Genomic DNA, 72,089 nt, shown 5'->3' on the forward strand with positions numbered 1-72,089 from the left:
GTCGCAGTATTTTGTCTGCCATCAGTGACCTCGAGCTGCGTCCACCACTTCCTACTGCTTGTGAATCGCTCGTCCTCTCTCAATGCTGACCGTACTACATTATTTCTATGGGCTTAAAAATAATAGCGTTCCACTTTTTACCCTCTACCGGGTCTGCGACGCAGTTTTCAGTTCGTTTTTGACAACACAACGTACGATGTCACGTCACAACCGCAACATATCTACAGAATTTTATTAGAAAATTCCTTGATGGTGGAGGTCTCACTTGAGCTTAATATAGTTTTTCAAGACTTTCTTCCCTTCAATATCGCTCTGAGGACGGATTCGAGAATCGGACAACGCCAATATTTAATTAATTAACTGACTAAAATCTTCATTAATACCAGTTCATACCATGCAGCTAGACGGAAACAGTTCTTTAATTTCATTAGTATCGACAACAGACGATTTTGTCTGCCTTTTTATTATCTGCGCTTTTTCTGATAGGAAACAGTTTTCATGTAAGGTAACAAAAAGGCCTGCTTTCACAGACTACTCTGGGATTTTTTCGTGTGAATATTGATATGTTTCTGCGCAAAAGCAATAAACTTTTTCATTGAGAGTAAGAATACATTTGCCTCAGACTGAAATTTAATGCCGGCCACAGCAGTTCTAGGCGCTTCAGTCTGGAACCGCGCTGTTGCTACGGTCGCAGGTTCGAATCCTGCCTCGGGCATGGATGTGTGTGATGTCCCTAGGTTAGTTAGGTTTAAGTAGTTCTAAGTCTAGGGGACTGATGACCTCAGATGTTAAGTCCCATAGTGCTTAGAGTCATTTGAACCTTTTTATTTAATTAAATAGTCTTCAATTTCATTTTAACGCGATCGATTTCCAAGCTTCTAGTCTCACCTGCAGATGGACCTGTTCACATTAAAGAATTACAATAAGCTAGTGTATACATAATACAATTACATTACTTACCGGCCATGTGTTAACAACTTCCTTGATTTCTTCTGCTGGTGAAATTAACCAAAACCCTCATATCAAGTCAAAACTGTGTATAAAATTACAGATCCATATAGTCATATGCAAGAGATATTTATACAAAGATTTTTTTCCAACGAACGTATGTTAAATATCGTCTGATCGTGTTGGAAATTAGTTTATACCTTACTACAGTGAGAGTGTTTATGTCATAATGAAGTGTCGTAGCGCATTTCAACACCATAAATAAAGTCAAAATCTTACGTTTAAATAGATTAACATCTTATTCTAAAATATAAAAGGTTTACCAACTCAATTTCTAAAATACCACGCTGAGTCCTACTATTAAAGTGTTGCAGAAATCTGTCTAATAGCCCTGCGTTAACGCTGCGAGCATCTTATTTATAACATGATGATATTTCACATGGGAACACCAAATTCGTGGGATGTTCCACCCCCGACATGGAAAATTTGATACTGTTCTGTTCTACATGAACTAGATGGTCTTAAGGTAAAATTAGGTGTGTTGTACATCCAGTGAGCACATAACAGGGCAAACAACAGTTACTGAAACCAATGTGGAACTCTGGAAATCGATCATGTTCAGATAAAATTGAAGATAATTTAACTGCAGTCTGAGACTAATTAAGACTTACTCTTAATTTTTATCAAACGACTGTGTTCCCGCAGTTCCATCAACGATCGAAAGCTTAAAATGACACTTAATTTCTGGTACTTGATACACGTCATACCCAGAAATGAAAAAAAGAGTTTCAGATTCATCAACGATCATTTTCGTGACAACTACGATGTGTTGTCAGACGTTGACAGAGACCCCTCTTGCCAAAGATGGAAGCACCCCTGACAATTTTTTGATTGGTGCTACCGAAATTCTTGTGTTTGCAGACTGTCTTGCACCCATCACCATTGGAGAACTTACAATGGAACAAGAATCGGAGAAAAGGAATTAGAAATTCAGCAGTTGGAAAACTATCGAACTACTCGCAGAGACTGATTCATAAATACTTTTGTGTTGATTATATTCCATAGTTTTCCTAAAATTGTGGGAATTGCATTATGTAATGCTTTAAGCTACTGTTCAATTTATTGTTTGTAGTGCGACCGATTTCAGCCAAAGACAATTTTCCAGTGCAGAATATTGTTAATAGCAAGAGTTTTGTTTGTGTGTGTGTGTGTGTGTGTGTGTGTGTGTGTGTGTGTGTGTGTGTGTGTGTCAATACTTAAACAGACTTCACTCACTGCACAGCAGACATGTTTTCAATGTCTCCTGGATATAAATATACACACCTCCGGGTAGCTGCGCGTGTTAACGCGACAGCTGCCGCGACGGGGAGGTATGTCGGTCGCGGGTCGAATCCGGCAGGCGTATTAACGACGACGGGCCATTGTGTCTGGATGTGGTTTTTAGGCGGTTTCCCACATGCCGCTACGTGAAAACCAGCCTAGTTCCCGTTTTCCGCTTCAGATGCTTCAGATACACGCTACGCAAACATTTGGAACTCTTTCTCACACAGGACTTACTATATACACAGACAGATTTTGTACACTGCTCTGTCCTGGAGGGAGAATAGAACACTGACTTTATCTATCTAGTCTCCTTAAACACTAACTCAGCAGCAGCATCTAAATATACGCTCAAAACAAGCTGGGTGACGCAATGATTTTCTGTTAGGAAAGGTGATAGTTTTATATTGTTTCATCCATCATAAATAAAAAACGATATAAAATAAAATAAAAGCGTACTGAACTTGTAGCTGGCTTTGTGTACGCTGGTAACTCAGTAACATGTCCGGTGATCATACACTGTCGTGCAACATACTCAACGACGCATAATGCGACAAGCTAATACTTCAGTCCCATGTTAGACATCTACTAAAATCAATAGCGCTGGTACGAGCCAGGAGAAGCACTTAACCTCGCCTCACAACGCCACAATAATGTGACAAGCACCTTTTCTATTCCACAGGAAAGCGTGAAAACGAAAGTGATTCTAAAATATATATACATATGCGGCTTTTTCTGCGGCTGTCGTCGTCTTCCGCTGCTCGACTTCCACAGTTTCCTATCTATTTAATTTTCTTCTGAAGGTCTCTTGAGTTAATCTTGACCTTTAAAATCTTCGCTCAGCTGGTGAAAAAAAATTGATAATAATACAAATTAAATTAAAGCTGCGGTATGATCATCCTAAATGGAGAAATATACTAGCGGACTATTTAGACTTATTTAATGGGTCCTTGCTCCTCTATAGCCAGATAAACTCTGTGTCTCAGTGGGACGTATTAATAAATCTCATTTTTGGGATTTCATCTTGACAACAAACAGATCGAATAACTGTGCAGTTATCTCACACAAAAGCATCTTTCATCGTATTTGCACCACATAGATTAATCCTATTCGTTACTAATTTCTTCTTGTGAAATAAATGTCATTGGTGCGAGAATGAAAAACGGCTGCATTGAGTGGCCGAAGATCAATGTTTCGTTCGCCCATGTAGCGCCTTGTTCGTTATCCGCGGTGACAAACTTTCTCGAGTTAATTATCTGTCTGCGCTGTAATTATCTTTCTCGTTTGTACCGATGCGTGGTAGGAGGAACTAACAACGCTGCAGCTTTGGGGAGAGTTTCTTCTTTCATGCTCTCAGATAACTCGGATGTTCCTGATTATTGGGAGGCGTGATTTATAAGTGATAATATTCAACGAAAAATCTTACCGTTCTCTCTAGAGAGGATCTGACTGATAGCAGCAGTACGATCACGTTAACATAAAGATATAGAATCGAGGTCCTCAATTATTTTCAAGAAATTACTTCAAGAACAATTTCGGAGCTGTAAGATTAGACTCCACCAAACTCTCCATAAGCAATATATTATTCGTCACAGTTTCGTTGTTATCGTTTAGCTGATTATTTATTCGCGGATCATTGCATCGTGCAAATATATGGGTTGCTCGTACAAATATTAACAAGAAGAGCATCGAATGTACGTGTCTCGCTAAATACAGTGCGTTAAATAAAGTATTCAATATATTGAGAGGTGGTAGTATGGACCAAAACAAGAAAAAATATCAATTAAACAAGGTCTGTAAAATGCGTGCGTTAAGACCTACAAGCACTTGTTCATCTTCGCTACTGCGACAAACGTCTCTTTTTCCTGCAAGTTCTGCGCTATTACTAACGACCTAGAGAATGCAGTAAACAAATGACTAAACAAATGAGAACACATTATTCTGCTACTGTGAAATAGTAGAGCTTGTAATGTAAACTGCTTCTTATTTTATACGAGCTGCACTTCTAAACCACCGCCAAAGGTTATGCCTGTCATTTCCTGTGTGGAACAATGGGCTTTCATTATGTTGGTAAACGCAAAGATAAAACCACAATCACAAACTTATCAAAACACATTCGGACTAATTTATGCACTACACTTACTCGCAACTGTGAATACGGTTCACAGTCACAACACTAACAAATGTTTACCGCATAATATTTCCATGGACAATGAGCAATACTCAAGTATAGGTCGAACGAGTGTTTTGTAAGCCACCTCCTTCGTTAATGGACTACATTTTCTAAGGACTCTCCCAATGAATCGCAACCTGGCACCCGCCTTACCAACAATTAATTTTATATGAACATTCCACTTCATATCGTTCCGTACGCATACTCCCAGATATTTTACAGAAGTAATTGCTACCAGTGTTTGTTCCGCTATCATACAATCAAACAATAAAAGATCCTTCTTTCTATGTATTCGCAATACATTACATTTTTCTATGTTAAGTGTCAGTGGCCACTTCCTGCACCAAGTACCTATCCGCTGCAGATGATCCTGCATTTCGCTGCAATTTTCTAATGCTGCAACTTCTCTGTGTACTACAGCCGCATGGAACTTCTGACACTATCTACTAGGTCATTTATATATATTGTGAAAAGCAATGGTCCCATAACACGCCCCTGCGGCACGCCAGAGGTTACTTCAACGTCTGTAGACGTCTCTCCATTGAGAACAACATGCCGCGTTCTGTTTGCTAAAAAATCTTCAATCCAGCCACACAGCTGGTCTGATATCCCGTAGGCCCTTACTTTGTTTATCAGGCGACAGTGCGGAACTGTATCGAACGCCTTCCGGAAGTCAAGGAAAATGGCATCTACCTGGGAGCCTGTATCTAATATTTTCTGGGTCTCATGAACAAATGAAGCGCGTTGGGTCTCACACGATGGCTGTTTCCGGAATCCATGTTGATTCCTACAGAGTAGATTCTGGGTTTCCAGAAATGACATGATAGGCGAGCAAAAAAACATGTTCTAAAATTCTACAACAGATCGATGTCAGAGATATAGGGCTATAGTTTTGCGCATCTGCTCGACGACCCTTCTTGAAAACTGGAACTGCCTGTGCTCTTTTCCAATCATTTGGAGCCTCCCTTTCCTCTAGAGACTTCAGCTACACGGCTGTTAGAAGGGGGGGCAAGTTCTTTCGCGTACTCTGTGTAGAATCGAATTGGTATCCCGTCAGGTCCAGTGGACTTTCCTCTGTTGAGTGATTTCAGTTGCTTTTCTATTCCTTGGACACTTATTTCGATGTCAGCCATTTTTTCGTTCGTGCGAGGATTTAGAGAAGGAACTGCAGTGAGGTCTTCCTCCGTGAAACAGTTTTGGAAAAAAGTGTTTAGTATTTCAGATTTACGCGTGCCATCCTCTGTTTCACTGCCATTATCATCCCAGAGTGTCTGGATATGCTGTTTTTATCCACTTGCTGATTTAAAGTAAGACCAGAACTTCCTAGGATTTTCTGTCAGGTCGGCATCACGATATCGTCGCAGAGGTAAAACATGACGACTCAGAACGACCGTGTCGTACAGTTGTGCCATCAGCGTTCTGTTAGTCAGTACTAGCCTTGGCGTGAAGTCTTACCCGGTGGCTCCCCACAGGAGTAACATTGCTGTGCCTTTCGGGGAGGTTACGATGTGCATGGTCCACCATACGGCGATCTTCCCTTGTGGTGGTAAGGCATGGTCGACTGGAAACTTGATGACGATTGTGCCTGCCCTCACGTTTCCATGCAGTCCAGCATCGGGCCACTGTCCCATTCGGGTCCGCAGCTCGTGGTCGTGCGGTAGCGTTCTCGCTTCCCGCGCCCTGGTTCCCGGGTTCGATTCCCGGCGGGGTCAGGGATTTTCTCTGCCTCGTGATGACTGGGTGTTGTGTGATGTCCTTAGGTTAGTTAGGTTTAAGTAGTTCTAAGTTCTAGGGGACTGCTGACCATAGATGTTAAGTCCCATAGTGCTCAGAGCCATTTTTTTTGTCCCATTTGGAAGCCATACAAATCTGGATATTGCACGATTCGACCAGCCGACCAAATGGAGACATAAAATGTGGCCACTTTCAGTCTCTGTCAGGTGTTGATAACTTTATCTCACACAAGTACGCAGCATCTCCGTGGCCTTCACCATGATCACTCAACATCTGTTGCCTCTTATATACGCTACCAAGCTTGGTAACTACACTAAACACGAACAACACTGCTTGCCACAGAGAATTGCAGCTCCAATCATTTAGATGCTCACCTATGTCGTGTATGTGTGTGAAGTTAACTGACATCCGACCATGTCTTCTGGGCGCTTCACTTTTTTCTCAGGCAGTGTAATTTAGACACGAAAGATACAGCTTGCAAAACCCTCATCCAACCGATCCTTGAGTATTTCTAGTCATTCTCGTACTGTTACCAAGAACAGTTAATGACGGGGATAGAGAAGAGCAGCACACATCGTCACGGGTTCGTTTTGTTACCGGGAGAGCGTCACGAAGATCCTTATTCAAGTCCAATGGTAGCCACTAAAGAGAAGCCTTTGGCACGTTACAAGAAGAGTCGCCTCCCACATGTGTCTGGCACAATGACTTTGATTATTAAAATGGAGTTATTTGAGATCATTATGACTGCTTGCCGGCAGTTGTTTCTTCCATCCACCATTTGGTGATGGAACAGAGAAGGGGAAAGTGATAAAGATCTGTCACACAAACTTGTGTCGAGGTACCTGCCAGCAGAGGTATCCAAATGGAACACTGACAGAATAAAAAATTCTCATCACTGGTATTTCACAGTAAAGAGAGGGAGGATAGTGGCGAACCGTTCCTCGAAGGCAGACTTTGCACCAAACTTCAAGTATTAACTTAAATTATCTCGTTAGTGTCCCACAGAGCGATGGTACCTTACAATCCTAGTGGCAGTCCATCCGTCGGAGGGTGACGTTAAGCTTTGGTGGCCCCCCTGGTGCAAATCGAAAGACGTGCGATATGTGTGTATAAAGGGTTTCACCCTATACCTCCTCTCTCATCATTATCAACAACAACATCAAATTTGACTCAACGCTCTACAAACGATTTTCATAGCCAGAGATTAAATACTATTCCACGTCGGACACTCAAATGGCGTCCAGTTTAGAGACGAGAACAAGGTAGTAAACCACACGAATAGCAAGAGTTTTGGATTTTATGATGAAGACGAATTTGCAATTTAATATCAAAGCAACACGTTTCGTAAGTTAGAAACACAGTTCAGAATTGTCTCAATAAGGTAAGAATCATGCTGCCTTCCTTTGTCTAAGCTGAGCGAAATAAACCTGCTTAACAAATATTTCCAGTTCCAATATGGTTACGTATCGTCACTGATCTGCTGAGCGCGACGACTCCCCTACAACATTTCCAATATGATAGTTCTCAGAAATGTCATATATCCGTTCATCTATCCGCGCGAGAACACCATTAACGAAAATATGTCCAAAGGCAGTTACGTGGTTTCTCTATAAGAATGCGGGTGGATGTCGGAATCGTTTCCAACAGAACACTGTCGCTTCCATTTTTCAACTAAGCTGTTACTCGGTGCTTAATTAAGTCATCGTCGGCAAGTCGTTTCCTTCTGTTTTAAAAGAAGGCAGTCATTAGTTCGATTGTGCAGACTTGAAATTCCTCTTATGAGCCAAATTGAAACGGAGAAAACCAGTATATCGTCGAGTATTTGAGAAATTCAGCGATGGGATAGAATGGAAGTAAGTTATCGTGATTAACTGTAGGATAATTTGTAACGCAGTCGTTTGAGTCCATGGTGTCCATTTTCCAGGAAAATCAATGTCCAATCAAACTTTTTTTCTCATGTACAGGGACAGTAGAGCCACATTAAGTTCATTTGTGTATTACTGTGATGCACTTCCAACGGTAGAGCATTCTTGGGAAGAACGCAATCCCCGAAGTATGCTACTTGACTGTCATCGCTTCGCAGGCCAGAATAGATGAACACCGAGCTGAGATGCTACATTGAGGCTGTCACTTCTAGCTATAACAGTAGTTTCTTAACTATTCTTATTTACCAAACGCGTTCATTTTCAATTTCTGTTAAATGAGAGAGTACAGGCGGAAGAGAGAAATTCAGCGTTCCGATAGAATGGAAGTAAGCTACCGTGATTGACTGTAGGATAATTTGTAATCAGTAAAACCCACTAAAGAATTCGTGAGAAATGTTTTGAAAAAAAGCTTGCAACTGGAGGTAGTGGGTACAGAAGTCTTATATCAACAAGTAAATTTTGTTCTGTTTCCAAATGAACAACATTACTATGGTTTATGCAACTATGAGACTACATGGGCTCTTCAGAAGGCAGTCTATTGGTTGACAGCGACCAAAATAATAGCAGTTACGCGAAAATATTCTGAGTGTCTCACGTAATAAAAAACAATGGACCCATCTTGCCACATGGTTTTCTGAGAAGTCATTGTAGCGTCCCTTTCATTTTCAGTATTTAAAATTAACAGAGCTTTAATATTTTCTTCCATGTGTCAAAGATTCCACATGCTGCAGCACAAAGACACATTTTCATACTTTTCCACAACTGAATATATCCAGAATAAGAGTGCATAATAACAGAAAATTTTATTCTTATTTACAAATATAAGTGCTTTATACCTTTCCCTCAATCTTTACGTACTTGAATGTTCAAAAAGTGATAATTAGTGTTTAAATTCGAGATGAGATGTGGTGTTTGTAAAGTTTGAGTTTTCAGTTTACAATATTTATATATTAGAATATAAGGATTGTGATTAAGGACGTGTTTAGCTAGCGATACCAAGAACTGCAGGAAAAATACTAGTAGCACAAAACGTGTGTTTCTAATGTAAACAAAAATTTAATACAACGTCCGTATACGAAATGGCGATTTGCTTAGGTGTATAAAATGTAACAGAAAGAAGGTAGAGGTAGCCCAGTTCACCAGTTGAACTACACCTCACAAATGCTCTTAATTCGTAATGCAGATTTCCAAGTATGTTACAGTCTATCACTGTTGCTGAGACGTGTGCCGGGAGATTTATAAAACTAACCTGCTAGCACAATAACCGGAGCAGTAACACGATGAAGACGTATGTGTGATAGTTCACCTCAAATCAATCTCACAGTTTTTGTGATTCCCATAAACCTCTTCACACGAATTTAGAATCCTTCTAATTTTGTCCCCAATCTCCATGCAAAAAATGTGCTAGGTTATTTAGCTGTAGTGACTTCACAGCGACTGAAAGACAAGAACTATTGACAACGCAGTATTAGTGCTATATGTTTGTAGAGAATTGAAACGATAAACGATTCTCTGGTACTTCTAGCGGTAAAGAAATGATTGCTGCATTTGCGGTAAAAAGCTCACAGGACCATTTAACAGTAGCCTTTTTGCTACTGTAACAAACCCCCGCCCCCCCCGGCCAGAGATAATGCTCTTGAACTATATTGTGTCATGTTAGATGACTTAGTGGTCATGCATTGACATTTTTTCTGTAGGAATTGAGGACTGATTAGAGCCATTCTGTAGGAATCATGATGTATCTGTCGGGGCATGGGCTGTGCGCGGTTGTCGTTAAATCTTGTCAGATAAGGCCGAGAGCGAAGAGTGCCATGCTGGTTCACCTACGAGCTTTAACAATTCTGTACAATTAAAGCTTTAATTTGTATTTAAAGGTCCCCTTTGGGTAGAGTGAAAAGCAGAAGTGTTGCTCGTTGTATGGACGTATCTAATTGCGGAAAACTTTTACTCCTGTTCATTTACCTCAGCAATACCTTGTTCATATTCGTGAACATGGTGGAACGTTTTTGTTCGTATTATAGATACGCATCCACTAATATTCCATATACTTAGTTCTCTCGTGTTGGATGTTGCAATCGTACCGAAATGTGTTTCCTTACAGCAGTTATTTATTCAGTATTGTAGACCACAACGGCGAAGTCTCAAACTTAAAACTGTTCCAACACTGTACAAGGAGTCACTATATTTATTCTTGCAGTTACGTTTCGCAGTTCTCTTTCCTAGATGCATAGTGTACTGAGAAGATCTTTGCAGGAAAAGAGGTATTCGCTTCTTATAGAATTCACGGACAGGACCATTAGCAGCAGCAAATATTGCTGTTACTGTAATGCTGCTGTTCAGGATAGTCCTACGCTATTTTAACGCTACTTGTGCTATACCAAATTGTAAATATTTCTTGTACGCATTCTCAACTCTTGGAATTATTTTATGCTAATTGAGTCATATTTTATATTCTTTGCCTAAGATTGACCACATTTCATACACACATTTTTTACATTATCATCATTTTACGAGTTTTTCTAAATCTCCAGAAACAAGCGTATTTGTCTGAGAATACCTCTATCGTGTTGAAATGTAGCGTTTCTTAGATGCAAAATTTCGTTGAGTATCCTATTTATTTGCACCTACCATGATATTATGGAATCCTCTACCACTTTTATGAAAGCTTTTGTATGTTACTCTTCTAATACTGATGAAATTTTCATATTAAATACAGGCTGTAATGAAGGTACGAGGGTGTGTTGAAAAGTAGTGCCTCCGAATTTTTATGTGAAAGCTCTTAAGATTTTTAAAATAAACAAACGTTATTAACATTCCGCATCTCTATTCTTCATGTCTACATGTTTGCAATCCTCTGCCGCTAGAGGGCTCCGAAATGTAGCGTGTAACATGGTGGTATGTAAGGTAACTATGTCGGTGCGTGAGCATGCTGTAATCGAATTTCTCCTTCAGCATGATAATGACGGACCACACACGAGTGCTATGACACCTAGAACAATCCGACGCCTTGGGTTCACTGTCTGTGATTATCCTCCATACAGTAACGACTTGGCGCCATACGATTTCCATCTGTTTCCAAAACATAAATAACACCTTCGAGGACTAGGCTTTGAGAGTGATGAAGCGGTGCAAACAGAGGTGAGGTTGTGGCTCCATCAAAGATGTCAAACATTCTACGTGACGGTATCAACAAACTGGACTCTCTTTAGAAGAAATATGTTCGTCGCCAGGGTGACTATGACGAGAAATAAATATGTAGACCAGAAATATAAAGACGTAGAATGTTAATAATGTTTGTTTTCATTAGGAAGCTTTGAACTTTTACCTAATAAATTCGGAGGCATTACTTTTCATGACGCCCTTGAACTGAACAAAGCAAGTCATTGGTACGATAAATGAAAGAAAAAAAAAGAAAAAAACATTAAGCTACCCAGACGCTCTCTTGACGAAAGATCATTATGATCGCAGACTCGTTTAAGGAATTTATTTCCTTTATTAACAGAGAGTTTTCCTCTTATAGACAGTCAGTAAACCATCCGCAGTTGAAACTGTTGACGATAATACACACTGACAGGTTTGGAAAGTGCTGCGCCAACAAGCACCAGTCCGCTGTTTATCAAACGTTCTGGAGATGTTTATCACATAACGGATATTAAAATATTACTCTTTCATTCGCTTCGGAACTAATGTCCATTACCAACTCCAGAATTAGGTGTGAACCCATGGCACGAATACATTCTTGTATGATGCTCTTATATACATGACAAACATAAATCTTGTACTTATTGTAGCATGGGAGCAAACAACCTCCGAATGTCATCTTGAGGAATTTCTCGCCATGCGTGAAACGTATACAGTGTCCGTTCATGACGAGTGCTAGGTAAAGGCTGGTATGAAAGTATACTTCTTCTTACTGCATCCCACACATGTTCTACCAGTAACAAATCAGCGAACCAGGCAGGCCAGTCAGGTTTTTGCACATTCTTCAAGGCGTTTGTGATTCGGATTGCAGTGTGAGGTCTTGCGTTATCCTGCTGGAATATGCCATTTCGTACCATGTCATGAAGGGGATGACAACAGTGTACCATTCTTGCCACGTGATGGTGAGCATTCAGCAGCCCGTCATCAATTACTTAAACGGGTTCTATTATATCCGATAAGCCCCGTATCATAATTCCTGAAGCTGGAGAGGTATGCGTCTCGAGAATCTCTGTTTCCTATGGCCTTTGACCATGTCGTCTACGGATACGTTGACGTCGATCTGACCGTTACTCAGCGAGACTCATCGCTGAATGTCACAAACTGGTGTGCACTTTCCCAGTTGGCTCTGGCTTCATACCTTGCAAGTCTCTATTATCTGTGGTATGGTGTCAGCGGTAAACGGCGGATTACAACTGGAGATCTCAACCCGTGTTCCAGTAATCTGTCCCCGCTGGTTCATGGTGCCATCTTGCATCTAACATCTATTCGGACTCCAGCTGCTGTCATCTGTCCATTCCTCAAAGCCAGTCGAAAAATCCTATTATCTTTTCATGGCGTAATCCTTCTGTAACGACCTGTGCTTACTCTTCTTGCCACACTGATGTCCATGTCGTCAGCATTCGTTCAAAAGTCAGTGCACTAGAGCGATCTCTCAATAATGTATTTCCCTTGTCCCTCGTACTAGGTGGTTATAATTAAAGTGCAGCTACTCACAGAGATCCACTGTGGGCTGTAATTATCGTATGGCAGCGAAACTTGGTAGATATTCTAACGCGTTAATGCGGAACCGATTTACGCAGAAAAAAAATGGTTCCAGTTTTGGCCACAACATGCAAATCTGAAGCTATGGATATAAAAAAGTCGTATCGAAATGTTCCCATATATAATGGATTAGGAGCGGGACGTGAGAAAGGCACAGTGTTGATTTCATTATTAACTGCTGCTTGCACAGTTTGTTCAATATGAGCACCGGAGACGCCAAAGAAATGTAATACAGCGCCAGATTTGCACCTGGTGGCCAAAATTGGAACTAACTTCTTTACAATGTAAATCGGTTCCGCATTAAGGATTAACATATCTATCAGTTTTCGCTGCCATACGATAATTACAGTCCATGCTGGACCTCCGCGTGTAGCTGCACTTTATTTATAGCCACCTGGTACAAATGATTTGACCTTTCTCAAATTCCGCATTATTTCGGTTAAGTTTCCCGTGCACGTCCTCTGGGCACGCTGTGTTGTAATCTGCACCTGAAAAGTTCTGTAGGAACAACGTTTTTCACTGCTGGAAATAAGTTCGCGTAAGGACGAAATAGCAGGAAACGTGTCCCACAGCCACGGAAATACTGGAGTATCAATTTGGTAGGGTTCAATCAGTATGTTCGTGATATATGTAATACTTTTGTGTACAAAACGTCTCATTCTGATGCTGCTTTCATCTTAAGTAAACGGTCTCATAATAACAATAGACGAAACATGGCTCTAGCGTGATACAAAAAAAAGTCTATTGTAGAAACTAAAACACCTTATATTAATCGTTAATTGACTCGGAGTGGCCGAGCTGTGTCTAGGCGCTTCAGTCTGGAACCGCGCGACCGCTACGGTCGCAGGTTCGAATCCTGCCTCGGGCATGGATGTGTGTGATGTCCTTAGGTTAGTTAGGTTTAAGTAGTTCTAAGTTCTAGGGGACTGATGACCCCAGAAGTTAAGTCCCATAGTGCTCAGAGCCATTTGAACCAATTGACTGTTCCATTGGTTCTCGGTAGAATATTTTACACATTGTGAATGAAAAAACATACGACACTGGTATAATATTCTACAGTATTTATTATTTTACGAACTAATTTTCGGTTGTTACGTCATCGTCAGGTACAAAGATAAATATGTGTTGCTATGACATTTTTGTGGGAGCAAAGATTGTAAGTGCGGCGCATTTACAGAGCATCTCAGCTGATTTGCTTCAGAAGTAAAACGAGAAGAATTATTTCAGTAAAATGCGATGGAAAACTATTTAGCTTAAACAAAATCTGCCACATTAAATAATGAACTACATGAAAAATTACAACGATTATTCTGAGAAGAAAAATAAATAGAGCAGTATACAGGGAGTTTCAAAACTCGACTGCAAAACTTCAGGAATAGATTCCTCATGTAACAAGAAGAAAAAAAATCTAGTAAACATTGGCTCTGAAATGCTTATCTTAAGAGCTATGAGCACTTCTTCGTTTTCGATACTGTGAAACAAAACTGTTTTACTGCAAGCTCTTCCCGTTCCATATTTTGATAGGTGGTAGTGTGGACCAAAACAAGGAAAAAATATTCAGTAAACACGAGCTCTAACGTGCATACCTTTAGAGCTATGGGCACTTGTTCATCTTCGCTATTGTTAAACACATCTCGTCTATAAGACAAGTGCTCATAGCACTTAAGGTCTGCATTTTAGAGCCTATGTTTACTACACGTTTTTTTCTTGTTTTGATTCCTCCTACCTCCTCCCACAATATGGAAAGCTATGTGTCTCCAGTAGAAGAGATTTGTTTCACAGTATCGAAGATGAACGGGTGCTCATAGCTCTTAAGATATGCATTTTAGAGCCCATGTGTAGTAGACTTTTTTCTTCTTGTTGTATGAGGAATCCATACCTGCAATTGTCGTCGAGTTTTGAAACCCCCTGTGTAGTAAACTATGGTAACATGTTCCAAGTGGGTGACTGAATAAGGTGGTCTAGTTCTTAACAGGTCCAATTCTACAAACAGGTGCCGGCCGGTGTGGCCGTGCGGTTAAAGGCGCTTCAGTCTGGCACCGCGTGACCGCTACGGTCGCAGGTTCGAATCCTGCCTCGGGCATGGATGTGTGTGATGTCCTTAGGTTAGTTAGGTTTAATTAGTTCTAAGTTCTAGGCGACTGATGACCTTAGAAGTTAAGCCGCATAGTGCTCAGAGCCATTTTGAACCTACAAACAGGTAAAATATTACACTTGTTTGTAATAGTGGACTTATTAAGGACACGACTATTTTGTGCAGGCGCCTCCTCGGAACACGTCACCGATGTTTACTATACATTGTTAAACCTATTTCTCTATTAATAACAGCCGTAATTTGTCATGTAGGTCATTTTTAATGTGTTGCGTATTTTATCAACGCTAAATAGTTTTACATCTCCTTTTACTGAAATAGTTCCTCTCGTATTGTCCTAAATCAAACATTAACAACTGTTATCTTTGAAAAACAACTGAGATTCTCTGCAGATGTATGAAGCATAAAAGCTTTGATTCCACAAAACTTTCACAGACACACATACTTATTTTTGTACCCGACGATGAGGCAACAGCCAAAAACTGGTTTTTAAAATAATAGATATTGTGGAATATTACATCAGTGTCGGTTATTTTTACATTCATAATATAAAACATTTTCTGTAGACACTGCTGCACAGCTTCAAAGTGTTTAAACAACGGTATTACGAAAACACCAAAATCTACTGTGATGTATACAGGGTGAGTTAGGAGAAAAGGTGCATGCTCTCAGCGGTGATAGTGTTAGTGATTCTGAACGAAAAACGTCATATGAATATATATCCTGTTCTTTAGTTTCCGTGGAAACTAATGAATACAAAGGGGGAAAGGAAAAAAGCTGGGGCCGGCCGCGGTGGCCGAGCGGTTCTAGGCGCTTCAGTCCGGAACCGCGCGACTGCTACGGTCGCAGGTTCGAATCCTGCCTCGGGCATGGATGTGTATGATGTCCTGTTCTGTTCTGTCTAAGTCCCATAGTGTTCAGAGCCATTTGAACCATTTGAACAAGTGCTGGTGACAGTAAATGAAACGTTGTGGTCTAATGTTTTGTTTAATTGTGTACATTTCATCGCAAAATATGTTCAAAAAATCCATCATCAACTGCAAGGCATTCTGCGGCTTTTGTAGACAGCTGGTGTGTTGGGTGATCTTAGCTCATTCGTACGGTCCTGTACTTGGGCACGCGCACGTAAAATACGAGCGAGAAGTTCCTCCTTTGTGATGTGTGGATTGAAATCGTCTGTAAAGACAACACAACTTAGCCTAACGTCGCTTTGGTTTTATTAATATGTGAGTGCTGATTAAGGATATGCGACTGACGCCTGTGATTCTAAAACTGTATGTCGTATGCGGTTAAGAAAAGGGCATAAGTTCATTCGCAGTTTTTGTTCAGAATTACCAGTGCTATCACCCCTCACAGCAGGTACCTTTCCGGCTGATTCACCCTGTATTTGGGTCGAGCGATCATCATAAACTTGCTGTAGCGTTAATTGGTGGCTTGAAGATGGTAGCTTGATCGAAACTAGTTGTCTGTTTACATTACAACCGCCATTGGTGGTCCCATGATGCAGCTGTTTGAATGGTGTTGAAAACGTTGAGATTGATGTATTGTAAATATAGACAGTTTGTGTCGGTTAAAGTATTGTCCCAGCCCATTTGGAACTTTTGTTCTATGTGTCTCATCCGGAAATCTTTGTTCCGCTTTGTTGTAGCGAGTGTGTGTCGAGCGATCACTTCCACGTGCCGAAGCCCCTGAAACACAACGTCACCGGAATTGCACCTGAGTCTTGCAGTTTCAGCTTCCGAACTACGGTTTTACCCGTAGCAGTTACGGTTATAAGTAGAAGAACGGTCATTTCTGAAACGCCACTATTGTGAGTCCCCATTTCTGACCGAAGGGGAGTTGGCAATTCGGCTGTCGACATTCGGCCTAGACGAACCTCAAAGAGTAGTCGAGGGTTTCTTCCGCTTCTTGCACAATTGGTTTTTCCCGCTGGTCCGCGTATTTTGAGTTCGCGAAATGATGGTGGATGTGCGCGGCGCCGCGGCGCACGTGCCACGCCTGCGGGGTGGGGGGCGTCCGTACTTAAGCGCGCCCGCGCCGCTGCCGCCGCAGATCCCTAGCAGCGAGCAACAGCAGCCGACGCGAACATGAGGCCCCCGCAGTTCGGAGCAGACATCACCAACCAGGCGGCAGTGATGCACTGCACCCGCATGGCCGGCAGGGCAATCATCCGCGTCGTGGGCAGATGCACCGAGGCGCAGGAGAACAACAATCTGGGTCAGTCTCTCGCCTTCTCTCTTTTGTTTACTATCGCTCGTTCCTGTCATACCGCTGTGCCTTTTGATGCCAGCCACTCTTTGCGTGGTCTACGGCGTAGTATCTAACCTGTGCAGCATGCTCTCATTTGTTTAGCATCGGTTATTCATTTCACTCGTAATTCTGCTTCTTAATGCCACAGTCGCTCTCGCAGTTTAGCTCGTTTACCAATGCACTCAGTAGTTAACACTAGCATGCATGGCAGAGGGCACTTCGTGACAATTTCATCGCCTACCATTGTTGCTGTAGTGCTGGTATCGATACTACTGCAAGTTTCCCTTCTTTCAATTAGCTGTTTCCGCATGTTTTCAAGCTGTTTGAAAGTTACCTACGTTCTTTTGTTTACTATCGCTCGTAGCTGTCACTTTTACCGCTGTGCCTTTTGATGCCAGCCACTCATTGCGTGATCTACTGCGTAGTATCTAACCTGTGCAGCATGCTCTCCTTTGTTTAGCATCGGTTATTCATTTCACTCGTAATTCCGCTTCTTAATGCCACAATCGCTCTCGCAGTTTAACTTGTTTACCAATGCACTCAGTAGTTAATACTAGCATGCATGGTAGAGGGCACTTCGTGACAATTTCATCGCTTACCCATTGTTGCTGTAGTGCTGGTATCGATACTACTGCAAGTTTCCCTTCTTTCAATTAGCTGCTTCCGCATGTTTTCAAGCTGTTGGAAAGTTACCTACGTTTCAGTCTCTTGCTTTTTATTGATCATCATTTCAGAAACGGAAACATCGCATTTCCTTCTTGTCTTTCTTGTTTCCGAACAGATATGTCCCATTGCCTGGTAGATTTAGCAATTTCGTGTGCGATAGCTGCATCAGACAAGATTTCTGTCATTTTTGTAGCTGACAAATTAATACACCCAAAAGGAAAATAACGTTCGCTGTGTACCATTTGCAGTAATATATTTTGGTTCGATATGTTTAGTGGAAAAACCAAATATATCCAATTACTAACCAGAAAATAAATATAAATTATTGATTTCTCGGTCTTAAGCTCACTGTAGTTAATTAAAGAGAATTTTACATCAGACGCGTTTCGCTTTTATTTACAAAGCATCTCCTGTGGCCATTAATGTTTCTGCGTCTTGTTCACATATTCTGCAAATTCTACATTGGAGCTATTTACACTTCACTTTTGGAAATAGAACTGCATTTGTATGCATACTCACTCAACACAGTATTAGTGTTTATGTTTGCTCATTTGTTTTTCGTATAGCTACAGGAAAAAAATGAAGAAACATAAACACTGTAATATTGTGCTGAGTCACAACGCATATTACTGCATTTCTATATTCACAAGTGAGGTGAAGTGTAAATAACGTCGATGCAGCGTAAGAGAAAGTGCAAAAGGGTAAATACTGGCAAGTTTATAATGTAACGAAGTTTCTTTCGATATCAGTCTCCTCTAACAAAGAGGGGAGAAGCAATGGTTTGCAGAATATGTGAACAAAGGGCAGAAACTCCGACCACAGGAGATGCTTTGTAAATGAAAGCGAAACGCGTATGGTGTAAAATTCTCTTTAATTAATTGCAGTAAGCTTGAGACGGAGAAACCAATAATAATTGATTTTAACAGCTGCTGCGAAAGATGACCATGCAAACAAACAGAAAAGAAATAGTTTGACATCTAACGAGTATAATTTTTAGTTGTTGTTTCTATAACGTCTATGTTTATTGTTCTTGTATTTATTTCGTTAGCATTGTAACAGCAACAAATTCCCTAGTTTTAGCTACGTGATTACAGAGTTTAAAAACTGACAGCATTACACTTCCTGTGCTAGTTTAACAGTGCGTAGTCATCATGCAAACGACTTCATCGTCTCTTTTTTTCTTTTAGATTAAAGACAGACATTTCTCTTTGTTGCCACTTTTACTCATCGGTAAGATTGTGCTATTACAAGAACGTCATGCACTATTTAATACAAGTTATAGTCTAATGCGCAACAATCTCGATGTCTGTTCTACATGTAGGTCGGTTGCAGTAATTACGTCGAAAGTTCCGACCCAGCTTTGCGCAATATTAGCTCTCTCAAAATTCACTTTGAGAAGTGGGAGAAGAAAAGAAAGGTTAAGAGTTTAATGTCTCGTAGACATTAGGAGTACAAGCTCACTTGAACAGGAGGTGGGAGGAAACTGTTGCCAGATTCGGCCAAAGTGATTTAGGGAAACCAACGTCGGGATTGTCTACTGCGGAGTTGAGCCCAGTATCTTCATCAACGAGGGAAATGCTCTGTTTGTTGTGAGCGTTCGATGCATTTTGTTTGGAGGAGCCCGTGCATTGTGTTCTCAGCTCACAGAGTTGCCAGTGGCTGCGAGGCCGCTTTGCCCTTCTCGCTGCAAATAGCAGTGCGGAACTTGACAGTTCGCCAAGCTCGCGGCCACGTGCGCACACAGCTGTTCCCGCACAAAGGGGCGACGCGACAGCTGTTTTCTGTCAAACCGGTGCTCCGCGCCAGATAACGCTCACCTTACGCTGCTGGCAATAGCGCCTTTGCTGGTGACGTACCGCCTCCGCGAACCGCTTCGCAAACAAAGCGACGCGACGGTACAAGGTTGCGTCATGTTAGACCCGATACAAACAAACATACTCCAGCTTACATGTACACTATAATTCCAGATTCACAACAGTCAAGAGACAGTAGGTTGTACTAGTTCCGAATTTACATTTATGGTCCTTTAATAATTTCCCTGGTGGGATTTTTTATTATTTCAAATAAAATGAACGGTATTACTATTTTCATACACTTCGCGGATTTGTTCACACAGAACTTCTCAAATCAATTTTCTTGCATTTAGATCTACACATGCGTACATACGCCACAAGCTACCGTATGGTGCATGGCGGAGGGTACTCTGTATCACTACTAGTTATTTACTTTCCAGTTCCACTCCCAAATAGAGAGAAATGCAACTGTCTATGCCTCCGTACGAGACATGACTTGCCCTGCCTTATCTTCGCGGTCCTTACGCGAAATGTACGTTGGTAGCAGTAGAATCATTCTGTAGTCAGCCTCAAATGCCAGTTCTATAAATTTTCTCAATAGTGTTTCGCGACGAGAACGTTGTCTTCCCGCAAGGGATTCTCACTTTCTTTCACGAAGCATCTCCGTGAAGCTCGCCTTGGTGATCGAACCTAACGGTAACAAGTCTAACAGCCTGCCTCTGAAATGCTTCGATGTCTTCGTTTAATCCCACCTGGTGGGGATCCAAAACAATCGAACGGTACTCAAGAATGTGTCGCATCAGTGTTCTACATGCGATATACTTTACAAATAGACCACACTTCCCTAAACTCTCCCAATAAACCGAAGTCGACCAATCGCCTTCGCCACTACAATCTTCCAATCGTTCAATTTCATATCGCTTTGCAACGTTACGCCCAGATATGTAACTGACCTTACTGTGTCAAGTAACTCACTACTAATGCTGTATTCGAACATTACGGGATTGCTTTTCCTACTCATCTGCATTATCTTACATTTTTCTATATTTAGAGTTAGCTGCCATTCATCACACCAAGTAGAATTTTTGTATCAATGCCGACACTTTCCTATTCACCACGGCATCATCAGCAAACAGCCGCAAATTGCTGCCCACCCCATTCGTCCGATCATTTATGTATGTAGAGAACAAGAACGGTCGTATCACACTTCCCTGGGGCACTCCCTTGTCTCTGATGAACACTGACAGTCGAGGACAACGTCCTGGGTTCTATTATTTAAGAAATCTTCGAGTCACTTAATTCGTTAGTAGTCTGCAGTCTGCTTGTGTTCTTGTTCGACGAGTACCAGTATTCAGCGGTCCCAACAGAGACATGTCCTGCACCAACTTATTCCCAAGGAATTGCAGTTTTCCTTCTCCTATTCGAACCAGCTAGCACAATGCGACAGCACTGGACCCCGGGCTAACAGTTTCAAATCCTGGGACTGAACGAATTTTTCTCAGAACCTGTCTGCAATGGGAGGACATGTGATGGCCTTCAGTTCTTGATCAACAAACCTAGCACCAGCGATCTGGGTTAAGCCCCAAGCTTTCTCGCGGCTCTCGTGGGGTGATGTAAATGACTGTTGATAGGGATCCGTTGGCTGGAACACTGAATTCGGCGGTCCCCTTGGTGTAGTTCAGAGGAAAATGCGCCTGGTTATAACCCTGTCCATTTTTTAAATTGTCATCAACAATACAAGCGTTTCTCTACAGTCTGCCACAGTCGTCGCATTCATCTACACCAGTTTCCTTTAACACAGTATGCTCACATTTTGTTTACGTAATGCGCCAATCTGCGTGAAGTAAATATATATTTACATTTGGCCGACTGCTTCCACCCACAGGTAGTTCTCAGAAGCTATAAAACTCTAATTATGGGAAATAGTGAGACTAAGCAGTAATTAAAACGCTGGAACCGTAACAGAGAATGCCGAAATTATCCTTTGAACAAGCCTGTGACCGAACCCATTCACAGTCTTTTTTCAAATGAGCTGGAATTCCTTTACTATTAGACACGACGTCTGCGGAACATTGTACGCTAATCGTCCTCTTGTCACTACGGTTCTTTATTTATATTCTTGCAGTAACAAGCGACTCTTTGTTTCTTACTTGTCCTTACGATTTCCTTTGTTCTGCACATGTCTCAGCCCACATATCAGCCCACTCAAACCGATGTCTTAACTTGGTGGGCGAATTACGACGCAGCAGATTTGTTGTTGGAGATATCGTTCATAAACACGGCGAGTCTGATTCAGTACCAAGCCTATCAGTCATTAACAACGCGCACTCGGACTCGTTCTCGCCTCCGGTCAGATGATGCGTGCCTTTCCACGTGCCAATGACGACGTTTTGGCACTTTCGCATATAATTAATAATGCTACGCAGTTTCTCCGCTAAGAACTGTACAGAAGCACGTGGAGTTGACAGACGCGCACAGCTCGTCAGAGACGACGCTTATCTGCTCGCATATTGTCTGAGGTCTGGGACGCCAACGAGCACCTCTTTGTTGTCGAGCCGTCGCGACCAACACGCTTCGTAGCTTATATAAATCGCGGGAAGGCTAAATCTGGACGGTGCACTGGGATTCCTGCCAAGTATCTCCCGAGTACATGGGTGCTACGTCTCGGTCCTGTGTACCCTCTTCTTGGACCACTCCAAGAGGTACAAAATGGCAGAACGCCAAATTCTCCTTTGTCTTTGAGAATGGAGCTCGTATGCCTCCTCAAATACAATCTAGGCCAAGACAGGTGTCAAAAACACACTGCGGAATCACGATGGGTCAATCACGCTATGGTCGTGTTTGGGATACCATCAGCCTTCTTGTTCAAATAAATATATTCAATAATAATTTACTAGTATAAAGTGGGTCAAACATATGCGTTTACTTTTGGGTATCAGTGGAACAAATGAAGATACAATCTGAGTTTGATGTTCTCTCAGTAATCTTCGAAACGAAGCTTATCTTTCCTTGTACAGAGGAAAAAACCTACTGAGTTTCTCAACTTTTGATAAAAGTTACGCGACGTAGATTGGTATGCATACAGAACACGACCTACTTTCCGGGTTGTGCGGCAGGTTTCTCATCATTCGAGGTATTTGCTTGCTGTCGGTGAATATGGAGCTTTGTTCCATGGTCACAACTGTCTTTAAGAGAGGCAAACTCCAGCTTTGATACTTGTCGGTCTTGCTAAAGATAAAATGAAACGTTTTCGGCATTCTTATTATTTACTTTATTGTAAAATATGGATTACAATTACTTGACCCGATTTTCGTGAATCCCGAAACATTTTTTTTTGAACTCTCGACAGTTTTAAATTCCCGAGGATAAATTTCTTGTTTAAATGTAAACTGCTGTGTTCCATCTGTACATGACAGTATTCGCTCATTTGAAAATTGGCCGACAAACCGAAATGCCCTCCCCGAATTTCGATGTGCGTAATGTACTGGCTTTTTCTGTCGTCTGCCCTGTAGCGTAATGAGAAGTGAAGTTCTTCAGCACTTGTTTTGAAAGATCTTATTGCAGTTTTATTTGGAGTACAACCACCAGAGTAGGAACACATCAGCACGGAGGATCCTTGTGACAAAATTCTATACTAAGCGTCTCTCAGCTAGTGAAGGTCTTGAAGCATGATGTCGACTAGATCTCAAAGCCTGCAGTCTGCACATACTGAAAAGAAGACCACTTCCAAGTGTATCACGTCTGTATACGGACAGCTGGAAACTCAAGTGCGGTCTTCAACAGAAACAATCGCGTGCTTTTAAGTATCACGCCCGTGCGTTCTAACGCTAACCTCACGTTTTCTGATTATCTTAATACAAGGAAAATGGAGGAAGTTTTTTTAAGGCCATTATCCTAACATAGAGCGCCTGTAGATACTGTATACATCATCTGTTACACTCTCGTCCCTCCGTCTCTCTCTCTCTCTCTCTCTCTCTCTCTCTCTCTCGGCAGTCAATTAAAAACGAGACTAATGGAAAAAAGCATGTAAACTGTTTAATATTTCAAAAGTATTCGCTGTAACTGTTACTACATTTATCCCTTCGTGAGACAATGTGGCCACGATTTTACCCAGGTGTGCACCTCTTCTTCCGAAGCAAATCGACGGCCACGAATGTCTTTCTTCAGAGCACCAACAAATTGGAAATCGGTTGGGAAATATCTGGATGGAGGATGTATAAAAGCTTCCAGCGAAACTGCTGCAGCAGGCCCACACGTTGCCCAAACTTTTTTTTTAACTATGCTACAAAAGTTTCGCTGAGAAGCCCTTACACATCCCCATACAATCCCGATATCTCCCCCAACGCCTTAAATTTTTTTATATTCCTGAAGAAAGAAATTCATGACAAAGGCATTCATGACAGTCGATTTGCTTCGGATGAAGAGATGCACCGCTGGGTACAATCATGGTTTCTTAGACTACAGCGAACACTTTTGCATGAAGGCATTGACCGTCTTGTCTCACAGTAGGATAAATGTGTTAACAGTTATGGCCATTACTTTTGAAATAATAATCAGTTTACTTACCTTTTTCCAGTCTAACTCGTTGTCATGTGAGAGCCCTTTACAGCATAATGTGTCATCCTGCTTTGATTAATTACATGTATCAGCAATTAAGTAATGCAAAACAAAGACTTAGGCTGGTAGAGCCAGAACTAATGCTCTCAGAAGTGTGTCATATTGATAACTTCTTTGTTCGGCATAGGACAATAAAGACCCCTCAGCTCGATAACAGTAAGTCAGGTCAGCGAAGAGCGATAGAACTAGTCAATACCAAAAACAAAAGCTTAATGCTCTCCACGTTTACGTAACAGTGACGCTGTAGTCACCTGAGAATAGAAACTTAGTCAGCTATCTTATCTCGAGAATGAAAGTTCGTCACCGATGCGCCTCCCGCGGCGTTTTTTTCACGACGAGAAGCTTGTTAAGAAAGTGAAAGCCGAGAATGAAGCCAGGTGGCCAGGCTTCCGTCAGGCTGAGATCCTCCTGCGAGCAGTTTCGACCTGAATTACAGCATTCCACACTTTCTAAACACTGGTGTGTTCTGCTCTGCGTACGTAACCAAAAGCGTGATTACTCTCGCTTTCGGAACACATCTGCGTGGCTGTTACCGCACTTCCACGGCCGGTGGCTTCCCTCACGGAAGTGCTGCTTGAGTGCGGGAGCGCTGCCCAACTTCTCGCTATTCTCAGATGGGGAACTTAAAGCTACTGTCTACGGAAATAGCACTTTTAATTCGTAAAAATCTACAGTTTTATTCTGATCTACAAAAAGGTATGGCCAAACTTCCAGGAAACATTCCTCACACACAAAGAAAGAAAATATGTTATGTGGACATGTGTCCGGAAACGGTTACTTTCCATGTTCGAGCTCATTTTATTACTTCTCTTCAAATCACATTAATCATGGAATGGAAACACACAGCAACAGAACCTACCAGCGTGACTTCAAACACAGGAAATGTTCAAAATGTCCTCCGTTAGCGAGGATACATGCATCCACCCTCCGTCGCATGGAATCCCTGATGCGCTGATGCAGCCCTGGAGAATGGCGTATTGTATCACAGCCGTCCACAATACGAGCACGAAGAGTCTCTACATTTGGTGCCGGGGTTGCGTAGGCAAGAGCTTTCAAATGCCCCCATAAATGAAAGTCAAGAGGATTGAGGTCAGGAGAGCGTGGAGGCCATGGAATTGGTCCGCCTCTACCAATCCATCGGTCACCGAATCTGTTGTTGAGAAGCGTACAAACACTTCGACTGAAATGTGCAGGAGCTCCATCGTGCATGAACCACATGTTGTGTCGTACTTCTAAAGGCACATGTTCTAGCAGCACAGGTTGAGTATCCCGTATGAAATCATGATAACGTGCTCCATTGAGCGTAGGTGGAAGAACATGGGGCCCAATCAAGACATCACCAACAACGCCTGCCCAAACGTTCACAGATGTTGATTGTGAAAATTTACAATTTGATCGCGTTGGAATGAAGCCTCATCCGTAAAGAGAACATTTGCACTGAAATGAGGATTGACACATTGTTGGATGAACCATTCGCAGAAGTGTACCCGTGGAGGCCAATCAGCTGCTTATAGTGCCTGCACACGCTGTACATGGTACGGAAACAACTGGTTCCCCCGTAGCACTCTCCATACAGTGACGTGGTCAACGTTACCTTGTACAGCAGCAACTTCTCTGACGCTGACATTAGGGTTATCGTCAACTGCACGAAGAATTGCAGGTGTCCTCGTTGTTCTAGGTCTTCTCCAGTCGCGAGTCATAGGCTGGAATGTTCCGTGCTCCCTAAGACGCCGATCAATTGCTTCGAACATCTTCCTGCTGGGACACCTTCGTTCTGGAAATCTGTCTCGATGCAAACGTACCACGCCACGGCTATTGCCCCGTGCTAATCCATACATCAAATGGCATCTGCCAACTCCGCATTTGTAAACATTGCACTGACTGCAAAACCACTTCGTGATGAACACTAACCTGTTGATGCTACGTACTGATGTGGTTGATGCTAGTACTATAGAGCAATGAGTAGCATGTCAACACAAGCACCGAAGTCAACATTACCTTCCTTCAACTGGGCCAACTGGCGGTGAATTGAAGAAGAACAGTACATACTGACGAAACTAAAATGTGCTCTAACATGGAAATTAAGCCTTTCCAGACACATGTCCACATAACATCTTTTCTTTATTTGTGTGAGAGGAATGTTTCCTGAAAGTTTGGCCGTACCTTTTTGTAACACCCTGTATGTGTGTAATACTTAGGGATAAGGTTGTTACCAAAAATTTCTAAAAGTTCTTGGCCGGTTTACTTCAGATTTCTATAGGACCCCCGAATGAACATTTGGGCGAACATATCTATACATATATTTTAATATGAGACGTTGGTACCAAACACCTCGAAAAGTACTTGACTGATTTACTTCAAAGTTCTTGGCCGATTTATTTTAATTTTCTACATCGAAATGAAACAATGAAGAAAATTAATGAAAAATTAAATGCCTAACAAACGAAATATATCGTGGTAAACTGACTGTAATTCCTATCGCGACAATACACGTCTTGGAATAGTACCGTCAGACTTTCGTTAAATGAAAGTTCCGCAGCTAGCAATGTACAAACTGCTAAATTCGTATGTCTTTTTAAGTAATTAAGGGTCTTTTCACCACTGCTAACTTAACTTGTTCTAAATATTAATAAACATGTGGAATACTCATTCATTAAGCATACGCACATATTTTTAGAGTCGAAATATTTCGTGTAGAAAACTAAGTGTATTGAAATCCGAAAAGTATGTATCTTACAGTTAGATTTTAGGTACTTTATGCATTACAAATATATTACTTTTTTGTAATATAAAAATAGGAATCAAAGCATAATCTATGATGTAACTGTTGTTAATAAACTTTTGGTTTGAAATTGATGCGTATTTGCAAAAGTCAGAACCGGAAGCTTAGAACCTGATTTTTATGAATGCCACAGGTGAAGACGTATTCATTCGTCGCTTACTGTTGACACCCAGTGATTCCAATATGCCTTTCGATTGAAAGCGATTGCAGTTTCCCATGCAGCGTGCATTCGCTATGAGTATCAACAAGGCACAGGGCCAATCACTTTGTGTGGCAGATATTAAACATCCCAGACAACACCGGTCACTGCAACTAGTTATTCAATACTATATTTATCTCCATGTTTAGGTTTTATTTTTATCTTCGTTAAAATGAAAACTATGACAATCGGATATTTTTCTGGTATACCGGGTGAATTAGAACTCCACCGACAAACTGTCGGACGTTGTTCAGGGGTATCTTCTGAGTGTTTTGATATAACGGACCCACAGTCATCGGCGACTCGTTACACGATTGTTGCATTTCGTTTGGACGACAATGGATTGATCGCGATGGAGTTGTTCCACTACCATTTCGGTCACCGAGCCTCACACCAGTGGACTTTTTGTTGCGGGTGCATGTGAAAAGCCTGGTCGATACTCGCATGGTCCTGTTTGCTAGGATTATCGCAGCCGTGGAAGCAGTACGCCAAACTCCTGGAATTCTTGAGCGTGTAAGACAGTCGATGGTGCCTCGCTATTCACTGAGCACTGAGCACGGTGGTCGAAATTTTGAACAGTAACAATAAGGGGACACTTCTGCATTTGTTACGTGCTATACCGTACACTTACAGAACAGACTGAACCCACTGTAATGAAAGTGTGCGCGTGTCGTCGGATGTATGTTGCATTACTGCGTGTTGCTTTTTGTACTCTTTGATTATTGCATACAGCAGGCATTTTCACTGTTGTGAAGGTATTTTCACAAAAACAAGGGTGACTGCGGCAACAAACCGAATACATCATAATTACGTTATTACTCTGTAACGAGGTGCCGGAGACAGTGGGTGCGTTATACCAAAATACTTAAGTCTCCCGGGACAACCTTTGAAAGTTTGTCAGAGGGGTTCTGGTTCAGCCAGTATAGTGATAAATTGAACCACAACGATTTACAACATCAAGCATGTTTTCATAAGATACCTTTTACTGTAGTATGCTAACGTCTTACCTATCGCCTTTCTATAGTAGAAACCATGTTTATTCCATTCAAGCAAAATTCAGTGAGCAGTACGTTTGCTTAGTGTTCTTTGCACCACAGCCCAATGTCTGGTGCGTCGGTCTCTTCCGGAAACATTTGCTACTTACGTCTGTCTTCCAACAATTTTAATCTCAAGCGTTTGTATTTGGCACACTCTCTGAATTGAGGTATTTGCTGAACTCGTTTTTTTCTTTTCTTTTTTCCTTCTTCTTCTACTTGATTTATATATTGTTGTCAGTCTGAAGACGTCTCGAGTAGGCTCCTTCTAGTCAGTATCTCTGCCAAATCAGTTCGGGAAAATGAACAGTTACACGTATGTTTTTGAGTGCCTGCTAGGACAAAAGTAAGAGGCTCACCTTAGTACGATGCGGAGGGTTGCTGTCTCAAGTTCCCCTGTCTCAGGCCACATGAGGTTAGCGGCGTTAAGTGTCAAGCATGCTAAACTACGAATAACGCACTTACATATTGCTCGGATGAGTGGATGTAAGAGTAAACTTACTGCTGAGCAGTTGCGGCTGTAAATGGCAAGCAGGTGAGACGGATTTTAGCGTCTGTCCTTAACAACTGAGTTCAAATCTTGAATTATTTGCTGCACGCGATTTGGGGATTTATTTAGATAGTCTTCAACACTAATGGTCCAAAAAATTTGAAACATATGAACTGAAAAATAAGTCGTGAACAAGTGACAGTGAAGGATTCCATATTGCAGAATGATTGGAAGTAATACACACGTACAACAGGAGCGAAAACAAGGCAAGGTAAATTACTCTGACTTGAGTAAACAAGTGCAAATGTACAGAATAATCTGTGAATTATGCCGTCACTAGATTATCCTGCTTCTGTTTATAGATAGTGAAAAGCGCAAAACGTTAAGGCTCAAGGAATACATTGTAATTGTTGTTCACTACTTCCTTTGGTTACTGAGATAATGGCGAACCCAAAATACACGAATATAATGTTCGAAGTTTTCAGCAGCATACTCTTCAAAAATGCTCATACATCTGGCTTACATCATGACCGATCAATTAACTTACTGAAATCTGAAACGCTCTTGAAATGTATGACAAAATCGAAAAATACTGAATTATCTTATACTAATTCAGTCTTCATAGATGAGTATGAATTCTATCTATTATATTTTTTTACAAACACGCACAGTTGTGAACGAATGTATCGTACTGAATTGCATCCTCAGCACGATTTCTTGCCTAAGTAGTGTAAACCTAATCCTCTCAACTTTATAAGTAATCACTATTGCAAGAATTCACAGTTGTGTGAATAGTACCTGGAATTAAGAAAGAAACAGCCCTGTTTTTATGTGGCGTGGCGTATTTGGAAGCATAAACTATTGCGCTAGACTAGGACCATTTAAAACAACAAAGTGTATCTGCATTTAAAGCACTCCGCAGTCAGCCTAACCCCGACTCGTATGGTACATTTTAATAGTACCGAGCGTTCCTGATAAATTAAACGGGAGCGGGCTCAAACACAAATACGGCCCCTTAGCTATCTCAAGAAATGCTCTAAGCATAAAATAAATAGTGCTCGGACAACGCAGACACTAAGAGCATTGCTTGCGGAAGTCAGGTTACATCTGGCACCAAGCTTCGCTAGCGTGTACACTGCGGAGCAGTGTGAAATATACATTATTAAAATTCTTTGCTGTCCCAAAATAAAAATCGGCCGTAGCACATGAAAATAATTTTGCGTTAGTAGATCGTTCATTCTCTGTCCCACACCGAGCGGCGGTACCGGCCAGTATACGCGGCCTCGCGCGGCGCAGAACGATAGGTGAAGGAAACCAACAGAGTCCGGAAGCGTGCAACTCATTCCTGACCTCCAACAACTGGAGGAGACTCTGTTGCCACTTAAGGATAAAGCCTCCAACTCCTTATGAGGGGTGACCGGCTCAGGCCGTGCTAGGCGCAATGCTCTGACCCCCGAGATGCGACTTTTAATTTGAGAAATACTACAGTACTTTGATAGTCACTGCCCTGAATTACCTACTCTGTTGCGAAATTTCTCCGGCAGTAGCACCACATATTGTTCGGGATACTTACATTATTTTTCATAGGCTTGTAATAACACTCCAATCACTACCTGAGGTGAAGTTAACTTGGCCCAAGCATTATGCTAAATTCCATGTGTAATTCACACAGAAGTGTAATGGATCAGTACCTCCAGCGGTGGCAACGCCTTTTTGTTTTTTACTGTAAATCGGTTGCTGTCCTACCATATGCTGGTAGCATATCGTCAAAGATAGGAAGGATGCTAAACAGATACAGCATTTGAAGTGTGTTCCGTCCGCCAGCCATGATTAGAGCACTCCTTGGCTCAGTTGAGGATGATCTAGGGGTGAGGAAGTTTAGACTTTACAGAATCCTTTAACATTGTGGGAAAACATATACAGGGTGAGTGAAGGGAATGGTACATGATTTGAGGACTGACAGTATTAGTGATTATGAACAAAAAAACGTCATACGAACATATGTCCAGTTCTTAACATTTCCAAGGAAACTAATGAGAACAGTCGGAACAAGACAAATGCAGCTGACAGTAAAATTTACATTATTATCTGATGTTTTGTTTAATTCCGTACACTTCCTCACAAAAGATGTTCAAAAAGTCCACCTTCAACTGTAATGCATATTCCTGTTCTTGAAGACACCTGCTGTGTTGCTGATGTGAACTCATTCGTGTAAAATACGAGCGAGAAGTTCCTCCTTTGTATCCACGCTGCGCTTGTAGACTTCACTCTTCAGCTGATCCCACAAACAGTGATCTAATGGAGTAAGATCGGGTGACCTCGGTGGCCAAGAAATGACTCAACGGCGACACTTGCAGGTCTCGTCACCCCAACATACGTAAATGAAGCGTGCATTGAAATGGCCATTAAAGAAAACACTACGTAGCCTAATGTCGCCTTGGTCGCATTCGCATGTGAGTGCTGGTGAAGAAGAACATGCAACTGAGGCCCGTGATTTTCAAACAGCTGTGTGTCGGATACGGTTAAGAAAAGGCCATATGTTGATATGAAGTTTTTACCCTTTCTCCTGACTCACCCCTTATAGGCCAGATGATTTGCACCGTTCACAACAAAAGTACTCATCACCACAGCCACACTTACTACAACCTGAGAAATCTGTAGCAACAGAGCACTGTCTACGCGAGGGACACAAAATGACGTATTATGAGACACAGACAGTTGCTCCTCGGTCTCACTGTTGCGGTATGACTCAAGGGAATCGGCTGAAATTAGTGTGGCAGATAATATTATAAAAGGAGACAAGGGCTAGCCTTTAAGTGAAATTTGGAATCCAGTTTTATATTTAAAAAAAATGGTATTTGAATCGGCTGACAGGCACATGCTCCGTAGCAAGTCATCGTTTCTGCCAGTTTTCACTGCTAGTGTTATGGGGCAGCAACGACGATTTTTTGTGCAGGCACTTTTGGATCTCCGTGACATAAAATGGTCGCTGTTCCGCTGAGATTTAGCAAACAGCGTTCTCACCTGTAGATGGTCGGCAGATGGACTGCTGACATATGGTGTCAAGATGACTATATGATCCGGCTGCAGTCCCGACACCAATATTATCAGTTAATACGCCAGGAAAATTTGCGTAATCACACTTGTATTGTAACTGGAAGAAACATAGTTTGCATATCATCCTAACTGCACACAGTTATCTTTTTGGTTTAGGAACCACGGTTGAGTATAGTGACGAACATTCTTAATATTTAATTCATAAACTATTGGGATTGTTTTTTTTTAAACTGCTACAATTTTTGAATGGCACGACTTACCTTCTTGCGGGATTTCAAGACCTCTCGCACAACAGAGTTCTGTGATAAACCGTCTCGCAATGTTTGGAGTGAGCCGGCCGCGGTGGTCTAGCGGTTCTAGGCGCTCAGTCCGGAACCGCGCGACTGCTTCGGTCGCAGGTTCGAATCCTGCCTCGGGCATGGATGTGTGTGATGTCCTTAGGTTAGTTAGGTTTAAGTAGTTCTAAGTTCTAGGGGACTGATGACCACAGATGTTAAGTCCCATAGTGCTCAGAGCCATTTGAACCATTTTGAATGTTTGGAGTGAGACTTGTCGCAAAAGAAATGTGTCAAATGCCACGGTGGCGGTACCGCACAGTTTGACAGTCACAAAACAGTACCCGGACGTTGCCTTGGGGCTCAAATTTAGAAATATACCAGCTATCTGATCATAAATAGAAAGTTTCGGGTCCGCATAAGCAATCTTGGTTGCTACAATTTCTCACAAGATAACTAATTTACGCGTGCAATCTGTACTGCAGGGAGCGAAAGGCTATTTACAATTTGTACAGAAACCAGATGGCAATTATAAGAGTCGAGGGGCATGAAAGGGAAGCAGTGGTTGGGAAGGGAGTGAGACAGGGTTGTAGCCTCTCCCCGATGTTGTTCAATCTGTATACTGAGCAAGCAGTAAAAGAAACAAAAGAAAAATTCGGAGTAGGTATTAAAATCCATGGAGAAGAAATTAAAACTTTGAGGTTCGCCGATGACATTGTAATTCTGTCAGAGACAGCAAAGGACTTAGAAAAGCAGTTGAACGGAATGGACAGTGTCTTGAAAGGAGGATATAAGATGAACATCAACAAAAGCAAAACGAGGATCATGGAATGTAGTCGAATAAGTCGGGTGATGCTGAGGGAATTAATTAGGAAATGAGACACTTAAAGTAGTAAAGGAGTTTTGTTATTTGGGAAGCAAAATAACTGATGATGGTCGAAGTAGAGAGGATATAAAATGTAGATTGGCAATGGCAAGGAAAGCGTTTCTGAAGAAGAGAAATTTGTTAACATCAAGTATAGATTTAAGTGTCAGGAAGTCGTTTCTGAAAGTATTTGTATGTAGTGTAGCCATGTACGGAAGTGAAACATGGACGATAAATAGTTTGGACAAGAAGAGAATAGAAGCTTTCGAAATGTGGTGCTACAGAAGAATGCTGAAGATTAGATGTATAGATCACATAACTAATGAGGAGGTATTGAATAGAATTGGGGAGAAGAGGAGTTTGTGGCACAACTTGACTAGAAGAAGAGATCGGTTGGTAGGACATGTTCTGAGGCATCAAGGGATCACCAATTTAGTACTGGAGGGCAGAGTGGAGGGTAAAAATCGTAGAGAGAGACCAAGAGATGAATACACTAAGCAGATTCAGAAGGATGTAGGCTGCAGTACGTACTGGGAGATGAAGAAGCTTGCACAGGATAGAGTAGCATGGAGAGCTGCATCAAACCAGTCTCAGGACTGAAGACCACAACAACAACAATCTGTACTGCGTAATAATCACTTTTATGAAATATTAGGAATATGCACGTTACATAGGGCGTATTACATACTGCTCGTATGACAGTTGAGTGCTCATAGCTTAGCTCAGTTTACAATAAAAACAAGTTGCGACCCATGCTCGTTAAAGGATGGTGGCACGAGTGGGAAGGGAACCCAATAGTAGTCTGCTACCTGCAAATGAATGGAAGGTGCTGGCCCGCGCTGCTGCTGCTGCCGGAAGGATTGGCGTCCTTGTTTACATACATGGCTCATACGGCGGCGGGCAACCTCCGCTCTTATAAGGCAAGCAGAGGTCAGCCGCCTTAGCGGTTCTCCTTCGGCCGCAGTGTCTCTCAGCTTCAGATTGTTCGACTTTCAGGCTTTGTGAAACCGCTCCGAGACAGCGTGTGTGATTTCGTTAGCCACATCAGTAGAAATTCTATAGTTCCATCTAATCGCGATGTAAAGAACGGCACGCCGCGCGCGTAAACACAAAAAGCGATTCGAGATTTCTTCGCAGACTGACGCGACGACGTGTAATGATATAGATAGAGGATGAGTGCTGCCACGGAAGAGTGCTTCCAAACGTGAAAGTAGATCCTAGGAAGCGGGTTAGTTGCCGCATAGCGGGAAAGAAAGAACATCGTTTGATTTCCTTTCCGCCCATCTCATCTTACATTATTTCCAGTTTCCACGTTCGTGAACAGAGACCTGCTTCGCGCAGTAACGCCGATTCATGTGAGCACCCAAAATCAAAATCAGAACTTAATCAGTAACGTCTACAAGTTGATCGCTTGCGTCAAAGAAATTTCGTATCCTACTCCATACAGATGATAAGTCGACGCATAACCAGGAATATCTTCCTTTGGCAAATTGTTATTTTGAGTCTGGAGCTATCCGCGTGCCGGTCGAACGCAGGACTGGCAAGACACGTAACATCAGGGCATTTAATCGCGACCACATCGTGAGTGCTCATGACTGCAGTCGAATAAAAGTGTGTTCTACAAATTTCGTGAGCTTCAATGGTGAGATTATTGTTTTTTCACTATTATTACTATTTGTTTCTGGAATAGGTCAACTCTTTTTTAGGCGGGCATGGCAGGGGAATTCTTCATGAGAAAGCACGAGCTTGATTTAACATCACATAAAAGCAGTCTAAAAAGAATAAATTCATCAATAAAAGTTCTTCGCGAACAGGATGTCGGGAGAAGAGCTATGTAAAACCTTGTACGCATCTAGTTTTCTCTTATTTTAACACTTGTTTACTTCTAAACCGACGAACAGTTGTGCTGCGGTAAGCAGCTCAGAAATTTGGACACAACCTAACTGAAACAGGTATACCACTTATTCGATTGACATCGGTGTCTCTCTTCGATAGACTCTTATCTTTTAAGCTACGCAGCTCTTTCATGAAGCTCACATGAGGTTTGAACAAAGAAGTGACGAGTCTCTATCCTCCTCATGTCGGAGCTACGTTCCTTTGAGAATGTCGATTTCGTAAGCTGTCAAGGTCTGTAAGTATGAAATCTACATCCAGACTCCGCAAGCAGTCTTACAGCGCATGATGGAGGGTACTTCGTGTACCAGTCACTCTCCCTTACCTGTTCGAGTCGGAAGTGATGCACGAAAAATTGTTGATTAAGCCTTCATATGAGCTCGAACTTTACCGTCATGATGTTTTCGCGAGGAGGGTGCAATATGTTGGTCGGCTATTGAAGTAACGTACACTCTCTGAATTTTAACAGTAAAACACACTGTGATGCGCAACTCTTCCCATGTGACTGCCACCGGAAATAGATGAGCATCTCTATGACGCTTTCGCGCTTACTAAATGAACCCGTGACGAAACGCGCTGCTCTTCTTCGAATTTTCTCTTATAAGTTCCACCTAGTAGAGGGTACCGGAGTGAGAAACAGTACTCGAGTATCGGTCGGAAGAGTGTTTTGTTACCTACTTCCTTTGCGAATGGACTAAACTTCGTGAGAATTCTTCCAATGAATCTCAGAATGGCATCTGGCTTTCCTGCTATTAGTTTAAAACGGTCGTACCACCTACATTTTGTGACACAGTGACCCATTAATGTTGAAAAGCAACCATTCTGCTTGTTCTGGAGTAGCGTAGGAAGGAAGTGTGTAGCAGATGGCGAAGTTTTTGAGTGTAACCGCGCCGAGTGGTCGCTGCTAACGAAAGTGACCTCCGCGGCCAGAAGGCTACGGCTCCCGGAAGCGAGACAAGCTTTCTCAGCGTCTACGGCTGTGCGCGCACCGCCACCGGCTCCACGGCTTCCGCTGCGCTCGCTTGCTGCCATACGTACACATTTGGGAAATAACCAATGTGGAGAAAGGTACCCATCGCGAAAATGCAAGTATTACTACCATTCTATAAAGTCACAACGTGTGATATAGTTTCAGCTTTTTTGTTACGTTGCTATCTACTTAACAGCATATTTATTTAAGAATTAATTTTCCACACGAATTTCACTGCATCAGGTAGGCCTGAAAGCGCGATCCGTTGTTCACGTTCGAATGCTAGCGGTGCGCTTTTGACTTGCTAAGCTGTCAACGGCAGATGGCCCACAGAAAACGCCAGAACCCAACACACTCCCCATCACACATGTTTGAGTATAAAGAAAAATTGTAATGACAGTTTACCGTACCACTACTGAAGAAAAAACGTAGTGCCTGAATTCAAAATTCACATCACTATTAGATTATTTTTGTCGTGAAACATTTCTCTTCTAAAATCTACTGCCCATCAGCTTATATGTGGAGACTTCAGCGAATTTCGGTCGTGTAGGAACAGAACCATTGGTAGAACGTTCCAAGTGTTGTTTAAAATATGTCATGTATTTGTGTCACTTTTAATTGTAGTGAAGCATCTAATAAAAGTTACATGGCCTGCCATAATAACGTGTAAAGAATTTTCTGAAGTCTCCTCGTATGTTTCCAGAATGAATTTTCACTCTTCAGAGTAGTGTACGCTGATTCGAAACTTCCTAGCAGATTCAAACTGGGTACTACACCGGGACACGAACCTGGTACCTTTCTAGGGTAAGTTTGTTTACCGACTGCGCTCTCCCGGCCCGACTCACTACACGCCCCCACAGCCATATGTCCCCCAGTACGTCTCTTATAGGTATACGTCCTGAGACAGGAGAAGAAATATGGGGAAACTATTTGAGAAGTTAAAATGTTTAAATGTCCAATAACTCTATTAGATGGGTCGGTGACGAAGGATGTTAGAGATTTTTCTTTCTACTTTGGCAGAAAGATAGGTGACAGCTTACAGTACTAAATGAAGGCACCCTTTTTCACTTAGACCTCTCAATCATTTCATAACTCGTTTCAGCTTTTTAAAGTAATTGTTGAGTGCTTAACTAGGACGAGGTTCCATACGCATGGAAATGGTAGCGTATTCATAACATGTGCATCCCTTCGTTTTGGTTTGCAAATTGAACTGTTGTAGTTAAACACTCGACAATGGTTTGAAACGTCGAAACTAGTTATAGAACGAAGAAAATGTCTAAATACGTATAGTCTAAGTTGGGAACATGCTGCCGTCATTTAATCAATTTGTGGACGATGTGCCATTCTGAAGAAGAAGCTTGTTGTACCCATTCTGAAGAAGAACTCGCAGTACATCTCTTATCTAACTTCGTAGCATCGTCCTGTTTTACACTCGGAAATTTTTCGTATTGTCTTTAGGAATGAACGTTTAAGGTTTCGCTGATGACGTTGCTTCTGCCATATTAAACTACGTTCGTGCAAGAAAAATTCGTCGACACATACGATTTCATCGCCAGAATGTACAGACTTCGGACGACAATCGATGAAATTCAAATCTGTTTTCTTCGATCGAAATGGCCGACGTTCTCACATACGAAATATGGGCAGTGAGAAACTGTTAGGTTTAATCCAAGAAAGAAGGAATTTCTGGCATCCTGACGATGAAAAATATCATAAGCGAGATATAGCTCGGAATCTATGGCCGGCCGAAGTGGCCGTGCGGTTAAAGGCGCTGCAGTCTGGAACCGCAAGACCGCTACGGTCGCAGGTTCGAATCCTGCCTCGGGCATGGATGTTTGTGATGTCCTTAGGTTAGTTAGGTTTAACTAGTTCTAAGTTCTAGGGGACTAATGACCTCAGCAGTTGAGTCCCATAGTGCTCAGAGCCAGCCATCGGAATCTATGGACTGATATCGCAACTTCATTGGAAACCACAAGTAGGTAAAATCTTTATCGAAATTTTTAGTGGTGAATTATTACCCTCAAATAATTATTTTTTCATGTGAGAAGTGAGGCGTATCTTAAGTTTAATGTCACTGTAGTGGATCTTTTTGGGGTTGTGGTAATGGCCAGTTTAGCTTTTTATGAATTGTTACTGCTGCTATCGGAAATTGTAGGCCTAAATTATAACTTCAACAAATATTTTTTTCAAATGAGAAGGGTGGCGTATCTTGAGCTTAAAGTTGCTCCAGTAGAGCTTTTCTGGGTTGTGGTACGTAGGTAACCAGTTTAGCTGACTACGAATTGTTAGTGCTGCTTACTGGTGTGTCTGAGCAAGTAGGATGATGATTCTGTTATATGAAGTGGTTTTCAAATGTGGAGTACCGGCATGTGCTTCCACTTTTCAATGGTTTAGATGCTCAGAGTATTTTAATGTAAAAGTTATGCATGTCTGCCACAAATATACTGTATGACAGTCATTAAAAATTATCTTACAGATGCCTGGTTTTCTGAATTTATTTGAAGTTGTACAGGGTGTTTGTACTCTTGTTTTTCAATGTTAACACGAATCGCGTCGAGAACGTAATATAACGTTTCTCTCTTCATCTCATATATCCGTAAAACTTCTCCGGTTATCCCAGTAACTGACGAAAGAGTGTGCGGTACTCGCCACGTTCTTTTCGCGACAGATATAACTCAATCACGTGCATTCTGCCTCTTTTTAGTAGCAAAAGCCGAAGTGTAGCACACGCCTCCAGAGAGGTGTCGTGTCATCCACCCCCGTTAAGGATGTTAAAATAAATTCTAAACTACATGACTAATAGATTCTAACTTAACCTAACCTCCTTGACGCCGCCAAAGTCTAAGGAAGTGACAAGCAATCGGCTGATGTAATCGGTCGGTCTCTGACGACGGCGTCTGGCGACCGTTGTAGGTGCCACCGTGAACGCAGCCTTAGGGAAGGAAAACTAGTTTGGTCGACAGACTGCACGCAAGTATCGTCTGTTGATTTCCGAAGCTCTCTGCAAGTAAGGACATAAGACACAGCTGGCAACAGGGTGGGGACGATAACGACGTTATCCTTCTTTGTGCTTCTCGAGATGGCTGCATTTTACGTCGACTCCTAGTTTTATCCCATAGGCATTTTTCAGTCGACAGTCGCCTATTAGTTTACAAACACAAAAGTGCACTGAACAAATATTCTCCACATTTATCTAGACGAGACCGGGACCAATGAGATACACCGGCACATTGCTTACGTCACAGCACGTGACATTACAGGTCCAACGAGTTGCAGTGCGCGTCTTCAGTGGGGATCAAGCTATTATTTGAGACCACTTTAATATATCGTAGCTGCACGTTTAAATAGACTCACGCTCTCGATAACATGTGCTAAAGATAAAGAATTTATTGGGTACCATTTCATTGGCATACTGATTTCCCGCCTGACCCTAGACTTACATGAACGTCGGGCACGGCAACTAATGTGACGTCACAAGTCCGTTGCGGGACCCGTATTGCTGTTGGGGCCCGGACGAGACTCTTGTGACACGGCTCGGGAAGGCCAACGGCAAACTTTCTGTTCCAGAGCGCAGCACGCAAGCTAGAGATTTAGGCACTGACTTCAATACACACTGGCCAAGGGTTGCATTCCTCTGTCTCTATTTCTGGACCTGAAATAAGAAACTTATAGAAGGAACCTCCGCTTTTTTAGCTATTAGAATTTTAAGCAAAGAGTGCTGGTATATTCGGACTACTTTTTTTTTTACAATTCCTTGGCTTAGTAATAATATTAAGCTTCACTTTCTCAGATAAAATATCTCGTGAAATCTAAATTCAGACTTCCATGTAGGTGTAAGTGCTTTCCAAAATTTTGAGGGACAAATGAAACAGAGGGTTTTAATTTAGTGTAACAAATAACGGTGAAAGAAGTTAGCAGTAGAGTAACGTAAGATGGGAACAGGTTGTTGATGCTGTCGCAGGCCGATAAGTGACTTCTGAGCCAGCCTCGCAGCTCGCCTGTATACATAATCATATCCCTACTCTCGCTGATGGCAACAAAAATCCAAAATTATTTTCTTTACTAAATAAAAAGATTGCAAAACATTTCAAAAATAAAAAAGGTAATACATGCATGTTTTGCAGCAAAAACATACACAAGACTTGATAAACTAAAGAACAGTGGAAAAACACAAAAGTCTGTCTGATATTTGCGCTCCAGTCAGTATATAATTAAAAGTAGTAACATAAAATAACAGCACTACATTAGATATTTTCTGCTCTATCGACGAGGCGCTCTCATGGGTGAAGCGATATTTCCTGGCATACTTGTAACACAGTGTATTTTAGTCTGCCTTGTTTGGAAACTGTGCGTTATGCACCTTCGCTTCAAAGTTGCTCACAAATGTTCTGTAAAGTATAGGTCGGATGTTTGTAATGGTATTTAAAGCTGGTTGGGAATATTCGCTGTCAACCATTAGTTGTTAATTACAACCGTAGGTTTTGGTTAATTGCCATACTGGAGTACGTAATGTGTTGGCATTACTAACTTTTATGTTACCCGATTTTTTATGCTTTCTTATCTACAATGTCAGCGATAAATTTGATTTTACAGCACCTTATGATGAAATACACCCCAAAATCATTAGTGACTAATATATAGTTTTCATCTGAGAAGTAGTATTGTTCCCACCTTACTGTTCGTATTCTGCCCACTGGGTGCCACCAACCCCAAAGATTTTTATTTCGGTCTCATCGTATCATTTGATATTATTCTATAATTCTTCGGTGCGCAAATTTTTCCACTAACATTAAGCGTTAGAAGCGCTCACCTAAGGGGTTTTCTTCACCTCTTTCTCCCCCATCGGTCTCCTCCTTCAGCCTATCCTCTTTTCGTTTCTTCTGTATTTAAGCTTTTGGATAATTTACTGAGCCATAGAATTGGTTTTCTGTCAACCTCCTATTTCCCTGAAAGAAAGATGCCCAAGTATCATACTAAGACTAATTTTTGTCATAGTAGAGCGCTTTATCTTTCGGGATCCCCTCTCATTATCGGCTTCTTGACGGAGTGGATGTGTTATCCTAGCCATGTAACTTGCTTGCTGGTAAACACTGTGTTTTTCAACGATATAGGGAATTGGTGGTGGTGGTTAGTGTTTAACGTCCCGTCGACAACGAGGTCATTAGAGACGGAGCGCAAGCTCGGGTCAGGGAAGGATTGGGAAGGAAATCGGCCGTGCCCTTTCAAAGGAACCATCCCGGCATTTGCCTGAAACGATTTAGGGAAATCACGGAAAACCTAAATCAGGATGGCCGGAGACGGGATTGAACCGTCGTCCTCCCGAATGCGAGTCCAGTGTGCTAACCACTGCGCCACCTCGCTCGGTTTTCGGGAATTGGTAACTGGGTGAATGAAGTGTTAAAATAAGAAAGGGATATAATTCACCAATTTCGCGCCCGAGTTAGGTCAGTTTTCGTAACAGTAATCTTCTTCGTGCCTTAGTTTCATTTTTCATGCATCTCCCAGTAATGCAGAAAAAGAATTGCTATGTAATGCAAACCGAGAATAGTACATTAGACATTGATTAAATGCAAATATGTGCCGTACCAATGACTCATTGTACAGTTTGTCTTAGCACTCTCTGTAGCTCGATTGAATGCAATACTCATGCTGCAAATCTTATCTATGACGGCGGCAGCCCGCTGAATCAGTGGAAGAAGCGAATGGCGAATACTGTTTGTAATATCTATTCTTTTAAACAACAGCGAAAGCTGCTGGAGGAATTCTTCATTGCGTTGCTCTAAATCTGCCTGTCAGCGATGCAAGTAGTTGTACTCGTCTTTCAACAAACACAAACGCTCGAAATTATAGTTCCAACAAACCCACAGATCTCTGTTCTACCCTTCCAAATTCAGGCACTTCAAAGACATTCTGTGTGCAATGAGAGGCTTGTTTGCTGAAAACGTCCGCTGTAAAATGAAAGTGATCAAAAAGACAACATGAGATTCAATATTCTTTGAGTCAGGTTATGTCTCATAATAGATCTAAACTGGCGTCACGTATGTGTACTGTATGTTCTAACTTTGTTCCAAGAACTGTCATCCGGTGTTATGAATACATCAGGTAGCAAATTTGTTCAAAGATTCGTGGAAAATGAAGGTAAAAATAATTTTCTTTCTAAAATATGACTACGCTGCAACATGATGCTGGGATGAGAAATCGCAGTTGAAGCAGAACGATATTTAAGTTAACTAAGATCGCGGGTTAGAGACAATTAAAACTATATCAACATGCCTTAGTTTCATAACAATATTTTGTGGCAAGTATGTACGATTCGATATCTTCTGCGATAGGACTTTGTAACAGATCATGCTCAAATAGAAAGCCAAAAGTAAGGGATAGCATGATGAACTTCTATTTCGTTAAAAGCGTAGACAATCTGTACCCACAGAATCGCAATTTAATTTAAATATTTGTCCATCTATACAGATGGCACTCCAGTATGTTTCGTTCAGAAACAAACTGATGTAGAGTGTGCTCATGTTGGAAGCCGATTACCTGGCATGATTTCTCTGAAGCTATTGTAGAGTATCATCAGTAGCGCGTAATTGATTAAATACCATGGACAAAGAAATGCGCTAATATGTATCACTAAAGTGCGCTAAATGGGTGCTTACGTTATAAAAGGGGGGTGGAGGAGAGACAAAGATCGACTCTGTGGCGGTTGAGCCCACGTTGATTTCAAGAAGAACACCCTATAGGTTTAAATGCTGGAAGAAGAATGACTAAATTCATTAGAAAGAGATACTCGTAAGAGAAAAAGGGAGAAATTGCAGAAAACGAAGAAAGTAGAGAATAAGAACGGCGATGAGAGGAGAAGCACAAGGAAGAAGAAGAAATTACAGGTAATTTTAAGCAGACTTGTGAAACACGAGAGGGCTTTGATGCTGCCAAGGAAATACCTTAGAAGAGTGCACTAACAGATAAAAAACGAAATTGACAGAAAACTTGGTAATGAAAGGAATGCAAGAGGTGATACGAAACAGAAAAACAAAAGGGAGCCTAGAACAGAACGAAACACTTGGACCACACGAAAACACTCCAAACGCACTGCACCGCGAGGATATGCTGTAGCTAGTAGAAGTACAAACAAATTAATGAGTTACGTGAGACCAAATAACGCATGTATGATGCAGAATTGACAGAAAATGTCTACCAATGTTGCACTAATGTGCACAGTAACATACCTGCAGCTGTAACAAAACTTAAAAGTGAGTTGTATTTTTCTTAAAGTTACCAAACAACAAAGACTTAGTATAATGTATAATGTTGAAGGATCTAATAGGTAACACCGGTACTTCCACATCTGCGAGAAAACATGGCTTTAAAGCCAGTGCGATCAGTTTAGTAAGTAGAAAAAAATTCGACATAGATACAGAAATCCACTTCTCTTGTAAGACAGGTGGCCTGATATCGATAGTCTGTCTAACTAAACAGTGCAGAAAATTATTTTTGTAGTTGGTACCGTAACTGAAGCCTTCTGCAATGGTGCAGTGGTATTGAAACAAATTCAAATACTTCAACCTAGTGGCTTATATTTCCAAATATATCCAAAATGATCATTATTTCTGGATATAGAATTTTATTGTTACTACAGGATCAATTGAATCGGAAATATCGGTGTTCAGATCCAATTACAGAAATGTTCTTCTCTTTTCTTTTCTTTCATGCCTAAAAAGAAATGCTTTTTAAGACTCTTATCTCATTTACAGACTTATCTAGGGCAGCCTCAGATAGCTATCTTGGGCTTTGCGACAGACGAAGACGTAGGGTCAGGTTAAATAGTTCTCTCACGTGCGTGTACTGTCTAACAAATATTACGTTCAGACTTCTAGGGCACTTTCATGATATACGAATTCCTAACAATAGCGCCAGTTCTCATGGAAACTCACAACAGTTGGCAGCACTAGCTGCAGACCACGTGATGTCTTGATACGAGGCCAAGAGTTTCATTTGAGATGGCGAACGCCGTCGTTGAGGTAGTGCGCAGGTGCGATGAAGCTAAAGAGTCTCTCACACTAGGTAGGTGCACAGAAGAAATAAAAAGACTTACTCTCTGCTCGGTGTGGGTTTCATGTTTGTGCTTGTTAATAGCCGCAACTGCGACCTAACTCTCAGAAGAATACGCGAAGAAATACAAGGAAAATGCATTGAACATTCAATGTGTGTCAACGAGACTTGTGTTATTTTGGGAACAAAAGTTCACATCACGAACTTCTGTGTGTCTGCGGCCTGAGAAAATTATAGTTTCCAGTAAAATTAAAGTGAATTGGCGACTAGAACTGTACACTTTCGCAAATCGGCGCTTTTCTTTGTGTCTAACTAACATATTGCAATAAATCTTAATACAGAAAGTGTTCTACTGTTTTTTCACTTTAATCATATTGATAAGAATTTTCTGATTTTCAAATGGGCTGTGATACCATAGAGTCGTTATAACTGTTTTCAGTTGTAAAATATGAGTCTTTCAATTGTTTCAGTAACACTTTGGTCGCTATAAGCATTGGAGATAGCCCTACGATATCTTAGATATATATAATAAAAAATACAGCAGATGTTCGCCCCTCTCCGCGGAATGCTCTTCGGTGGCTTCACACTTCCTTGTAGCTAGTACACTCTTCCAGCAACAAATTTAAAAGCAGTTTCGGTAATTCATAACTGCTAACTTACGGTCTACAGTACTGCTACCGTATGCAGTCACAAATAAAACGTAGAAGAAATTTCTCATCAGGTACGGTCTACAGTACTGCTACCGTATGCAGTCACAAATAAAACGTAGAAGAAATTTCTCATCAGGTACGGTCTACAGTACTGCTACCGTATGCAGTCACAAATAAAACGTAGAAGAAATTTCTCATCAGGAGAGTAAAACAGAATTTCTCGGATCATGGAACGATTGACCACAAAGTCCAGTAGTGTAACTCTTCACACTTGATGAACTCGTCATGTACTGAAACATTCATCTGTTCCATGTATCCGGTGTGTTTTTTGGATAGTTTGTCACGCAAGTGTGCTTTTCACTCAGTGTCCATCAAACTATATTAAGAATTCCTTGTAATTATATTACTACTCTATCCCTTTTTCGTGGCTGCAGCTGCATTTGTAATTATTTTTGCCGTAGCATTTTCTCACTTCAGTAAAATACAGACAGAAAATTGTTAAACGAAGTTATTACATCCACGGTAGTTGTTCCACCTTCTGCTTATAATTAACGTTGCTATTTCCTCATTATGTCCTAATGTTCACCAATGCGAATAATGGATCAGCTGCAGATTTTCGATTTAGATGAGAAGACCAATTCTCTGATTGATCTTTTCACAAGAACGTTTCGCCTCAACAGTTCCGTGTAACCGATGGATAAGCATTTTTTTTTAAGTTGATGTCCTTTACAGTTTTTTCTTTTCGGAAAGACATCATCCAGCATTTAGTCAACCTTCGGTCACTTCAGATCACGGCCGACAATACTTAAATTTAAATATAATTTGGATTTGCTTGCACACACTCACTTTCTTGGCGATAAATAACCGTTTGGAAAACCGCAGAGTTGCATACGTGCCAAAACTTCTCGTTTCTTACTATGAAATGAGTGGTCGACGCTCTAAATTTCCATAAATATCAATAGACAGTTATTTAAATTATTTTCACTTATAACGTTGTGTTAGCGACGCAGTGTCATACAACATGTCATAACATTGTCAGAACCTACTAACAGGAAAAATTAAAAACAACACATTTAACAACGAAATTCTAGAATCAAAAAATAACAAAAAAGGAGTCTCTGTAGCTCCATTGTCAGACTTTAAGACCACGCGAAGCTGGACAGTCACCGTGTCATCCTCAGTTACGGTATTGTTCTCCCTGCTATTGTCAACTTTCCAATTTCTTCAAGTAGCTTCTCAACTGGCCACACGAGGCTGAGTGCATTCTGTTCTTCTTCCCACTAGGGACAAATCATTGATAGTATCAGAAACTGAACCAAGATCCTCTGATGGCAAAAAGACTCGCTGATTTATAATGGTGTACAATAATAATAATAATGAAAGACCACAAGAATTTGCTTCAGTTAACAAATTTTAACAAAAGACAGGAATAGGATATGGTGTTAGTCTTGATAAATATTAGTAGGAACCATCTCGGCATTCGCCTAGAATGATTCGGGATCTTGAATAGCAGGACAGCACAAAAGAAGGCAGTAAACAAAATCACTGCCCGATTGATCAGCTCGGTCAATGCCTCTCCCTAATACAACCACCAACTCAGAGAGCTAGAAAAGGCAATGAAGGCTGGCGCGGAAATTAAGTTATAAACTCCTTCGAGCCATTCAGCCTACGGACGGGGAAGGTACTACGATTGTTCTATTCACGTCCCCTTCACGATATCTGTTTTAAATGTAGTTGTAAAACTGACGAGTACGGCATAGTCAGCCGGCTGGTGTGACCGAGCTGTTCTAGGCGCTTCAGTCTGGAACCGCGCGACCGCTACGGTCGCAGGTTCGAATCCTGCCTCGGGCATGGATGTGTGTGATGTCCTTAGGTTAGTTAGGTTTAAGTAGTTTTAAGTTCTAGGGGACTGATGACCTCAGATGTTAAGTCCAATAGTGCTCAGAGCCATTTGAATTTGAACGGCATAGTCTTGCGTTTATGTTGCTGGCGCGAGAGGGAGAAACATAGTGCGACTATGTAAAAGGACGAGCGTGTTTCGCCTCCCTGCTAATGATCGTATGCCGATTTCTGGCGAGAAAATTAGTTGAGTTGCAATCAGAAATTTCTTCCGTTCCTTGAAACAGTGTACGAGTACTATGGCACAACGTGGATGCGAATTACAGGTCTGCGATATTGCTTTATCTTCCATCTTTATTAAGCCACCAACTGCTCAAAGACTCATTAACAATTCTGACAAACACTCTCAGCAGAACAATTCATGCATGCGGTAAGTATTCTGCTCGCGTTCATACATTGAAAAGATGTGTTGAGTGTCTGTGTGCAGCTCTTCCGAATGCAGGAGCGTATTGAGTTTCCTGAGAATAACAGTAGTCTCCACATAGCTCCGTGTGGTTCTGATATCAGTCAAAGAGTCTGACGCAGGAGTCGAATCTGTTGCAGACCTCTCGGAGTGCCAGCTGATGCAGGTGCCCGATGCTGTGTACCACCTCATGAGGCACACGGCACTCAAGGGCTGCAACCTGTCTAGCAACGTCATTACCAAGCTGCCGCCCAAATTCGCCGTCAAATTCTCGTTGATCACAGGTAAGCAGCCTTGGTCGCAACAAATCGGCCTATTTAACTCTCTTCTTGCGGGTGCTGTGTCCTCACTTGCTTTTCTTTTGTATGTACCTCTTATTTACTGTGTGATGAGCACACTGACTGTCTTTTTGTAAATTAAACACAAACTTGTACTTATGGCTTCAAAAAAAAATCACGTTTGTTATTTCTTTTGATACCCTCTTTTACCCAGAGTCGGCGGTTATTTCAAAAGTTGGAGATTTACACTTTGCATCTTCGAAAAAGAAGGAAGGAAGGGAGAAAGTTTAGGGTTTAGACAACGAGGTCGTTAGAGACGGATCACAATCTAGGATTGTTTCAAGGATGGGGAAGGAAATCGGCCGTGGCCTTTCAAAGGAACCATCCCGGTTTTTGCCTGGAGCGATTTAGGGTACTCACGGAAAACCTAAATCAGGTTTCTCGGACGCGGATCTGAACCGTCGTCCCCCAAATACAAGTTCAGTGTGCTAAAAACTGCGCCTCGTTGCTCGGTGTGCGTCTTCGAAGTGTGAATGGGTACGTATGCAGGAGTACTAAACTGATTATATAGTAATAAACTGACACAGCGTTCAACAACAGCTTGGCTTAAGGTAACATGAACTACAATAAATGCTTATGTCCTACGTACCCGCCCAACTGTTAAATTCCCTTAACTTCAAGTAAGAATAAATTGTACTGCGGTGTTAAAATCTAACTCGGGTACATTAATTCATTGCAAATTTTAGGTAATCATAATATACCTGTTACAATACACGAAACATCTGTGGCCATGGAGCTTGACGATATTTTCTAACACTGAAAATCAAACGACCTTTGGAATAGGTGGAAACAAAAGCGAAATACATTTATTTCGAGAATCAAATGTGTGATGCAAAATTATTATGGGATAAATATAGCTCTTTCTCAGTACTATTTACAATTTAACGAATGTGTCATCAATTTATCGTTTGTGCTACATTTTAGGTAGTCCTTCCACAATAATCTGACAGTTCACGACACGTAAATTCCTATATCGAAAAGTGACAACTGCTCTCGTCATGCAGCGATACCCACTGAAACATAACAGGGCTCAAAAATTCTAAATAAAGAATTAGATTGTAGCGTTTAATTCCGTGTCTACGCATTGTGGGTACTGATTTAAAAATCACATCCGTAGTTTTCTCACTTCTTTATTCTGTTGTTTTAAATGTAGGTGGAACGTTTCACCTATAACGAAAGCGAAACAAGTGACATTTACATTTGTATATGTCGTGCATTTCTGTCATCAATTTCTGCGCTCATGTGGGTGCCGAGGATTCACTTCTGTGGCAATATGGTGAGGAAATGACATGATCGATCAGTGCTGACGAAAATCAAATTCAGTCTCGAATCCCTGTCTAGTACACATTTTGAATCTTCATTTCAACGCATACCTTCATTGCAAAGTGAGAGTTTAATTGTATGAGCAATTTTTGGAAGCTCATTATTTTTTTCTGGTGAACGTTTGAATTCATGAAAAAGGCTCGCAACTAATGATGAATAATATACTGTGCCAATTCGTAACAATAGCACTTTAAATCGTCATTTACAGTATATCTTTTGAAGATCTTGTTTTTGATATTTTTGTCTTGCATGCTATACTTCCGTCTTCTCATTTGCAGAATATTTGTGATTAAAATCTCTTTGCTTGTTTTCCGCTAATTCTTACAAGCTGTAATTGCCCACAACAATGTGAGATGCAGTGATAATGTAGTTCACCTTACCGAGTAATCATTGCTCTTATTGTTTCTGTGTTCTGAGTGAGTTCATAACATATATCTGGTGTGAAACAGAACAAATGTTGAAATGCTGTAGTTATCACTAAACAAGTTTAACTGCTGACATCTTCGTAAGGCCAATAACCTATCGGCCGGTCTTAGAGGCTTTGACACATCTGTGTATCTTTGCTTGTAATTCGTGTGTTTCCTCTGGCGACGATTTTGCTGACAAGCTAAATGTTCCCGTTGGATGTGTGGCAGTGTAGCTAGTCTCGAAGTGTGTCACAAGTTGGGGTCGGTGTAATATTACCGAAGCGCTGTGAGTAGGGCTAAAGCACTGTAACCAGGTTAAGCGGAGCCCTGATTTAGCCGTCTAGTATTTGCGTATCCAGCGGCAGGTGGCGTTGTCTCGTATCTTAGGTGCTGGCGATATCGAGGTCACCGCGGATGCGGTAGCAGTCTGCATGTTTGTGTGTCGGAGTTTTGGGGGAAGATAAATGCGCACGTATTATCCCGAAAAAGGTGGAAGATAGAATGTAACTACATAAAGTGACAGAAATGTGATTCAGTAAAACGCCATTTTAAGTAAAGAACGGGACAGGAGTTCACAGGACACAGTTAGATCAAATTAATGCTTAGAAACTGCCGTCGAGCCTGGCCAGAATGTTAAGGCTGGCCGTCTTGCGAACCATTATTTCGAAACAGATGGCTTGAAAATTCACCAAATCCTTGAAAAGCGAGCAGGTACGCAGTGAAAAATCGTACACAAATCGACGTCAACAATGTTAGTCTCATGTAGTTTAGATGGCGCTACAGAATTCCACTGTACGAGAAACCGCATAGGAAAAAAATACCTGAATTCGGACACTGTAGAAATGAATAACGTATTCATACCATGGCTACAGGACTCAAATATGACCAAAAGAAACTGACCTCTTTTGTGGCATGGAAGTCCACGAACAAATCTGCTATCTCACATTTTATTCTAGTCCAACAGATGTGTTGAACTAAACGCGTAAGCATTCACATGGCTCGTTCCCCGGGCGATAGTTCTGTAGCAAGAGCGACAGTGTCTCGAGCGCAGCAGCATCAGCATTTGGCTACATGTAGCACGCGCTTCCTGCAGTGCCTCAACTGCGCAGTAGCCCCGTTTATTTTCGTCCCGTCTTTGTCGACGGAAGAGGCAGATGTTTAATAGGTTCTAATTTTAAAAGGCAGGTGCATTGCACCATACTAGAGCTAAACCAATCGAGGTTCTGTTCAGTGTTCTTATGCCAAAGGACACAACATTATTTGTTTGCCTTACGAAAGCAATCTAAGGACGCTGTGCAGAACAGTTATATAAGCCTACAACACACACAACTGCTGAGATAATTGCCCTTTATCGATATACTCTTCAATTTCATCCAGTTATGCACTTTCAAATTTTTTTTACAAAAAACGGACATTATTTTTTACATGAGAATAAAATTGTTGGTAGAATTATATTTGCACCAGTAATCCACAAAACTAAAACTGGTTAGTACAACTGAATTGCGTCACAGGATTGGAATATACTGGAAGCCTGTGACGTCATTTTATCAACATTCCAACAAAATCTAATATTATTTGTTTTGAAATTTCCAACCAATATACAAAAAAACATTTAACGTTGTTTTCAAATATTTTCAGCTCCCACAATTAAACTTCCTTCAGTTTAAAAATCTTTCTTCCTCTCATTAGACGTGGTATACAACTTCTAGCTTTCGTTTTGACATTATAGCCAAGTTGGTAAGAAAAAATCTATAAACGGAGGGTACAGATGCAGTCAACCTAGAACATAAATGAGTTAAATGCAGCCTTTTTCTGATAGTTTTCGACTATAATTGACTTAGGCAATCAGTACTGTACTGATATCGTCTTGCAGTGCCACCAACCCTCCAACACCAAATTGATTTGTACCTGTTGACAATAACGTTTCAATTTATTCAAATTTTTTATTTGTTCAGGAAAATTCACATCGATTGGTTTACAATTAAGCTTTTGTTGATCGGCCAGCTCCAAATGGGAACAAAGTAACTGCAAGAACTTGAAACGCTGTGTATGTTGGAAGAAGAGTAATGAATAAACTTTTTCAACAAAACACTTTTTAATAGAATTGGAAGGAAAATCAGCATTGGCCGTATTTTGTTGTTTTATTGTCAGCAAAATCGATTTTCGGTCACTTAGTGACCATCCTCAGTGCTGTAATATACAATTAAAATTGGTAGGCACTGGTATCAAACCATAACCACAGGCTTAGAGCTATCACACAAACTAAAAATACGGCCAATGCTGATTTTCCTTCCAATTCTATCCACTATTTGGTCGTGGTGCACACAACACGCCATGGAGTCGCCAATCAACACTTTCTAATCATTTTGTGTACGAGTCGGCTCTCTGACACGCGTCAAATAATCAGAATCCACATTTGCATCCAGCACAACTGAAAGTACAGACTGTAATCCTTACTCTGCTGTATGAAACAGCCCCCTATGTGTATTTAACACAACTTGAAACATGCCCTAATAAGTCCTGTCAAACATAATATGGTATAAAAGGTTATAGATCCAGAAATAGATACCAGAGGCACTGAGCCAAGGGATAAGGGACTATAGAGATTTGGAAATGAATAGCAAATAATATTGACCAAAGATATTACAAAAATATTTTTGTTTAACATTAAATAGGCTACCGAGCTGCAACTAACTTAAACATAATTTTGCCTGAATCATTTCCCTCTTGTGATATGTGGTCCAGATGTTATCAAAAAAGATAAGTGACAACAGCTCATCCTGTTGAAATGGATATCATTCCTGATGGATGGCTGATAACATATCACAGCAGTCATCATGCAAAATTGTCTAGAATAGCTTGATCACAAATAAGATTGAATTTAGGGAAATACAGAATTTCAACCTTTTTGGTTTGAACACCCATTCACCTCACGACTGCTGAGTGTTTTTCATTGAAACTGATAGCACAGTAATATGTTGTTTTTGGTTAAGTGAGCTAATGTCTAAAATATATACTAGAAATTACTGTTGTAGAAATATACAGTGTCAATGGCACATACTGCAGATACTACAGAATAATTAGCACCAGTGAACAACCTAGAGTCATTGACTCACTTTGAAAAGTAATATGAGTTACATATTTTAGAAAAAGTGGAGATGTACAAACTTGGCGCATTACTGATGTATTACATGTTCACTTTAATATAGTAGATGAGGCTGAAGCACTAGTTATTAGTTACTGAATGTGATGTACAAAGCAGTGGAGCTTTTTAGTAGACTTGTGTAAGTATATCTGTGATAACTTGATTACCTATTTATTAAGCAGCATGGTGACCAAAAATTATTGTTGGATTTAGGTACTTAACAAATAAATCATATGAACACTGATTGATGATGAAGATTTGCATAAGTCACAGAATGTTAGTCTCCCTTGTATTGTATTGTATTTTATTGTATGGAACTGGGGAGCTAGAAACGGCGGAGAGGCTTCGTCTCCACTGTAGCCCTCAGTGGTTCACAACCCCACAACAGGCTACAGCAGTCCACTCACGCCACTGCCATCCCACACTGAACCAAGGGTTATTGTGTGGTTCGGTCCCCAGTGGACCCCCACAGGAACATTTCACACCACATGAGTGTAACCCCAATGTTGCGTGGTAGAGCAATTAAGGTGTACACGTATGTGGAGAAAGTGTTTGTACAGCAATCACTGACATAATATAACTGAGGTGGCATAAGGGGAACCAGCCCACATTCACCGAGGCAAATGGAAAACCACCTTAAAAACCATCCACAGACTGGCCAGCACATCGGGCCTCAACACTAATCCACTGGGTGGATTCATGCTGGGGACCGGCACACCTTCCCATCCAGAAAGCAATGCATTAGACTGCATGGCTAACTGGGTGGGCTTTAGTCTCCCTTACATGAAGATCAGCATAGAACCATTAAGAAACGTGAAAATGAAAGCAGTTATGTAAAATTCAAGCGTTCTCTAGGAATAACTCTGCATGTTGATGTTACATTACAGTCAAATTTATTCCCTGTTACTCAGTAACTACAGTCTACTTTTCATAATTTATTCTCTTTATTCACCAGATTTGGCCTAGCCATTTTGTGTCTGTTGAAGTTTTGTAAAATGGAATACACCTTACACTAAGTACAACATATGAACTTTTGCACAAAATCACAACCAAAGTATGCTTTGATGTTTGTCACATTTGAGTGGGAAAGCATTTTCAGTGTTGTGGATGTCTGATGACAAAAATGACTTAGTTTTGTAATCAGTATTTAGTAGGCTTATCTTCTGTCTGCTGCCACAGCTAGCATGTTTTCTCAATACTGTGATGAACATATTATTACTTAGAATATTGGTTTAGCTTTAAAATTTTCATAATTTTATGTCCATCTTATCATTACATACTGCCTTTGCAGGTAATGTATTTTACATGCATCCTAACGTGTTTTAAGATTGGTTATTTCAGTTTGTTTAATGACTGGAGCAATGATTGAACTACTGACAAACACAACTAAAAAAACTAAGTATGCATTACAAGTAGTGTAGTGTCCAAAGAATTTAATTTTAATAAGTTATTATTATTGACAGATCTAAACTTGGCAAGGAATCAGATGAGCAGGCTTCCAGATGAGTTGGCAGACCTAAATGAGCTGATTCATTTGGATATTTCCCATAACTCATTCACAACGCTACCCCATGCTGTGTACAAAATGCCAAAGCTGGTGAAATTGAGTGCACACAACAACTACATTATTGGTAAGTTACACTCCACGCTGCAAAATAAAATCAGATTTTCCTTGGCACATCAGAATCATTTCTTGAATTTTATCATTGAACATTCTTACACAGTACTGTACTTTTTAGTCACATTTTTAAAGTGTGAAACAATCAACAAAAATGGTGCACTAAAATTGTGTTTAATTGTTGAGTTATTTTTCTAGTAGTATAGGGTGCATTCAAATACATTCTTTTTGATGTGTGTTGCTGACAGCCTATCCTTACAAAATGCCAGGTGCAAGCTAGCCTATTCTCTCAATGCCACAATTACCAACTGCTTTTGTAAATATTAAAGCAATAATAATTTCATTGTGGTTTTTAATGCCCACATGATACTGATGCTGGTGATACCAAGTAGTGTGTTACCAACTACAAAGTAACCCCCCCCTCCCCCACCTCCACTGCCCATTTCAGTATTAAAATATAACTTATTTATTTTACTTTAATATTGCAGATGTAGAGGTAGAAAGGCTACAGGAGGCACCCAGTTTGCAGGAGGTAGACCTGCAGAATAACCCACTCAGTGCAAGAACGCATACAGCACTGGAGGCGGTCACCTCTCCTCACATACTAGTGAGTGTAAGGGAAGTGGAGGACTGGGAAGACCTCACTGTGTAATAATTCAAGAGTTGTTTTTAGATTCAATCTCAGTATGACTCATTTTAATTGAATATGTGATTGTTACCAGAGTGCTTTCCATTTGTATTGTACAGATTATGTTTACTCAATGTATCCTCTATTCACATTCTGCCAGCAGTATTAAGGAGTGAAAGAAAGAGGGCAACATTATGTAATTTGATCTGTACACCTGTGGTATTATTTTAATACAAGGTTTAGCCTGTTGATGTGTGAATATCTTTACACATATTCTTCAGTGTTTCTGAGAAACACTTCAATCACATGTTAAATGTTGTATATTTATTACTGACTGTATGTTTCTGTGTAACATTGTGAAGTAGTAACTAATTTTTTATAATTAGTAGAAAACACATGAAAAATAAACATGCTGTACTTTATTAGAAGATAATACCAAATACAGATCACATTGAGGCTAGTGTTGATATGAGAGTAAAATTGTCATTTAGTCTGAATTTGTTAATCTGAGATGCATCAGCACAGTTCATTTTTTGAACAATTTTTAATTCATTGTTGACAGTAGTGTAAGTGCTGACTAGTTATTAGACAACAGGTCCTCTACTGAAGAATTTAAATCAAAATTTAAAGTAGTATTGTCTTTTCAGCCTAGGAATTTGGCTGTGAAAATGATACTGTTACTATAGAAAAAAGATATTCAGAGGAGTCCGAGCACTATTAAATGCAGTGCATGAAATGTACAACTACAATTTTTTATCTTTTTTTTAACTCAGCATTTGAGTGATCATTCATAGTTCAGGTATTTTGTTTAATGTGTCACGTGTGCCTTTCTAAGTCACTTGTCTTGGAGAAGCAATTATGTTCATCAAATGGCCAGGAATATTTAAGTACCTCATATCAAACAGATGGATCCTTAATTAATATAGACAGTAATTATATTATACAGGGTCAAATATGTCTCTACTGTGAGGTGCCCTATAATGACTTCGTATTTATAAACTTTGTACACTCAGTATATCTCCATCATGTATTGTGACAATGAACTATGTACAAAGTATTTACATACTAACTGAGTACATTTCTTTGCATACTCAGATGTAGTAACACACTGCTGAAACTTTTATCTTTACTGTAAGAAGCCCATTGCGTGAAACTTTTCACTTTTGTTTTCAAGGTGAAATTATATAGCTAATGACAAATCTCAAAACACAATTTTTCCACAGTTTGTATTGACAGCAGTAAAATTTACCTCACAAGCTGCCAACAGTTTCCATTATATTGAGTAGTATTGCATTAATTTGTATCCATAAATTCTGAATTAAATTTTTTCTGCCTGATAAAAATAAAATAAAAAATAAATACACGAAAAATACAGGCAGCTGAACTCCCATTTTTTTATCTGCTCATCAGCACTCAGCATCCAAAAGGAATTAAATAGCAGCTCAATTACATAGTTCCTAGATGTGGAACTTTCTAATAATAATGAAAGAAAGTTACCCACATAAAGCAGGTGCTTTCACTAATAAAGTATCCCTTTAAATTGTTTGCACATGTATATTAATTCAGTGTGCAGTTTGAAGATATGCTCACCTTATTTGTCTACAGTCTGAGCAAGTGATGATTTATGAAATAAACAGAATAAACACATTTTTAATCATTGTCTATGATATTTTCAATACTGTTAATTGAGAGGCTTTTGAGGCATGACTGAAAAAAAATTACAATTTTTAAGATAAATTATGTAAACAACAAATCAGAAATATATTTCAGTGTCACTCTCAAACATAAACTAATTCAGAAGTCTGCAACAATACTGTACACAAGCAGTATGTGCTTAAAAAGCAGACTTTTGTTGTAGTCAATGCCTGTATGTTATTTAAATCAAACGATTGTATATTTACCAAGTAGAATCACCAGCCACAAACACTGTACTCTAATGAGTATGATCTCATGAATGTACCTGTAAAACTACTCAGCTTGGATTTTAAACTATGTATTTTACAACAGCATGGGAGAACCTGATAAAAATGTGTCAGTCAGTGACAAGATTAGTTTGAAGGTTAAAAACATTTATTTGATGTAAGTAGAAATAATTTTAACTGTGTTGTAGATTTGTGATGAGTCATTTTAACAGTATTTTATTTTTTTATGTCTATGGAATTAATGTGTATTCATCATATATGTATATATTTGTAATTTTGCATATTAAAGATAATTTTAAATATCACCTCGTAAATTTATTGTGTATGTATCCTCATTGGATCGCTTTCATTTATTTTGTACTTTTGGAGTGATATCATGCATATAAGGAAGAATTTTGTATTATTAAGTGAATTAAGTCACATAAGGATCATAAAGATAAGAGAAAGTAGGGCTCATGCAGAGGTGTATAGATAGTCATTTTTCTCTTGCTTTATTTGTGAGTGGAATAGGAAATGAAATGACTGGTAGTGGACATGGTACCCTCTGCCTTGCACCATAAAAAGGCTTGTGGGCTACATAATTATGTAGATAATTAATGTCATATGAGATAATAATGTTATACTCTGTTTACGAATTTTGTTCACCATGGTGCTTCTGGTTTGTATTACTCAGTCAACATCCAATACATTTTACACATCAGACATTACCAGATATCTTGACTTGCAGATACATTCTTCATGCATATTATATTTTTGTGCATCTGTGAATGACAGCATAGTATCCTTAATGGAAAATATACAAAAATTTCTTTGACAGCCAACACAAAATCTTGATAGTGCAGAAGTAATATTCTTTCTTTATTTATTTGATCCATGTGATCTGACATTATATATTGTGCTAAAGATGTCAAAGTCATGTTAATGCATTGATGGAAAAAAAATTGCAACACCAAGAAGGATTTGTGTGACATAAACGAAGGTTGGTAGGCATGTTTCTATATCTGAAAGATATCTATTCAAATTTCACGCCAGTCACATAAGAGTGGCCCTAGTAGCACCACTATGAGGATGTGAATCAGGTTTGCTTTAAATGCATGTTGTAACAGTCATGAGCATTAGTTACCTTTCAGATTGGGTGTGGTGAGCTGATATTAGTCAATAATGCCTATAGGGTGATAAAGATGCCACTATCAACACCTAACTGAGTTTGAACAAGGTCGTTTAGTAGGACTATGAGGAGCTGGTTGTTTCTTTGGTGATATTGCAGAAAGACTTAGCAGGAATGTAGTCACTGTACATGATTGCTGGCAGCGGTTTTTGCAAGAGTGTATGGTCACAAGAAGACGAGGCTCCCGATGGCCACTTGACACTGCCTGAGAGGGAAGACCATTTTGTTCAGCGTGTAGCTGTTGCATGTCATACTGCATCTGCAGCAGCAATCTGAGCAGCAGTTGGCACTACAGTGACACAACAGACTGTTACAAATTGGTTACTTCAAGGACAAATCTGAGCCAAACGCCATGTAGTGTGCATTCCACTAACCCCAAACCACTGCCATTTGAAACTTCAGTGGCATCAAGCAAGAGCTCATTGGAGGGCAGGGTGGAGGTCTGTTGTGTTCTCTGATGAAAGCTGGTTCTGCCTCGGTGCCAGTGATGGCCATGTGTTGGTGACAAGGATGCCAGTTGAGGGCCTGCAAACAACCTGTTTGTGTGCTAGACACACTGGACCTACATCTGGAATGGTCTGGGTTGTGATTTTGTATGATAGCAGGAGCACTCTCATAGTTATCCCATGACCCTTACTGCAAATTTGTGTCAGTCTAAGTTATAATGATTCGACCTGTTGTGCTGCCATTCATGAATGGCATTCCAGTGGGTGTTTGTGAACAGGATGATGTTTGCCCACATACTGCTGTTGTAACCCAACACTGGATCCATCACCAATTGAGCAAATATGGGACATCATCGGACTACAACTCCAACATCATCCACAAACAGAATTAATGTTCCTGTATTGACTGACCAAGTGCAACAGGCATGGAATTCCATCTCACAAACTGACATCCAGCACCTATACAACACAATACATGTACATTTGCATGGTTACAAGAAACATTCTGGCAGTGACACCAGTTATTAATGTAGCAGCATTTCATAGTTGCAAGGCTTATCTCACACTTCTGTTAACCTGTGACTTACCAATCTTAATCACTTAAATATGTTACCTAGACAAATGTATTCCCAAAATTTCATTATTCTGCACCAATTATTTTTTGGTGTTACAAATTTTTTTTTTTTTTTTTTTTTTTTTTTTTTTTTTTTTTTAAAGTGTCTATACATTGGGTTGACTATAGTTTACAATAGACTGCAGCAAGTTTATACAAGATTTGTTTCACTCAGTAGTTCATATGTTACACTTAATCATATGCAGCACATTTACTGATCTAGGTATTCTTGTATAGAGTAAAAACACTGACACAGCAACTATTGCTTCATAGCTTTACAGTATTGTGTATTATTCAATAGACTTTATACTTGTCGGGAGCTTATAGAAAAGCTGAAGGCCCATGTGGACTACTCCCTTTTGCCCTAGTATATGTAGTGTGTTAGCACGTAACACACGCAGGTTTGAATTTATTCTCGTGCAACATTTATGAATTTCATTGTTTTCCTTAGTCTGCATTCGGTAGGCATTGTGCAATGTTTTAAAAGAATATGACAGTCTCGAGAATATACATGCAGGGTAGTGTTAGGAACTCCAGCTTCCTGAAGTGGGTTTCCAAGACTCCCTAGTTTTGCTTCCATTGATGATCATGTCTCTCTTCAGGATTCTAAAAGTGCTAAATGCAGCTGGAGAATTACACCAGAATATCACACCATATCTTAGGTGAGCCTGTACGTGTGTATACCTGCACTTTCTACTGTTTTCTGCACCCTATATGCTTCCAGCACACTCAAAGCATAGCAGCCAGTGTGTATTTTAGCCTTTACTTGATCAGTATGGTTATTCCATTTCAAATTATCTTGTAACTTCAGTCTCAGGAATTTGAATTTAGTGTTAGTTTCTATTGGTTGCTGATTTATTGTGACAAGTGGGTGTGAGGGGTTTGTGTTTTGTGTGGTGTAAGAACATTCATTTCTTGATAGTCTGATACCCTGCTGTTCCATTTTTATCAGCAATATTTTATGATTTAGTGTGTAAAATGCCTTTGATAGATCTAGAAATAAGCCTGTAGTGGGTTGTTTTGTATCCAAAAGATCTAGTATCATATTAATATAGTCATATACAGCAGTTTCTGTACATCTGTTGTTTCTAACTCATATTGAGATATACTCATCAAATGTTCAGTTAAGAATAATCCAAACACAAAATATCAGCCAGTAAAATAGAAAATCACACATGTACAGAGTCAATATTCATTAGTAGAATCACCAAAGATGATTATGTAAAAACCCTTGGAGGTTTAAAAAAAATCTTATGCAGTTGGCATTGGTGGTATTCCAGCAACTGTCATCAAGAAATACACACAATTATTAAACCACTAACTCACCTCTGTGAATATTCTTTCCAGGTAGTTGCTTTCCCAGAATCACTGCTTCATGCTTCATGCCCATAAGTTATTTGTGTATAATTTTTTTAATTACTTTAGAGAAGCAGGACAAGACTGTGATGGGCTGAGAATTTTTCCATGTTTTTTCACTTTTTTGGAAACAAGAATTACTTTTGAGATTTTCAGTGATTCTGGGGAATCAACTGCCTGGATAGAATATTCACAGAGGTGAGTTAGTGGTTCAATAATTGCATATTTCTGGATGACAGTTGCTGGAATAACAGCAATGCCAACTGCATAAGATTTTTTTTAATGTAAAAGGGTTTATACAAAATCATATTTGGTGACTGTACTAATGAATATTGAGTCTGTGCCTGTGTGATTTTCTAGTTTACTGGCTGATATTTTGTACAGCAGTAAAGAATTTGCTGAAAGTGGTTACTACAGCTACAGGATTTGTTACTTCACTGTTGTGTTTCATTTCTTGTTTTTGTGTATTGCCTTGTTTTCTGTCTCCCTTCTTAGGATACATGCATAATTTTTATAGTATTCGTTTAATTAAGGAGAATCATTACTTTATTTACACAGCTTTTGTGGTGTATTCTATTTTTGAAGAAGGTTATTATAGCTGGTCTTATCCAATTCTTGTTTCTTTTACTGTTATTTAACCTTACTGTTTTTATGTGGAAACAGTGACCATTGTGTCAAGAAATATGTTATATTTTTTGTTGACATTGTTGACTGCATACATCTCTGACAACTTTTCTTTACTTAGACTGCCATTTTGTTTATTATCCTGGCTTAAATACATTCATAATATTTAAGGTGGGATTTAATTTGAGATATCCTTGTTCACATCAGTATACAGTATGACAACTTGGTGGTCACATCACACAAATTGTCATATAAAATGCAACAAAACAAAAATATAAATTAACACACTCTATATCTCTGTGAGCTTATCACAGGCAAACTAATAGAGCATGAAACAAACAAACCAACACACAAATACCTTTATCATTGGTTCTGGAGTAGTGTTCACATGATTTGAAGTTTGACAGTGAAATTAACTTTGTTGTACTGGTGAAGAACCAGTGCTCTACAATGGAACATATTGATATACCACTGAGTTCATCTGTTAATAGAATGTTTAAGTCTTCAGTTTTGTGAGCAAAGATTAGGCAGTGCAACAGTAAATTTTTAATATTTCTATTGAGTTTACTGGAGAGGTTTGAAGGAATATTCACTCTTTAATTGTACACTTTAATAAATCTCTTGGATCAATAATATTTTGTTTTAGAAACTTGGAGGCCATGCTCAATTCTGATTAATTTTTGTAAATTACTGTTCTGGTATATTGAAATTGTCCTCTCTCTTCTTTCTGTAACTTTCACATTTTATTCCTATGTTTTGCAGCTAATAATATTTACATTTCATCTTCCATTTTGTGCTTGTACATATTGGTCTTGTAATGTATATCTACAGCCATACTCTACAAACCACTATGAAGTGCATAGCTGAGGGTATCTCCCACTATATTATTTATTAGGGCTTCATCCCACTCCATTCACATATGAAGCATGAAATAAATGTTTAACATGCTGACTGCCATGTGCCCACCAGTGGCCACAGCAGAACTGCACACCTGGACTGACGGTGGAACATTCATGATTAAGCATGTGTCATGCAACATATGAAATCCTTCTGTACATGCTGTAATTACTTAAATCTTGTCCTCAGAATCCCTATGGGAACAATATGTATGGGGTTTTACTATATTCCTAGTCATCACTTACAGTCAGTTCTTGAAAGTTTCTAAGTAGGCTTTCATGGGACAATTTGCATCTGTCTTTAAGCGTGTGCCAGCTCACTTTCTTCAGCATCTCTGTGACACTCTCCCATGGGTCAAACAAACCTAATTTCTTTGTATGTTCAATAATCCCCATCAGCCCTATTTGGTAAAGTTCCATACACATGAACAACATTCTATTAGGGGTCACATGAGTGATTCGTAAGCTATCTGCTTTGAAGACTGATTGCATTTTCCTAGTATTCTATCAATAAAGCAAAGTCTGCCGCACTTTACCTAGACAGTCTATTTGAGTGTTTCATTTCATACACCTTCAAAGCCTTACACTCAGATGTTTGTATGTGTTGATAAATTCCATCTGTGACTATCTGATAATGTAGTAGTAGTACACTACATTTTATCTTTTTGTATTTTGAACATTTAAAGCAAGTTGTCAATCTTCGCACAACTTTGGAATGTTAACCAGATCTGACTTACTGTTTATGCAGCTTTTTTCAGATGGTACTTCATTATTGATGACTAAATCATCTGCAAAAACTCTGAGGGTACTATTAACATTGTCTGCACAGACAGCAATATGAACCTAACAAGAAGGTTCCCAACACCCTTCCCTGGGGCACAACATCTGTTGATGACTTATGACTTTTCATGCAATATAGCTTGCTTCATATTCCCTACCAAAAAATCCCAAATCCAGTCATAAATCTACCTTGATACTCCATACAATCATACTTCTGATAATAATCATATATGTGGTACTCATTATGTAACTGAATCTATCTGTTTTGGTATAAGCCTTTGGTACCTGTGCTGTTTCACCGAAGCACCACCTGGAAATTCTGCTGTAGGTTCTATCCTTAAAATGAATAGCCAGAAGCATTTTTTTTAAGTTCGAAGTTGGATGTTCACAAATCTTTAATCATGTCCTTCTAATCCTACTGGTGATGGCCAGGTATCTTACCAGTCTCTAATAATATTTACCAACAAGTAGTTATTATGGACATATGAGGAGCTTAATAGTTACTATCTCTTCAAAAAGCAAAAGTGTCCACAGTAGAGATGAAATGATCAAGTTGCTTCACCCACAACTGAGGAAAAAAAAACCAGTCACAGAACTGTTACTACAGTCACAAATATTATTCAACTGAAGCAAAACACACACATTTTGATGTCTACTGTTCATAGCTATAAAATACATTCTCTGAACCTGAACCTGAATCAAATGAACGGAGAAACCACACAAAAGGTTCCTAAGACTGGGCTAAAATGCAGATTAGCTAGACTGAAGCAATACCAAACGAACACTAGCTGAATGGCTGAATTGGTGTAAGAGTAGGCCTTGTAAAGATTCACTCCATTATATTGTCGAGTTTCATTAATTTATAATGGTTTAAAACTTCTATGGCTCATAATGTTCATCTTCTCACAGATGTTGAGGCTGCTGTTTTATTTTTTTATTTTTTTTGTATATTATTTATCATGAGCAGCATGTATTAAAATATGCAGTAGTAACTGATGGTTACACCATGGGAATCCTGAGTTTATGACCATGGGATCCATCTTGTATGTTTAAATTTAGTTATTGAAAAGTAACTAAATTGTAATTAGAGATCCTTGCTCATTAATATAGTTGTCAATAGGTTCAGGAAAATCAGGCAATCAAAAGTATATCAACATATCCCAGATATTTACAGTAATTTGGCCGTATTTGGCCCTGAAAGTTTGGACCAGGTGAATCATTAATTAACAATATCTTTTAAACTAATTATGTTTCCGCTAATGTAAATATGTTACAGAAAAGGTGAAAAATAGCTCTTTAATTTGAAAGTGGCCTTTCCTTCCAAATTTACACATTCAGTCATAAGATTTTCCTTATGGCAAAGTGTATAAATTTTTACAATTGTAATAACTTTTGATGGCCATCATTTCTGATGAAACTAATTAGCTCATTGCAACCAGAACAGCAAGCTGAATGATCTGAAAAATGAAGTTTTGTGGGTGGAATTTGTTTCTACAATTTTGATGATTTGCATACCATGTGCTTAATGTAGGAAAATCAACATCAGAATTTTGGAAGAAAGTTAGCAAAAATTTTATACAGACCTTAATACACGAAATATGAGTGCATACTGTGACTTCTTTCAACCACTGGGTACAATTTTTTGTTTGATGGGATTTATTGATTATTGTATGTAAATAAGTTATACAAAACTGCAACCAGTCACTTTTTTGAATAATTATGTTTAATTCCATGAACCAGTTTTTGAACCTTTTCAGGTAGTTACATCATTATTACTGGCATAATGCTGGGTGCTGGCTTGCAACAGTATAGTCGGCTTTTTTTGGTTAGTGTCCATCTGTCTGCCTCCATTTTGATCTCCAGTTGTTATATCACTACACATGCTTCCACAAAAACTACAGGTTGTGATTCAAAAGTTTCAAGACTTAACTCAGAACTAGAAATTTACTGGACATTTAAGTGCAGCGGACTAAAATTCTTCAAAATATGATCCATCAGCATCAACACAGCATTGCCAGCATGTCTTCCACTGTTCATAGCCCTTCTGGAAGGCCTCTGGCGTCATGCTGTCAAGGGCTCTCATTGAAGCGTGGCGGATGGCGCCAATGGAGTTGAATCACTTCCCTTTTGGACCTGTCTTGATTCGGGGGGAAGAGGAAAAACTCACTTGGAGCCAAGTTGGGGCTGTAGGTTGATTGCGGCAGTGTTGTCACATTGAACTTCATCAAAAGTTCAGCGGAGGTGCGCGATGTGTGAGCGGGCGCATTGTTGTGGTGGAGAATCCAATCGCCCTTGATCGCCAGCCAGACACGGCAAACTTGATCCCTCAATCGGCGGAGCACTCCAGCGTAAAAGTCACCTGTGACAGTCTATCCACAAGCAACAAACTCCTTGTGAACCACTCCTATACTATCAGAAAAAACAATAGCATGCACTTCACACTTGACTTGCTCATGCGAGCTTTCTTGGGCTTCGGTGAGAAAATAGTGTGCCATTATGAGCTTTCACTCAGGATCATACTTGTAGACTCAGGTCTCATCACCAGTAACCACCTTTTCCAGAAGTTTCGGATCAACATTCAACTGTTGCAGCATTTCCTGGCTAACAGTCATGCACCGTTTCTTCTGATCCACCGACAAAACTTTTGGCACCTCTTTGGCACACACTTTTCGTATTATCAAATTATCCATCACAATCCTCCACACCATACTCTGACTGAGTCCCATTTCTTGAGCAATTAATCTAGTACTAAGATTACGGTCATTGTTTAAAAGTTCCTGCACTCTCTCTACAATTTGATCCATTCGACTTGATGATGGCCTCCCAGAGCAGTTGTCGTCGTCAACATTCCCGCGGCCATCTTTGAAACACTTGTGCCACATGAAAACCATTGCACAGGACATGGCTTCTTCCTTAAAGGCCTCTTGAATCATACCAAGAGTCTCTGTGGCAGTTTTGATCAGTCGCACGCAAAACTTAATCACACAACGCTGCTCCATTTTCGCCTCTCGCACTTTTTGACCAAGGTCAATGACATGCACTCACACTGCAAGCGATGTGCACTCTCCAGGGTTCCAGAGGCAACTGCCGCAGTGTCAGTTCATTCCCTGAGACTCCCCACTACTTCCCCCACCCAGCGGAACCGGTCCGTGTGCGCTCCCCTACTCAGAAATGAATGTCTTGAAACTTCTGAATCACACTTTGTATATTATTTTAATTAAATTAATATAGTTTGTGTGGAAGTGTGTAGCAATATAACAATTGGACATCAAAATGGAGGCAGATAGATGGACACTAACCGAAAAAAACTGCCTATACTGTCACAAGCCAGCACCCAGCATTATGCTGGCAATAGTGATGTAACTTCCTGAAACCATCTGAAGATGAACCTGAAAAGGTTGGCAGAATGTTTTGTTACCTCCCTTACATACAAAACTGTAATTGTTCCTAATGATTGCAGTATGATTGGGGAACTTATGTACTAGTGAACTTAGATTTTCTCTAAGGTTTTCACCTAATCTTAAAAAGCCATTGGGTGTGTGCCGCATACACAGTCACCCACCTGGTTAGCAGCCTCAGATATGTAGAATGCACATGGGACTCATTTAGGAGCAACCCACATTTCTCAACCCTATGGTACTTAGAACCAGGCAGTACTCACTCCCCCCCCCCCCCCCCCCTACACACACACACACACACACACACACACACACACACACACACACACACACACACACTCTCTCTCTCTCTCTCTCTCTCTCTCTCTGGTGAAAAGAATTAGGGGACCATTGAGTTTGAGTGTCTGCCGAACTCTGTTGAGCAACAATTGAGGACTGAGTATGTTACCAAAATATACTTTTTTTACCTTTCAGAAATTAAGTACACAACAAAATATTTGTTTACATAAAAAGAACTGAAACGTCCAACTAGTGTCAAAAACAAAGTTGAAAGAATCATGCACACCACCATCCTAGGTGCTTTACATTGGACTTTGAGAGTTTCAGTAACATGCTTGCCCTGCATGAGTGTTTTTCACTACCTGACACCAACATGGCATGCGTTGTATAAATCTATGGAGGTCACCCGGTGGTATCCATTCCCATTCTTGAATGTGAGCCCATGACAGATTGTGGAGAGGTTGTGGTGTAACAGGATGACCATGAACCCATCTCTCAAGCATACCGACATTTGCATGATAGGGTTTAGGCTGAACTCACCACTCGTCATATCATTACTTCAGTATCCAGTCATTGCATGATATGCCTGCCACATAGGCCCTGGCATTAGACGGAATTCAGGGCTAACATCGTACGCACCAGCCACCACATAGTCCAGCAGGACCTGTTCGATGTACTGCCTGGTGGTAAGGCAACCGTAGACAATGACAAGATCTGAACGGCTGTGAACACTGAAGCATTTCTACAGCATCACAGAATTTTGGACGTCTGTTGATTTTCTGAACAACATTTAGCAGGATCTGCTCACCACTAGTCTTTGCACATGGACACGGCCATTACCTTACCTCCGAGGATATTTATACTTATTTGCGAATAGCATGTTTGCCAGAAGTGAAGTTGCCAGTTGACATAGGAACAGCAGAACTGAAAGTGAGCTGCAAGATGATGTCATATCAAGCAGGCTACTTGAATAGGCTATGTGGGTCATAAGGTCCTTTCTCACAACCTATTCTTTACAGTCTGATTGGACACAGTGTCTCCAGTGGCCCCTCTGAAATTGTCTTGTGGTGGTCTGGCAGTATCTGTGCAACACTGCACTGCAGAGATCATCAGATATCAGTCTTCATGTGGAGCTGTAATGTGTTGGTGATCTTGTCCACCTTGCCTTGTGTACTGACCTATTTCCCTGTAGTGTGTCCATGACATATGGAGGACACTTGGAGAGGCATCAGCATCTGCAACAACACAACAAAAAGTCCATCCATTTTGGATGAAACAGACTGCCCTTGCAGCTTGCACTGCATTAAGATGTCGCAATGCTTGTGCTTAGTTGAATACAACATCTGTAAATGAAAACTGCCATCTGTGTACCTCACTAGAAAACACTGGTACTCACTTCCTTCTGTGGGGTCACCCGACAACCTGACATTGTAATGCATGGCACAGCCAACAGACAGTGAAAGATTTTAATTGTTGCCCACATTGAAAGCAGAGGTCTGAAGCCATGGAATACGACCACAGGTACTGCACTGCCCATATCAAAACAGATTTAACATAATGGACATTGATACACATGTTCTCCTAATTCTTTTGAACAGTGTGTGTGTGTGATTTCTGATTTATCAAAGCTGTGGAACACAATCAACAAAAATGTACTATTATTATTTCACTAAGTGGTGAATAACAAAAAAGTCCTTCTGTATCCTGTCTTTTGTCAAAAGAATTCCGCTAAGGCACTCTTACATAGTACAAAAGTGCCATAGAGATTTTCAAAATTGGATGGAACATATTATAGAACAGACAAAAAAATTCTTAAAAAGTTATTATCAGTTTCAACACAAAACATTTGAAAATGGAGGGTATAGACATTTATAAACACAGAAAATCCTATAAAAATGGAAACCTGTAGTGGGATAAAGGAAATTGGAAGGTGGAGGGACCAACTAACCACCAAACCGCTCATTAAGACTAAAATGAGAAACAAATGGGTGTAAAGACAGTAATGAAATGAGAAGTATAGTGAAGGGAAAGATAGATAATTCTGAATCACATATTGAACCATTGAAGGAAAATAAATAAATAAATAAAATGTTAACAAAGGATAATAATATCTAAGGCTCAAATAAGAGTTAACTTTATTAAATTAATACCACTTATACAGTCCCACTTTTCTTTCATTTGGCTACTTTCCATTTGAATGACAAATACTAGAAGACAATGAAAACAGTTAAAAAATAAATTGGAACTATTCCTACATCTCCATGGATAAATATCTGAATAGAAAATATCTGTGTGTGGTTGTATCACATTTATTAAATTTTATTGCAGATTAATAGTAAAGTAAACATTCAGTTATGTTAATGGCCAACATATAGCCATATTTTTCACTGAGAAAACCTATGACACATTCCACTTCAAAGTTATCACAAATACACTCCACAAAACATTCAATAAACTAAACTTGTGATTTAGAGTGGTCTAATGTCCTCTGTGCCATCTATTCTTGTCATTCAGCCATAAGTGTTTTAATGTATCACTCTTACTGTTTTCAGTATGCTGCAAACAATTGAATCTTTTCTAACTATTTGTGTGTGATTATTTCTTCTGACATACTGATTGACAAATTGCAAATGTAAGATATCATAATAAGCTACATTTCAGCTACCGATATGTTTCTAGAATGAAAACTTAAGTATTTTGTCATTTAAACACATGAAAATAAACTAGGCAAGAAGTTTGGATACTGTCAGAGTACAGAATCCATGATAAATCACCGACATCCACACCTCTATTGAAATACCAGAGGTAGGTTGGTTGATTTGTTGGGGGGGGGGGGGGACCAAATAGCAAGGTCATCAGTCCCATCGGATTAGGGAAGGATGGGGAAGGAAGTCAGCCATGCCCTTTCAAAGGAACCATCCTGGCATTTTCCAGAAACGATTTAGGGAAATCACGGAAAACCTCAATCAGGATGGCCGGACACGGGTTTGAACTGTCGTCCTCCCAAATGAGAGTCCAGTGTGCTAACCACTGCATCATCTTGCTCAGTAAATATTAGAGACTACTATCTGAAGTGATGCAAGGTAGAAGAGTTGCATGAAACTTGTAGCACACAAATTAAACATTAGACTGCTGTTCAATGAAAAAACTGTGGGAGTACATAGCTTATCTCAATGGCAGATGTTTCATAAAATATACATTCTAGCCATTTTTGAAATGTTCTTACTTTGTTTGGGATCTTTACCAGAGGTTGTCTGACAAGATAAAGATATCTCAAAATGAAGGTTGTGGTTCATGGTGAGCTCATTTAGTTATATAATTATACTAGCCCTTCTCTGCAGCTTTACACATTCGACACACATATTTAACACCTCCTCCTCTTCCCCCTTTCTGTGTCCACTTTTTCCTCCCTCTTTCTGTGTTTCTCATCCTACCACCTCTGTCTGCCTGTATGTCTCAGTCCATCTCCTCCTCCCTCTCTCTTTGTCCATTTCCTCTTACCCCTCTCTCTGATCATATCCTCCTCCCTCTCTCTTACAGTCTCTGCCTCCCCTCTTCCTTCTCCATTTTTCCTCTACACCTTCCATCTGCCTCATGCATCTCCCCCTCCTCCCCTCCCTCTGCCCATTTCCTCCTTCCTTTTGCTCTGTCCAGCCCCTACACTATCCATGTCAACCTTTTCCAAGCCATGCTTATCGAAACATATAGCCCCTGAAATATAATTCAATAAAGCAGACTGATACTACTCCCTAACATGGTTCCCAGACACAGTGCCTTTCATGCAGCGCAGTCTATACACCAGGGGCAGGGGGGAAAAAAAAACGTCTTTGCCTATATCTTCACTCCTATTATAAACCAAGAGTGCAGATACTCATGAGGCCTGCTGTTTCTGTGACAAATTTGGCTGAAATGAATTCAGGGATTTGGGAGAAGATCTTGGACATATGCTCTGCTTTATATATAAACACACAAAAAGTGCGAGAGATAATGTAAATAACTACAGTCTCATCACAATTTTCTCTTGCATTTCAAAAATATCAGAAAAAGTTATCCACTGTAAGCTTATGGAATCTGTAAATAAAAACAAAACCCTATGTCATTAAAAACACAGATTCACAAACAAGATGTCACCAATCACAATCATTTATGAGTCCATTAATTGTAAACTAAGCCTGACGGAAGTGAAACAAGAATCAAAAGCAGTGATTACGGTATTACCAAAAGCTTTTGACATGGCAAATCATAAGAGTCTGTTGTCAAATCTTGAAAAGTATAATATTCAGAGTCTGTCCAAAAGCTGAATTAGTTCCTTCCTGAACAATCTTAAGCAGTGAGGATCAGCCCACTACTGTCCACCTTAAAAGTATTTCTGAAGATACATCAGGATATAATCTAATTAAATATATTGTACCCAAAGGATCAATAATGGGACCACTTCTGTTCCTTTTGTACATTAAAAATCTAAGGGTAAACATGGACCCTCATAAAACAATCATACTTGCAGATGACACCATTCCTTTATTAGGAGAAAGTACGGAAGAATTACAGCAATCAGTAAACATTGTCACAAAACAACTTAGCAACTGGGCACAGAAGACACTGAAGTGGCAGAAGTCATGGGATAGTAATACGCACATATACAGAGGCGCTAGTTATCATGTACACACAGTACTCAGGTGGTTCATGTGAAAAGGCTTCCAACATGATTATGGTAACATGACAGGGATTAAGAGACTTTGAATGTGGAACAGTAGTTGGAGCTAGGCACATAGGACATTCCATTTGAGAAATCATTGGGGAATTCAATATTCAGAAATCCACAGTATCAAGAGTGAGCCGAGGATACCAAATTACAGGAATTCTCCCTCACCACGGATAATGCAGTGGCTGGTGGCCTTCACTTAACGAACGAGAGCAGCAGCATTTGCATAGAGTTGTCACTGCTAGTAGATAAGCAACACCATATGAAATAACCACAGAAATCAATGTGGGATGTACAATGAACATATCCAATAGGAAAGTGATGTGAAATTTGGCGTTAATGGGCTACAGCAGCAATGGAACGACACGAGTGACTTTGCTTACAGTATGACATCACCTGCGGCATGCCTCTCCTGAGTTCGTGACGATGTTGGTTGGACCCTAGATGACTGGAAAACTGTGGCTCGGTCAGATGAGTCCTGATTTCAGTTGGTGAGAGCTGATGGTAGGATTCGAGTGTGGCACAGATTCCATAAAGCCATGGACCCAATGACAGGGCAAACTGGTGGCTCCATAATGCTGTGAGCTGTGTGTACACTAACCATTTACTGGAAATGGTTACATTTGGCTACCTGGAAACCATTTGCAGTCATTCATGGACCTCATGCTCCCAAACAATAATAGAATTTTTATGGATGACAATGAGCCATGTCACCAGGCCCCAATTATTCGTGATTGGCTTGAAGAACATTCTGGAAAATTCAAGCGAATGATTTGGCCTCCCAGATTGCTCGACATGAATCCGATTGAACATTTATGAGACATCATCAAGAAGTCAGTTTAAGCACAGAATCCTGCAAGCACAGAATCCTGCACCAGCAAAACTTTCACTACTATGAATGGCTACAGAGGCATCACGGCTCAATATTTCTGCAGGGGACTTCCAACGACCTGTTGAGTCCATGCCACATTGAGTTGCTGCACTATGTCAGGCAAAAGGAGGTCTGACACAATTAGGATATATCCCAAAAAACTGTCGCACTAAAATTTCACTGTTCCCTAAACATGGATATACAGAGCTCACTATCAACAATGGAATAGTTGGTAACAGTACAGTACAGAAACTATATTCTTAGGACTATGCTGCTGTATGGTATGGCAGGTGGCAGTTGACACTAAATAACAAAAAGTGTGAGGTGATCCACATGAGTTCCAAAAGAAATCCATTGGAATTCGATTATTCGATAAATAGTACAATTCTCAAGGCTGTCAATTCAACTAAGTACCTGGGTGTTAAAATTACGAACAACTTCAGTTGGAAAGACCACATAGATAATATTGTGGGGAAGGCGAGCCAAAGGTTGCATTTCATTGGCAGGACACTTAGAAGATGCAACAAGTCCACTAAAGAGACAACTTACACTACACTCGTTCGTCCTCTGTTAGAATATTGCTGCGCGGTGTGGGATCCTTACCAGGTGGGATTGACGGAGGACACCGAAAGAGTGCAAACATGGCAGCTCGTTTTGTATTATCACGTAATAGGGGAGAGAGTGTGGCAGATATGATATGCGAGTTGGGATTGAAGTCATTAAAGCAAAGACGTTTTTCGTCGCGGCG

At 40.3% G+C, this 72,089-nt stretch overlaps 1 protein-coding gene across 2 annotated transcripts; it reads left to right on the forward strand.

Moving 5' to 3' along the window:
* Positions 1–16,977: 16,977 nt before the first annotated feature.
* Positions 16,978–56,522, forward strand: LOC126183724 (leucine-rich repeat-containing protein 20-like). 2 transcript variants are annotated; one of them, XM_049925917.1, is made up of 4 exons: positions 16,978–17,152; positions 46,968–47,111; positions 53,504–53,671; positions 54,147–56,522. In XM_049925917.1, the coding sequence occupies exons 1-4, from the start codon at positions 17,023–17,025 to the stop codon at positions 54,308–54,310; spliced, it is 606 nt and encodes a 201-aa protein (XP_049781874.1). In that variant the 5' UTR covers positions 16,978–17,022; the 3' UTR covers positions 54,311–56,522. The 2 variants fall into 2 exon arrangements, with proteins under 2 accessions (XP_049781874.1, XP_049781875.1); XM_049925918.1 differs by lacking the exon at positions 16,978–17,152 and adding an exon at positions 43,824–43,887.
* The last annotated feature ends 15,567 nt before the right edge of the window (positions 56,523–72,089 follow it).

Source organism: Schistocerca cancellata, chromosome 4, assembly GCF_023864275.1.
Source record: "Schistocerca cancellata isolate TAMUIC-IGC-003103 chromosome 4, iqSchCanc2.1, whole genome shotgun sequence".
In the NCBI taxonomy this organism is placed as follows: domain Eukaryota; kingdom Metazoa; phylum Arthropoda; class Insecta; order Orthoptera; family Acrididae; genus Schistocerca; species Schistocerca cancellata.

What these genes read in the sequence shown, in the direction of transcription:
- LOC126183724 (XM_049925917.1), top strand. Translation starts at nt 17,023, where the DNA reads ATGAGGCCCCCGCAGTTCGGAGCAGACATCACCAACCAGGCGGCAGTG. An exon ending in GCAGGAGAACAACAATCTGG is followed by an intron (nt 17,153 to 46,967) that starts GTCAGTCTCTCG and finishes AATCTGTTGCAG; the next exon opens with ACCTCTCGGAGTGCCAGCTG. An exon ending in CAAATTCTCGTTGATCACAG is followed by an intron (nt 47,112 to 53,503) that starts GTAAGCAGCCTT and finishes TATTATTGACAG; the next exon opens with ATCTAAACTTGGCAAGGAAT.